Genomic DNA, 72,089 nt, shown 5'->3' with positions numbered 1-72,089 from the left:
CCATTTTATACACATCAGTGTATACATGTCAATCCCAATCTCCCAGTTCCTCCCACTCCCCCCACCCCACCCGTTTTCCCTCCTTGGTGTCCATACGTTTGTTCTCTACACCTGTGTCTCAATTTCTGCCCTACAGACCGGTTCATCTGTACCATTTTTCTAGGTTCCACATCTATGTGTTAATATACGATATTTATTTTTCTCTTTCTGACTTACTTCGCTCTGTATGACAGTCTCTAGATCCATCCACGTCTCAACAAATGACCCAATTTCGTTCCTTTTTATGGCTGAGTAATATTCCATTGTATATATGTACCACTTCTTCTTTATCCATTCATCTGTCGATGGGCGTTTAGATTGCTTCCATGACCTGGCTATTGTAAATAGTGCTGCAATGGACGTTGGGGTGCATGTGTCTTTTTCAATTGTGGTTTTCTCTGGGTATATGCCCAGTAGTGGGATTGCTGGATCATATGGTAATTCTATTTTTAGTTTTTTAAGGGACCTCCATACTGTTCTCCACAGTGGCTGTATCAGTTTACATTCCCACCAACAGTGCAAGAGGGTTCCCTTTTCTCCACACCCTCTCCAGCATTTGATGTTTGTAGATTTTCTGATGAAGCCCATTCTAACTGGTGTGAGGTGATACCTCATTGTAGCTTTGATTTGCATTTCTCTAATAACTAGTGATGTTGAGCAGCTTTTCATGGGCTTCTTGGCCATCTGTATGTCTTCTTTGGAGAAGTGTCTATTTAGGTCTTCTGCCTATTTTTGGATTGGGTTATTTGTTTTTTTAATATTGAGCTGCATGAGCTGTTTATATATTTTGGAGATTAATCTTTTGTCGGTTGATTCGTTGGCAAATATTTTCTCCCATTCTGAGGGTTGTCTTTTCGTCTTGTTTATGGTTTCCTTTGCTGTGCAAAAGCTTTGAAGTTTCATTAGGTCCCGTTTGTTTATTTTTGTTTTTATTTCCATTACTCTAGGAGGTGGATCAAAAAATATCTTGCCGTGATTTATGTCAAAGACTTTTACAGTGTCCAGTCTTATATTTAGGTTTCTAATCCATTTTGAGTTTATTTTTGTGTATGGTGTTAGGGAGTGTTCTAATTTCATTCCAGTTTTCCCAGCACCGCTTATTGAAGAGGCTGTCTTTTCTCCATTGTATATCCTTGCCTCCTTTGTCATAGATTAGTTGACTATAGGTGCGTGGGTTTACTTCTGGGCTTTCTATCTTGTTCCATTGATCTATGTTTCTGTTTTTGTGCCAGTACCATATTGTCTTGATTACTGTAGCTTTGTAGTATAGTCTGAAGTCAGGGAGCCTGATTCCTCCAGCTCCTTTTTTTTTCCCCTCAAGACTGCTTTGGCTATTTGGGGTCTTTTTTGTCTCCATACAAATTTTAAGATTTTTTTTGTTCTAGTTCTGTTAAAAATGCCATTGGTCACAGACCTACTAGAGAATGGACTTGAGGATATGGGGAGGGGGAAGGGTAAGCTGTGACAAAGCGAGAGAGAGGCATGGACATATATACACTACCAAACGTAAGGTAGATAGCTAGTGGGAAGCAGCCGCATAGCACAGGGAGATCAGCTTGGTGCTTTGTGATCGCCTGGAGGGGTGGGAGAGGGAGGGTGGGAAGGAAGGAGACGCAAGAGGGAAGAGATATGGGAACATATGTATATATATATAACTGATTCATTTTGTTGTAAAGCAGAAACTAACACACCATTGTAAAGCAATTATACTCCAATAAAGATGTAAAAAAAATGCCATTGGTAATTTGATAGGGATTGCATTGAATCTGTAGATTGCTTTGGGTAGTATAGTAATTTTCACAATATTGATTCTTCCAATCCAAGAACATGGTATATCTCTCCACCTGTTAGTATCATCTTTAATTTCTTTCATCAGCGTCTTATAGTTTTCTGCATACAGGTCTTTTGTTTCCCTAGGTAGGTTTATTCCTACCTATTTATTTTATTTATTTATTTTATTCTTTTTGTTGCAATGGTAAATGAGAGTGTTTCCTTAATTTCTCTTTCAGATATTTCATCACTAGTGTATAGGAATACAAGAGATTTCTGTGCATTAATTTTGTATCCTGCAACTTTACCAAATTCATTGATTAGCTCTAGTAGTTTTCTGGTGGTATATTTAGGATTCTCTATGTATAATATCATGTCATCTGCAAACAGTGAGAGTTTTACTTCTTCTTTTCCAATTTGGCTTCCTTTTATTTCTTTTTCTTCTCTGATTGTTGTGGCTAGAACTTCTAAAACTATGTTGGATAATAGTGGTGAGAGTGGACATCCTTGTCTTGTTCCTGATCTTAGAGGAAATGCTTTCAGTTTTTCACCGTTGAGAATTATATTTTCTGTGGGTTTGTCATATATGGCCTTTATTATGTTGAGGTAGGTTCCCTCTATGCCCACTTTCTGGAGAGTTTATCATAAATGGGTGTTGAATTTTGTCAAAAGCTTTTTCTGCATCTATTGAGATGATCATGTGGTTTTTATTCTTCAGTTTGTTAATATGGTGTATCACATTGATTGATTTGCATATATTGAAGAATCCTTGCATCCCTGGGATAAATCCCACTCGATCATGGTGTATGATCCTTTTAATGTGTTGTTGGATTCTGTTTGCTAGTGTTTTGTTGAGGATTTTTGCATCTATATTCATCAGTGATATTGGTCTGTAATTTTCTTTTTTTGTAGTATCTTTGTCTGGTTTTGGTATCAGGGTGATGGTGGCCTCATAGAATGAGTTTGGGAGTGTTCCTTCCTCTGCAATTTTTTGGAAGAGTTTGAGAAGGATGCGTGTTAGCTCTTCTCTAAATGATAGAATTCACTTGTGAAGCCATCTGGTCCTGGACTTTTGTTTGTTGGAAGATTTTTAATCACAGTTTCAATTTCATTACTTGTGATTGGTCTGTTCATATTTTCTATTTCTTCCTGGTTCAGTCTTGGAAGGTTATACCTTTCTAAGAATTGGGGACAGCACATTTTTAACTCTTTCAGCTTCTGTGTTTGCTGTTTGGCTTCATATTTCTAAATGATATGTGTATGATGCCATTTCTTGCTTTATGTCCAGTTTTAGACATCGTCTATTGACTTTCTATTATGATAGACAAGGGTTTTGTGTTGTTATTTACCTTAGTTCTGTGCCCTCCACCTTATATAGTTATATTGTACTTTTTAGTCAAATCTAGAACATTATTATGGCGATAGAAATGTGGCTTATTTCAGAGTCAAGATATGGATAATAATTTTATTTTCTTTCTCATACATTTTTTTTTCCTGGTGTGGTCAAGACAGTAAGTGCTCTTCAGCTACCCATCTGTTCCTCTGTATTTCTCAATGTCCCTTCCAGTTAGGGAGGAGTCATGTGACTGGTGTTACCCCTTTGGGCTAAGGCAGTTAAGAGCTTGTGTGCCTCTTCCATCTCTCTCTTCCCTAGCGAGGAAACTGCAGGTCATGTGTTCCATGTCCACAAATACAAAGGGAAGGACTGCCTGGCCAGTGAGGGAATATGATGTGACTGAGAAATAAACTCTTATTGTCTATCATGCCATCTATATGGAAAAATATATTCAGAGGTAATAAAAATCACCTAACATTTTAAATTGCATCATTTTCTGTTCTTTTTTTTAAATTTAAGTATAGTTGATTTACAATGTTGTATTAGTTTCTGAGGTAACAGCAAAGTGATTCTCTCTCTCGCTCTCTCTTTTTTTTTTTCAGCTGTGCCACATGGGTCTTAGTTGTGGGATCTTAGGTCTCCAACCAGGGATTGAAACCGGGCCCACAGCAGTGAAAGCTCTGAGTCCTAACCACTGGACTGCCAGGGAATACGCCAGATTCTTTTCCATTATATTAATAGTTTATTACAAGATATTGAATACAGTTCCCTGTCCTATACAGTAGGATCTTGTTGCTTATCTATTTTATATACAGTAGTTTGTATCTGCTAATCCCAAACTCCTAATTTATCCCTCCCACCCCCTTTTCCCCTTTGGTCACCGTAAGTTCATTTTCTATGTCTGTGTGCCTGTTTCTGTTTTGTAAATACATTCATTTGTATCATTTTTTAGATTCCACATGTAAGTGATATCATATGGCATTTGTTTTTCTCTTTGTGAATTACTTCACTTAGTATGATAATCTCTAGGTCCATCCATGTTGCTGCAAATGACATTATTTCATTCCTTTTTATGGCTGAGTAATATTCCATTGTGTATATATATATGTATATGTGTATATATATATATATATATATATATATATATATATATATATATACCACATCTTCTTTATCCATTCATCTGTTGATTAGCACTTGGGTGGTTTCCATGTCTTGGCTATTGTAACTAGTGCTGCTATGAACACTGGGGAATTGCATTGTTTTCTTAAACTTTTCCAAACGGTGTGTCACATCTGCTGTAACATTATTATTAGTATTTTGTTCACAAGTGTTATCTTACAACAGCTCATCTAGCAATCCCTCGTGTTTCCCTGGATTCTTACTCTCTAGGGCTGCTGCAAAGGTTTATTCTGGGAATAAACCAGTCTCCTGTGTTGAAACTCCTATTTCCTAGATTCTATTTTCTTGGTTTACTTCCTGCTTTTACTGGAGCATATCCTCTGATAGCTTACTAAGTAAAAGGGAATTTGAATCTGAATCCTTACACGTAAAAAAATGTATAGTCCCAACTTATATCTTAATTGGGTATCCAGGTATAGAATTCTATTTTGAAAACAATTTCTCCCGGGAATGTAAAAGGCACCGCTTCACTAGTTACCTGGTATCCACTGCTGCTCCTAAGAAGTCTTATAGCCATCCTTATTCCTGTTCCTTTGTAGGAAACCAGTTTTTTCTTGCTGGAAGCTTTTAGGTTTATCCCTTCATGTGTTCTGAAATTTTACAATAATATATCTTGGCAGTGAATCTATCTATTTTTCTGGGCACTTGGTAGGCCCTTTGATCTGCAGGTTCATGTCTTTTAGTGCTGGGAAATTTACATGGACTATTGCTTTGATAATTCTCTTCCATCTATTTTCTCTTTTAATTGAGTACCAGCTACTGGGTTGATACTTGCATCAACCATGGCTACAATAATGCTATGTAACAAACCAAAACTTGGTGCCTTAAAACATAATTATTCTCATGGATCTGTGCCTGAGAGTCACTGATTTAGGCTGAACTAGGTGGAGTGGCTTATGTTGACTGGGCTTACCCATAGAGCTGAGAGTAGGCTAAGGGATGGTTGATCTGGGACAGAATTGGGTGGAGGAGTTTAGTTTGGCTCCAGATATCTCTCACCCTCATTGTGGGATCAGTGGGCTAGCACAAGTGTGTTCTTCTCATGCAGGTGGCAGAGAAGCAAGAGCCCAATCACATAAGAGGTTTTAAACCTTTGGTCACATTCTCCCAACTAATATCCAGGGGCCCAAAGCAAACACATGGCAGAACCCAAACTCAAGAGACCTCTTTAGAGGGAGAGGTGCAAAATCACATGGCAGAAGGTTTGGTATTGAAATGGGTAAAGAATTAGGGCAACAAATGCAATCTACTTTAAATGTTTTTTTCCTTATTTTTCCACATTTGCTATATCAGTCTATATCTTAGAAGGTTTTGTTAATGCTGTTTTACAATATGTGTTGTGGATTTTCTTTCACATTTAAAATTTTCTAGATCTCTTTCTTGTTCTCTAATTGTTTCTTTTTGTAATATCCAGTTCCTACTTTATGAATGCAATATATTTTCTATCTCTATTAGAATATTTATTAGAGTTTTTCTGTAAGGTTTTTTAAAAAATTCTTTACATTATTTCTTTTCCCCCAGGGTTGTCCATCCACCTTTGCTGTGCTTGGTCTCCACCATCTTGGTGGTCTAGCACATAGCATCAGTCTGGGTATAGACTTGGAGGCAGACTGCCTAGGGCCACAGCTCAGTTCTATGGTTTACTAATCAGATGACTGCACTTGGGCTTGGCCTCTTTCTTCTTTAGAGTCTTTCTCTGTAAAATGGGAACAGAGCTAGTTACCTACCACATAGAATTGCTGGGAGTTCTAAAAAAGTCATCAGGGACAAAACACCTGGTAGCAACCCTAGCACAGTCGCGAAGCCTTAGTTATCAGTTTCTCACATTGACATCTCTTCTCAACTAAATTTGTGGCACAGAAGAGCTGAGTAAAAGCTTTGTGTTTAGTGAGGAAGCTTGTGGACTGTGGACTTCATCATAGAGTGTGGAGTGGGGAGTCTGATCGTACAGTTGGAGAGCATACTGGCATTGTAGGCTGTTTTTTTTTTTTTCCCTACTCTGCACATTTTCCCCCCAATAAAGGTGGCAGGGAGGAGTTTTATGACTTTGTGGGACAAGGAGCCTGGGGCTCCCAGTGATTTCTGTTTAGATTTCCACTTCCTCCCTGAGTGGAAGCCCAGCCCAGACATCACTCACCTTCATGTGGCTGGTGCCTGAGCTCCTTGGGGGTTGCTATCATGTCAAGGGGGTCTAGGAGAGAAAGGTGATAATGCCATCTTTCACTAGTAGTCAAAGCTGCACCCACAAGTTGCTTGAGCTATAAAATCTCTCGTTCAAATGAAACTTTCCATGGCAGCCAATGTGTAAAGCGGAGGAAAGCAGAACTGCCCTGGTTGGAGTGGGGTGGAGCCTAGAGTCCCCCACTTCCCACACCAGCTTCCCTCTGAGGTGCTGGCTCTCCAGCACTTAGTTTGAGAACCTTGAGATGCAACCACCCCTGCCATCATTTCGCAGATGACCAAGCCCAGGCTAAGAGAGGAAAGTGTCTGGAACTTGGCCTCTGATCCCCGGTTCAACCCTCTCCCTTCCATACTTTCTTGCTTCTGAATAGAAGGCATAGTGGTTGACATCCACTTCACTCTTTTTTTAAATAAAAAAATTTATTTATTTACTTATTGGCTGCGTTGGGTCTTCGTTGCTGTGCGCGTGGGCTTTCTCTAGTTGCAGTGAGCCGGGGCTACTCTTCGTTGCGGTGCAAGGCTTCTCATTGTGGTGGCTTCTTTTGTTGCAGAGCATGGGCTCTAGGTGCACGGGCTACAGTAGTTGGGGGCTCTAGAGAGCAGGCTCAGTAGTTGTGGTGCACGGGCTTAGTTGCTCCGCTGCATGTGGGATCTTCCTGAACCAGGGCTCGAACCTGTGTCCCCTGCATTTGCAGGCGTAGTCTTAACCACTGCTCCACCAGGGAAGTCCCATGTCACTCTTTTTAAAAAGTTAAGGATAAAGTCTCAACTTCCACCACCCAGACTCTTCTGGGTCTAGCTTCTCTGACTCTGTCTTGACATTCTATTTTCATCCCTGCCACCTCTGGGGATAATGACAAGGGGCACATAATTTCTACATGCGGGGGAAAGTAGCTCTACCTTGGATGTGTCCTAAAATATCCTCTTCCCACAATTTGGCCCCCACCAGCCTCTGTGATCTGCATTCCCACTCCTCCTTTTCAGAAGCCCCTGTCCCAGTCAGCAGAGGCTCTGCTCCCCTAAGCTGCACCCCTCTACATTTTAACAAGCCGCTCAGGTCAGGAATTCTAACAACCAGCCAGGGTGGAGAACACTGGCAGCCTTCCATTTCCATCTCTCCAGGGCAAAATTCTATTTTCTTTCAAGGTTTGGCACAAATGCCACCTTTTCAGAGAAGTCTTGCTTTGAGTAAGTTACTTCATCTCTTGAGCTTCATTTACCCAGCTATAGAATGGGTGGCATGGAGCCTGCCTTCCTGGGTTTTGGGGAATATTAAATATGCCGACATGAGATTTGGCACAATGCTGGCCTCACACAAAAGATGTGGCTCAGTAAATGTTAGCAATTATTGTGTGTGCATCTGTTGTAAAAATGTCCCATTCTGTCTTTTGGCATATGTCTAATTTCTCCACTAGATGGGTGGGTCTCTGCTCCGAAGGCACATTAGAATCAGCTGGGGGACTTTTTAAAAACAGGGTTGCTGGGCTTCCTGGGTGGCGCAGTGGTTGGGAGTCCGCCTGCCGATGCAGGGGACGCGGGTTCGTGCCCCGGCCCGGGAGGATCCCGCGTGCCGCGGATCGGCTGGGCCCGTGAGCTATGGCCGCTGAGCCTGCGCGTCCGGAGCCTGTGCTCCGCGGTGGGAGAGGCCACAGCGGTGAGAAGCCCACGTACCGCAAAAAAAAAAAAAAAAAACTCAGTTGCCTCGGCCCCATTTCAGATCAATTGACTATGAATCTTTAGGGATGAGGCCCAGAAGGCAGTATTTTAAAAGCCTCCCAGGCCATGGATTCTCTCAGGTAACCACTGTTGAGAATACTGAGTTGGCCATGAGCTGCCTGAGAGCAAAGACTGAGTACTGCCCACTTTTTTTATCTGTGATATTGTAATTTATAATAAGAAATATATCAAGGTATATTTGGTGTTTGTCCCGTTTCTGGCACAGAGCTCCTAAAACCCTTGGAATTTCCTAGGTGTTGAGGGCACAAAGTCGTCTTTTGTTACGCTAGTGAGGTGACTTTTGGAAAGCTCCTAGGTCACCTGAGGATGGGAACTGGTCACTGGAGGAGCCAATCACTTGATTAGAGGGTTGCAACTTTCAGTCCCATCCCAGACCTCCGGGGAGGGAAGAGGGGCTGGAGATTGAGTTCAGTCGCCAGTGGTCGATGATTTAATCAATCATGCTTATGTAGTGAAGCTTCAGCTGAAAAGGATGGGGTTCAGAGAGCTTCTGGGTTGGTGAGAACTTGCAGATTCATGAAGAATGGCTTGCTCAGGGAGCATGGAAACTCTTCGCCCTTTCCCTGTACCCTGCTCTATGCATCTCTTCCATCTGGCTATTCCTGAGTTATATATCCATTTGTAATAAACCAGTAATATAGTAAGTAAAATGTTTCTCTGAGTTCTGTGAGTCACTCTAGCAAATTAATCGAACCCCAGGAGGGGGGTCTTTGGAAGCTCTAATCTATAGCTGGTCCGTCAGAGGCACAGGTGACAACTAGCAGGGAGTTGGGGTGAGGAGAGGGTCTTGTAGGACTGGGCCCTTAACCTGAGGGATCTGATTCTATCTCCAGGTAGATAGTGTTAGAAGTGAGATGGACTGTAGGCCTCACCAGCTGGTGTGGGAGAGTTGCTTGGCATTGGATGCAGAATCATGACATCATATACGGCACCTTGCATCCAGGATTCCACAGCTGGATGAATGAATGATAGAGTGTAAGAAGCAAAGTCAAAGTTGGAATGAGAGGGTCTTTGTGGACATGGATCTTGCACTGAGGTTGATCGGGATCAGACCTGGTTGGCTGAAGGGGGCCCAGCCGAGGGCTCTGGAAGCTTGTGTGTGCCTGAGGGTGTGGCTCTGCACCCAGGTCTGGGCTCAAATTTAGGGTGGTCTATGACTCACAAAGTGCTTTCTTTAGACCTCGTTGCTTATCCCATGAATAGGTGCTTTCTTCCTCTTCCTTTTCCTCGTGATCCCATTGGACAGATGAGGAAACTGTGGCCCAGAGATGGCATGACTTACCCAGGGTCTCCCAGTCAGAGAGCTGCAGAGCCAGGACCTGGACCTGTGTCTCCTGACACCTGGTCCTGTGCATGGTCAGGGTTTTCGGAGTGAGGCTCTGAGGCACCAGCACTGGCTTCTGGGAGTGAGTTGTGTCGGTGGGAGGGAGCAGGTAGACAAGTGGGGACCTCCCTGAGAAGTGGGCCCCAGTCCTCTTGGGGACTTGTGGGAGGGGCCATAGGGAAACATCAGCAGTGGTGGAATTCGGGCACGTGTGTGTACCATTGTATGCCGCTATATGTGTGACTGTGCTGTGTGCTTCCTGCCCCCTGTGTGTCTGCTCTGTGCACTGCACCGTGTGTGCTGTGACATCAGAGGCCTCTCGAGCTCCCCGAAGCCTGCTCCCCCAGCCATCAAGAGACCTGCCACCCCCCAAAGTTCAGGGACTCAAGTGACTGCCCCTTCCCAGGAAAGGGCACAAAGGGGAATGTCTTTTCCCTGGGGAGGGGTGGTGGCCTGGGCTCCAGTGCCCACGTGGTGATCCTTCTCTGTCCAGCACTGGAAACTTCTTGCTCCCTGGCCCCACTCTCCCCAACTCCTCACCAGCGGCATCTTTCCAGAAAAGCATCCATGTGCAGACGAGGCTGCCTGTAGCTGTCCCGGCCCCGCCCCCCTCTCCCCTTCCCTGCCCTGTGCCCGCTGAGCCTTCCCTTCTGCCAGGGCTCAGCTTCGGCAGGAAATTTCCCTGGGCACCCTTACTCCCGACTGCGTGTTCATTGCTTAGTCTCCAACCCCCCCATCCACCTCAGAACAGGGGACAGGGTCACCTTGCCACATAATTTCCCCCTGTCCAGTGGGAGTGGGGAGGAGCAGCCAGGAGCAGGGAGCAGAGGCTGCGGGGGGCCCAGGCCAGGAATGTGGCCGCCACGTTTCTAGGTATGAAGGGTTAAATACCCAAATCTGGCCCTCACTGCCCCCTTCCTTCTTCCTTTCCTGTATAAATGCACAGAGGACTCATCTCAGGGGTTGAAGGTCCTTGAAAAGAGATGACTCCCAGTTTCTCCAAGACCTGCAGGGAACGTGCCAAGGCTGTTTCAGGTCAGGGGAGAGGTCTTTTCCAGAAGACAGCACGCAGTGGAGGGTGGTGGCCCAGAGGCGCGTAGACTCACCTGCCTGGAGGCAGGGCAATGGCTTTGGTGGGCCAAGATCTTCCTTGTATTGCCTCTCAATAATGATGTCAAAGCTGTCCATCACCTCCCTCGAATGAGAGGATCCTCTTTCCTCAAATTCTCCCCCACCCACTCACACTCCCCCGCCCTTGTATCTTCAGGCCTTTTATCCAAGGATAAAAAGGGCTTTTTCCAGCATCCTTGGCCATTCTCTTATTGTGCCGGGGTGTGAAATGAGGCCCAAGGCAAGAATTATTTCTTTCAAGGGCACAGGGTCTTAACTTTCGTGCTGACCCCGGGACCATGATGCTGTGTGACCCTGGGCACATAGTTGCTCTTCTCTGAGTTTTGGTTTCTTTACCAATAAAAGAATCCAATACTTCGTAGGCACCCCATGCTCCATCATCATGCATGACAATGGGGTTCTGGGGTTTTCCTGTGCAGGGACTCAGGCCCCCCAGACTATCCAACCACACAGTGAAGGAAGGTTCCAAGGGAGGCTCAGGGGTAATCAGAGGCCTTGGTGGTGACAGGGGCCATGGTGGGAGGAGGAGACAGCTTCTCGAACTTGAGCTCCATCTCCAACGACAAACCAGATGGCGCTGGTGAGAACATTGGAGTGACTGAGACAGAACTTCTAAGGAGTGGAGAGACTGCCCAGGCCAGGGCAGGGCCAACCAGACTGTGAGCCGCTGAGGGCATGTCTGGTTCATCTTTGTCCATCCATTTCTGTCTCCTCAGAGCGGATGCTTGGTGAATGTTTGTTAAACAAATGAATAACTGAACAAAGAAGAGAAGGTAAAGTTGGTTAGCCAACCAAGGGAAGAGGAGATCTTGGGTTGCTGGGCCAAGTGAAAGGAAGGAGAGGAATTAGGGGAAAATGATAAGTTAGGATAAGACTAAGTTATGTTATGATAACAAACAAGCCCCAGATCTCAGTGGCTTGAAAATCAAAGGTTTATTTCTCATTCACATCACATGTCTATATGGACTGGCAGCTCTCGTATAGACTTTTCTTATTATAGTCACTCAAGCACCTAGGATGATGGAGCAGCCGCTGTCTTGGATATCACCAGTCACTTAGAAAGAAGAGAACAGTGGAGGTCTCACACCAGCAATTAAATAGCCTGAAAGTGACACTTTCACTCATACCTCATTGGCCTGAACTAGTCACATGGTTACTTTTGCTCATACCCCATTGGCCAGAACTGGTCACATGATACTTCCAATAGCAGAGGACCAGGAAATACAATCCTACCATGTGCCTGGAAGACAGAGAGATGGAAATACTTGGTGGATAGTCCTAATGAGAGCCATTAAAGAAATGGCTATGGAGAGCCAGAAGGGGAGGGGTGCAGCTGACATTCCAGATCTTTACTGACCCACATCCCAGAGCTCCAAGCCTGTGGATAGTGCTCCCTTGAGATCATAAAGTCATAAACTGGCCCCAGAAGAGAAAGGGAGAAGGCAGTTTGCATGTAAATTGAATTGTGTACCAGCTCTGTGCCAGGCTGCGCTGAACTCTGGGAATATAAGATGAACACAGCTCCTGCCCTGATGGAGCCAACAATTATATAAGAAACAGTGAAGCATGAAATAGCATGAGGATTTGATATCCTAGATCCAAGGTGGAAACTGACCAGAGCAGGAAAGAGGCAGCAGTATGATCTAGAGCTGCACTTAGTGGTTGCTTCATTTTCTCCTGTTGCTTCAAGGTTGGGGCTGCCCATATAAAGTCATAGTCCTGTGCAGTTACGTGGTGTCTGGTTCCTGCCTCTAACTTCACCCATGCCCTCCAAGATTAGGAGCCTTTGTAATTGGAGCCATTCCCGGGAGAGAACCAAAGACTCACCCTAAAGTCTTAAAAGTGCATTAATATTGTCTCAGTAGATTATGTGTGCTTGTTAATGGAAATGTTTCATTTTGATTATATTTTTACAGACATTTTCCTCGGGACATTGTGCTATCCTTGTTCTGAGCTCCCCAATCCAATCAATAAAGAGACTAAAATGAGAGAGAGAGAGAGAGAGAGAGAGAGAGGGAGAGAGAGAGAAAGAGAGAGAGAGAGAGAGAGAGGGAGGGAGAGAAAGGCTGGGAAGATTGGATACCTTCATTTTGTCAAGATGGGTTTACTTTTCAATTATCTGGAGGAAAATCCCTCTCTCAACAAATTTTGGCTTTGTACAATTTGGCTTGAATTAGGAAAATCAGAGGGCTTAGAGTAAAACTTGAGTGAGTATCAAAGGTAAGTGAGTGTCAGGAAGGAAGAGAAGGGGAGAACTCACGACATATGTTCACTTGTGAGCGGCAACTTCACTAAAGGATCATAGCTGCCAGCAGTCGAATCCTTTTATGCCCCCTTGTTGCCTTCAGAATCAAGTCCGAAGTCCTTAGCTTGGATCAAAAGACACCTCATGGTATGTTTTCACCCTGTCTTTCCCTCTAGCTTCCCTTTCCCTTTGACACCCCTTGCACCCCAAACTCTAGTTCTAGGCTGCATTTCTTACTCTTACCCCAACATGGCTTATGTCTCAGTACCTTTGCTTCTGCTGTTCCCTTGGCCTGGGATGCCCTTCCATCACCTACTTGGAAAATCGCTCCTCCTCCTCGTAACCCTGGCTCTCAAGTGACTCTACTCTGTCAGCATTTCCCTAAGTCCCTTCACCACCCATTCCCTGTGTGGTTACATTTATGGCACTGCTGTCTCTTGTACAAACTTCCATTATAGTCTTTATCACACCGAATGACAGTCGTTTCCAGGCATGTCTCTCCAACCAGGCTGTAGAATCCTTGAGGGAATGATATTGTCTCATTCCTTTTTCTATCCGTTGTATCAAGCATAAGACTTAGCACGTAGCGGGGGCTTGGTAGACACCTATACAATACATTGAATGAACGAATGAGTAAATGGATGAACGAATTGGAGAGCATCTGAAGGGGCATTTGATGTAAGCTCCCACTCAAATCCAGAATTCCTTCTATAGCAGGGATCAACACACTACAGCCCGTGGACTGAATCTGGCCAGATGCCTGTTTGTGTGAATAAGTTTCTAATGGAACACAGCCATGTGCATTTGTTTACTTATTGCTCATGGTTACTTTTGCAACACAGCAACAGAGTTGAGCAGTTGGGACCATATGTTTCTCAAAGCCTGCAGCATTTCCTGTCAGACTCTTTACAGAAAAGTTTGCCCACCTCTATTCTTTAGCATTGACTCTTAATCATTTTTGGACTAGAGACATGTTTGAGAATTTGATAAAAATCTTTGAACTTGAAAACATGCTTATACACAGGACATTTTGCATTCAATTTCGTGAGAATCAATGACCCCTTGAATCCCATTCATCAATCTCCTAGAGATCCAGCAACACCAGATTAAAAATTCAGTTGCCAAAGTCTAGTGAGACTGGAACTGAAAAAGTGATGGAGGATGTGGTCTTAGAAATCAAAACTTAAAAAAAAAAAGACTGCATTGCCCTGAAACGTCTCAGACATATAGTTGGCCATCTTGGGTACTGTCTTCGGCCCCAGGAAACTTACTACCGGGCAGCATATGTTGCTATCGCAGAAAGGTACGGTTTGTAAGGAAGCCCATCTTCACACTCAACTGGGCTCTCGGAATGGGAGCCCACTGGTCCTCTGGGATGTGGAGGCCGTGGTCCAGGGTGCATAAGCTCATTTTCTCAGCTGATGAGGAGAGACAAGGAGAAACCAGAAGGTCGGGGAGAGGCTGCCCATTCTGATCTTCCGAAGGAGAGGCACAGTGGGGGAAGGGCGAGGGAAGGGGGACCTAGAAGAGGAGTCAGGACCATTACAATCCATCAAATCTACCAAACTTTCTTTCTTAAAAACAAAGGGCGGGTGAGGTGGGGGGATGGGAAATGGGTGTGTCTGGCACCTAATGAAGTCCTGAGCAATAGGAAGCGTTAGGCCTCTGCGAAGCAAATTGTGGGCCAAACGAGCTCATTTTCTAGCAGAATTATTAAATTAGCAGATGAAGGAAACACATGAGACACTATGGATCTTGCTCTTAGCGGAGCCCTCAATAGAGGGTTGTGCAGATGCTTGCCACACTCCTTCCATCCGGGGTTGGGGAAGCTGGCGTCCCTTGGATCCCCACTGGGAGGGCCGGGTGGGGGTGATGTGTAATGAACATCTGGGCCGGGTGCTGTCTTGGGGGCTTTAAGTCCACAAACCCATTCAGTCTCCACGACAATCAAGGAAAGGTGACTGTTGTCATTTCAGAAGGGAAGATGGGCTCAGAGGGGTGAAGTTCCTCGCCTCAGCTCACAGAGTCAGTGGCAGAGCTCGTGGCTGAATCTCCGTCTGCCTGAGTCCAAACCCAGTGCCCTTGCCCCAGGGGTAAGGAAAATCTCCCTGCCAGGAGCTCTCGGGTGTGACTTTGAAATGGAGCAAAGGGACATGAAAAACCAGTCGGGTAAGAGACAAGAGCTGGAGTCCGGCAGGGAGGGCTGAGTCCACGATAGGAGGGGAAGCCAGGGGAAGCCGGCTTCCAGCAGCAGGGCTGATTCTAACCGCTGCTTTTAGGAAGATGTGATGAATGGACATGTGTTCAGAGAAACGAAAGAGCATAGAATCCAGGCCATGTGGGGAATAGTTAAGTCAACCACCAGGTCTCTGTCGCTTGCTCAAAATATTCACAGTCCTGGAGGATGCTGGTGACTCCTGTGGTCTCAGCGGGTTGGTTGGGTCAGTGGTATCCCACACAAAGGCAAGGAGAGCTTTCTAAGGATGGAGGTGTCCAGCCCTGTAGGGAGTGAACTTCCCATCACTGGAGACATTCCAGGAGCCGACATAACTTGGGAGGAGAGTCTGACTCTGGGTAAGACAAAAGATTGGCTAAAGCCCCTCCTAGCACAATTCTCTATCTTCAAACTCAAGCTCGAGGAAGAATATCCCAACAGCAAAGCTCTCCAGAGATTCCTGCAGAAATCTGACAGTGGAGAGGGAGAATCTGTATTTGTTTCTGAGATCTGCTAGTGACTCACTGTGGGCGTGAAGACAGAGGAGAGGCACTTAGTGACCCCTGGAGATACCCTCTAGTCTGAGAATTGCTTCTAGGCAGCAAGGAGACTGACAGGCCTTTCCAAATCCTCCCAGCATGGGGGGCGGGCCTTCACTTGCAGAGAACCTTTTCTAGCAGTTAGAACCAACCCATCAAAAATAAGAGAGAAGAGCCAAGGCAAGGGAGGAGGTGACTGAGCAGGGACGATGGCCCAAGCCACCTGCTTACAAACCTTCCTTAAACTCCTAGTGTGTGCCAGAGTCCCAGACAGACAGAAATGAGCCGTGGGAAGCCGGAGTGCTGTGGGCAAGCTGAGGCATGGTCACCAACCTCTCTCATAAAAGCTGGATGGATGGAGCCAGGGGGGAAATGGAGACCAGGCAAGGAGGTGGGTTTGCTCAGAACCACAAGAGACCACATCTATCTGGGGCATCTCTGGTTATGAATCAGTGGTCTTTGTAACTCTGGAAAGGATTTGGCTGGAGGGAGATAGAGGAAAAATGGTGCAAGAACGGGGAGAGATGGGGGATGGGGGGATGGGGAGATGGGGGAAAAGCCAGGAAGCCAGAAGTGGTCAGATTTTGTAGGGTTTTGAATGCCAGTCTGAGTTCTTTTTTTAAAAAATTAATTAATTTTTGGCTGCGTTGGGTCCTCGCTGCTGCAGGCGGGCTTTCTCTAGTTGCGGCGAGCGGGGACTACTCTTCGTTGCGGTGCACGGGCTTCTCATTGCAGTGGCTTCTCTTGCTGTGGAGCACGGGCTGTAGGCTTGCAGGCTTCAGTGTTGTAGCTCGCAGGCTCTAGAGCGCAGGCTCAGTAGTTGTGGCGCACGGGCTTAGTTGCTCCCCGGCATGTGGAATCTTCCCAGACCAGGGTTCGAACCCAGGTTCCCTGCACTAGCAGGTGGATTCTTAACCGCTGTGCCACCAGGGAAGCCCCAGTCTGAGTTCTTGATGCTGGAGGCAGCGAGGTACCGTTGAAACTTTCTACATGGGAGAGGATCAAGACGAGGATTGTGTGGCTGCCATGTGGAGGCTGGATGGAGGGAATGAGACTGGAGGCCCAGAGGCCAGGGAGGGGGTCATTCCAGAATCCAGGGATATTGGCAGCCCAGGTGCGTTGCTAAGAAGAGCTGGTTAGGTGCAAAAAGTTCTGTGCATGTGTGAGCACACCTCCAAGTGAATGTCTATTTCTTTGCGCACATTTGGGTGGGAACATGTTTATGTGTGTCTGTTTGCCAGTGTGCCTCAGGGTGTGTATTTGTCTTGCTGTGGAGGGGTATGCATGCCTGCCCAGGAATCCTGAGGCTTTGATTCTGTGCGCACGTGTGTGTGTGTGTGTGTGTGTGTGTGTGTGTATTCGCTCATGCACACATCATGCCCAGGAAGAGAGGCGGCACCAGTAAATCCTGCTTTCAGGCTTTGGGAACAAGTCAAGCAGACAAATATTGCCATGGCCCTGAGACCAGGCTCCATCCACCTGAATTCCCTCTCTGGAACTCCTGCCACTACCCCTTATATCTACATGGACACTCCACAGAAGACACCATGGGATGGCTGCATCCATCTTATGAGGGCTTCCCCCCGCAGCACTTGGCCGGTTACCACCTCCCACTCCTGCCCGTGGGCACCTAGATGACTTAGTAGCTGCCTTGACCTGGATGGGTGATGCCAGTCCTTCCTGTTTCTTTGGCAGAGGGGTACTACGGGTGAAGTTCCTGGTTGAAGGACAGACGCAGTCCCCTGCCCACCCCACAAGTCTCACCCTACATTGCATCCAGGATTTCCTGAATGTTCTCACCTGAGTCAAAGCCACATTGATCCTGCCATTCCTGGGACCTGAGCCAAGAGGCGCTTACTCTGCAGGCAGCCTTTAAAGGGGGTAAGAGGCCTCACCGGGGCTGCAAGGCCCCAATCCTGGCCCAGCTCTTGACCCACTAGATGACCTGGGGCTGGAATCTCTTTGAGCCTCGCTGTTTCCCTGTGTAGAATGGGGCCAGGCTGTCTGGCCTGAATTCCATTCGTGGTGTTGGGATTGTTATCCATGGTGCTGACATGCAGAGGCCTGTGGCAAACCCTTTATCTAGATGCGTGAGGCTAAATTTCGCTACTGGTTCCCCACAAGGAAAAAAAACCCCGCTTTGCAGTGTGGGCCAATTTCTCTGGCGTAAATACTGCCACCATGACTGATTTCAATCCACTAACATGGAGCCACTGGACATGGAGACAAGAAGCGATGTGCACAATCGGCTCTTGTGAGCTGGTAGGAATTGGCTCCAGCACACCCCTGTCTTTACCCTAAACAACCAATGAAAGCCCAGTCAGAGGGAGAATCGAAATCAAGTTCAGGCAGGTTAATCAAGTTTGGCAAAATGTCCAGCTATCGCCTGCCGATGCAGGGGAAACGGGTTCGTGCCCTGGTCCAGGAAGATCCCACGTGCCACGGAGCGGCTGGGCCCGTGAGCTGTGGTCGCTGAGCCTGCGCGTCCGGAGCCTGTGCTCTGCAACGGGAGAGGCCACAACAGTGAGAGGCCCACGTACCGCAAAAAAAAAAAAAAAAAAAAAAAGTCCAGCTAGAGTGCCAAGCACTGGGTTTGAGTAACAGATGAGGTCGTAAAGTGAAAAAAAAAAAAAGGAGTCAGGAAGTTAGGCACCAGGAGGATGAGAAACAGGCTGGAAAGCGTGATGGGCAAGGAGGTGCCAGGGCAAGTGGTTCGAGATGGAAACGGCATTGTGCTAAGGGATGCATGGCCGGCCCAAAGCGGCCAGAATAGAACATTGCCTCCTGCCGTTCTCAAGCCTGGGAGAGCGAGGAGGGTGCACGTGATGATGCGGGAGCTGAGAAAATAGGCAGGTGTTTCCTGAGCTCCAGGGATGACGTCTGAGCAGGCTGAGCTGGGAAAGGGCAAATCCAATTCTGTAATTGTTGGCACATCAATTCTGGTGACGGTCCCAGAAGGGTGATGCCAAAAGCCCGTGGAGGAGGGATGCCCGGCTGACATCATCTGCTATTTCTGGACCAATTCACAGCTTCCTCCAGTGAGAGCTTCCTTCAGCACGTAAATCACCCTGGCCTTCTCATGACCGCCTCATTTTCCCGAGAAAACAGAGGGAACCCACGCACGTGGGCGTCCTCTGGAGAGGGCGCTGGGTGTGGAGAGAAGAGTGTGATCCTGAAGTCGCGCAGACACGGGTTCAAATCTCGCCTCTGCCCCTTGTTGGCTGACGGGCTTTGGGTGAGTCATTTCTCTTCTCTGACACTCCATTCCCTCGAATGGGCTAATAATATCTGGGAGTGCTAGAAGCGTGATTAAGTGAGACGGGAGTTGTGAGGCGCTGGCACAGGACCTGCTCATTGCAACACCAAATCTCGCTCACTCCCTTTTTGTTTGTTGGTTGGTTTTCCTCTCTTAGAGAATACGTTTCCAGTGATCAATTGGTGGAAGCTTCCAGAAGGAGATGTAGCCTCCCTTTCTAGCCCCTTCCTGGGCTGTGCGGTGCATGGTTCACAGGGCGGAGGTGGAGGGCTGCCTCTTGGCGGGTAGAGAAGGTGGAGCAGCGGGGGCTGAATTTGTTCTCCCGGGCTTGGGGATCTGGGTGTGAGGGAAACAAGCTCTCTCCCCACAGAGCTCAGACTTCTCCTTAGGAACTTTGGGCCAGGCAGGGCTCAGAGACAGGGAGAGCAGCCTGGGACCTCAGTGGTGCAATGCCTGTTTCCCAAGCAGACGTACTTGCCCTTCTGTTACCTGTCCCCATGTCTGCTCTATGCCTGGCTCTCCGTCTTTCTGTCCATCGGGCTCTGGAGACAGACTGTTAGACTAGTCCCTGCCTGTGGCACGCATTTTTGCAGAAGCCCACCTGACTTCCTGTCCATCTGTCAGTCCGCTTGCGATCCGCCTTCCCATCGCTCTGATTGCAGCTGACTCTCTTGCACCTGGGCTCCATTTTATGAAGTCTGAGTGACAGAGAGGTGATAAATGAGAGTGAGAGAGAGTGACAGACGGGGGCGCACATAGGGAGGATGGAACACATGCATACACAGATTCACGGTTGGTGGTCCTCTTTGAGACAGGGTCACTCCAGGTCTCCCCAACCCCAGAGGGGCGTCCGGAGCACCATCCATCTCACCTCCAAGCACCGTCTGTCTGCCTTCCTGACTGCAGACGGAGGAGGAGGGACAGTCCCCATGGCAACCAACGGAGAGGCGCTTTTCAACTTGAGAAGAACCTTTGTAACAATGGAGCAGTCCGGTAAAGAAAATGGGCTGTTAGTAAGGTAGTGACCTCCCTGTCACTGAAGTTGTTCAATTACAGGCTGGCCACTCACCTGTCAGGGCTGCTATGGTGGGTATTCTTGAGTAAGAAGTGGGGTGAGTCAGGCTGGGGTGATCGAGATGGACCGACCTTTAAGATAACAACTTCCATCACTAATCCAAGTCAAGCACGTTACATAGCGCTTGGCAGATAGTGGGTGCTCAAAACCAGAACTGTTATTTGGAGGGAGGTTGGACTAAGTGACCTCAAGGCCCAATCCCACAGCCTTCGAGATGGAGAAAGATGAAAGGCCAATTAGTGGCAACAGGTTATGAATATACAGGAGCTGTGAACTTGGGATAATAAAGGACTTCCCAGAATAGAAATGTCTCCATCTCCCTCACCCTGATCTGCATGGCTCCTGCAGGCCTCCCTCCCCTTTTCTGACTCAATTTCAATTTCAATTTCAATGTCAATAACTTCCCTGGCACGACAAGCAGCGCTTGTTTGCCAGAATGAATTGGAACATTGAGTTTCTCCGACCAGCTTGTCCAGCCAGTGTCGTCTCCTCCCAGGCCTTCCAGGCCCTTCCTTTGCACATGTCTCATCCTCTGTGCCCTTTCAGGAGACTTATTTTTACCTTCCCCAGCTGTTATTTGAAAAAAGATACACTCTCTCGTTTGATCAAGATGTTCCAAGAGCAATGGCACACGGGGCATCGGCTCTCCACGCAAAGTGCCAGGATGAGAGGGGAAAGAAGGCTTAGCCCCTCTCCTTTGAGATGCCAGCTGCGTGGGGAGGCAGAGGAGAGTCGACAACTCCAGTGAGGTGGAGTGGGGAGGGGGCTCTGGGAGCACAGAGGAGGGGCCTCTGAGACAAGGTGAGGGTAGAGAGAGGTGGAGGGGTGGGGGCAGCTTCCTGGAAGAGGCAGAGTGGGAGGGACTTCTGAAGGGTACTTGGAGGGCAGACCACGGAGTTCCTTCCCTCACGGGTCAGCCGTGGCTGGAATGTCACCATGATAACAACCCCTTTTACATGAGCCATAAAAACTATTGGCCCTGCACAGTGCTGGCAGTGGTGACATCCTCTGGAAAGGGAGGGTGTGACATGGAGGAGTGGGAAGTGGGTAAAAGGGACCCAGGTGGATAATGCCTGAGGGATAAAGTCCTGGAGGCTGGGCATGGGGGTGCGTGGGCGGCCCATCAGTGAGCGCTGATTTGGACTTGATGCCCTCTATCATAGGGAGAGGGGGCTGGGAGGGAGTGGAACAAGGGTGATGGGAGGCCACTGGGTGCAGACACACCATCTGAGATGCTCGGGCTCAGAGACAGAAACAGAGGGATCCTGGCTGAGGAGGGAGCAGCCCTGGAGTGTGGAGATGAATAGGTGATGGGGTGGGCGACGCTGGCTTTGCCAACTTGACATCCCTGCCCAGCGCTAACCCAGGGTCACCTGTTGCCACCACCATGGGGAGCCACGGGTCAGGGAGCCAGACAGACAGGGCTGGACCAACTATGCCAGGAAGCCTCCATGAGCAGGACCTTAACCCTCATCCTCCTCTCCTCTCCCCCACCAGAATGCCGTGAATACTAATGGAAACAGATGGCTCCCTTCCATGCCACCGCCAAGAGGAGGGGCGGCTAGGGCAAAATTCCCCTGCAACAGAGAGGAGCCACCGCGCTGACTCTAGTTATCTTTCCATAGCCTTTGGCCAGGCAGAGAAGAGCCCTGGGGATGGACAGCCCTGGGCAAGATTGACAAAGGCTCAGAGACTCCAGGGGGTCTGCTTGGGACTCGGGTGGATTTTCCATGGGGTTATGCTGAACCAGTAGAAGCAAACTCTTCTCCAGCAGTGCCCCAACCCTGTAGGTTCCTGGGGACCACTCAGCTGTTGGGGGAGGAGGGGAGCCGTGGTAGAATGAGGCCCCTGAAAGTGTGGTTCCAATTCTGTTACTGGGGAACTTTGGGCAAATTCCTTCTATTTTCATAGCCTCATTCAACTCTTCAGTAAGATGAGAGGAATGGACCAGATTGAGGGTTTACAAAGAGGGTTTCTTAGAAGTCTATTCCCGTAAGATGTTGAGGGGAAAAGAAGTTTGGAAGAATGTGCTTTCCATCCTCCAATATACATTATAAACTCTGTAAAGCTCTGTAAGCACAGAAACCTGTTCAACTTTGACCAGGCGGTTCCCAAACAGGCCCTGCTTTCTCAAACGGCCCATTTTCATCCCATGGAAGGCATGAGTCCTGTGACATAGTTTGGAAAACAGTGGACTAAACGCACTTCTGCAAAATTCCCTCCAGTCCTGAAGGTCTTTGTTTCTCTAAGGAAAGTGGGAGGGGTGGGGAGGAGAGAGAAAATGACATTGAAAGCTCTTCCCATGTGTCATCTCATGTGACCACCCTCCACCCCACCAGCTACATCATGGTGTGGGTGTGAGTTCCCGCACTGGCAGATGAGGGCAGCGAGGCCTGCACTGATTTCAGGGAGAAGGGGAAGCTTCCTCCCAGCCTGCTGCGTGCAGGAAGGTGAGAAAATCCTGCTTGGAGGTGTGGCTTGGAGGGCAAGGCTCCCCTTCCAGCAGTCTCAGACTCTCTGTAGCCTCCACCCGCCCCATTCAGGGCTGCCCCCTGCCCTACCCTTTTCTTGGGGGAGGTCTTTGGACAGCATTATGGGCTGAGTACAAGGAAAGCCAAGGGCTGGGGTAAGCCACCTACATATAACTGACAAAGCTAACTCCCAAGATTTCAATCCACATAGGGCGGGCCCTGAGCAGAAGCGTGAAGCCGCCAGTGTGGGTCTGTGTGATGTAGTGAAAAGAAACTGAACTTTGGAGCTAAACAGACCAGGGTTCAAATCCTGCCACGAAGACCCTTAACTAACCCTACTTAACTGATGTCTAGATGAACTACCACTATTCCCTCTGGAAAACCTGCTGACGACAGCCGGTGGCACTTGGGATGCCCGGCTGTCAGACAACTCCTTTCTTGTTTGCCTGTGTTGTGTGTGTTTCCAAACCTGTTTATGTCAGTTGCGCTTGTCACTGTAAACAGATAATTGAATCAAGTGTAAACCAAGCCAATGAAATACAAGTGGAGAAAGGAGTTATGCTTTTATGGTAATTAATTTAATGCTTTGGGAAGGATGCTAAAAAGTTGCTGTTGAGTTATGTGTGGCCGAGACTCTACAAGATTTGAAGAATCAACCCCATACAAGGAGGTCTGTGTACTTTGATTAGTCTTGCAGGGAATCAAAACCAGAAATCTCTTAGGTGATATTTATGTGGTCTCCATTATGTGTGATCCCAGGAAGCCAATTCACCTTCCTGAACTTTGTTTTTCTTGGCTTTAAAAGAAATAAAAGGAATCCAAATCGGAAAAGAAGAAGTAAAACCGTCACTGTTTGCACATGACATGATACTATACATAGAGAATCCTAAAGATGCTACCAGAAAACTACTAGAGCTCATCGATGAATTTGGTAAAGTAGCAGGATACAAAATTAATGCACAGAAATCTCTTGCATTCCTATACACTAACGATGAAAAATCTGAAAGAGAAATTAATGAAACACTCCCATTTACCACTGCAACAAAAAGAAACCTATAAGACACTGATGAAAGAAATTAAAGATGGTACAAACAGATGGAGAGATATACTACGTTCTTGGATTGGAAGAATCAACATTGTGAAAATGACTATACTACCCAAAGCAATCTACAGATTCAGTGCAATCCCTATCAAACTACCAATGGCATTTTTCACAGAACTAGAATAAAAAATTTCACAATTTGTATGGAAACACAAAAGACCCTGAATAGCCAAAGTAATCTTGAGGAAGAAAAACGGAGCTGGAGGAATCAGGCTCCCTGACTTCAGACTATACTACAAAGCTACAGTAGAAAAAAAAAACAACCACATGGGGACTTCCGGGAAGATGGCGGAAGAGTAAGACGCGGAGATTACCTTCCTCCCCTCAGATACACCAGAAATACATCTACATGTGGAACAGCTCCTACAGAACACCTACTGAACGCTGGCAGAAGACCTCAGACCTCCCAAAAGGCAAGAAACCCCCCACGTACCTGGGTAGGGCAAAAGAAAAAAATAAACAGAGACAAAAGGATAGGGACGGGTCCTGCACCAGCGGGAGGGAGCTGTGAAGGAGGAAAAGTGTCCACACACTAGGAAGCCCCTTCGCGGGCGGAGACTGCGGGTGGCGGAGGGGGGGAGCTTCGAAGCAACGGAAGAGAGCACAGCAACTGGGGTGCGGAAGGCAAAGCGGAGAGATTCCAGCACAGAGGATCAGGGCCGACCGCCACTCACCAGCCGAGAGGCTTGTCTGCTCACCCGCCGGGGCGGGCGGGGCTGAGAGCTGAGGCTCGGGCTTCAGTCGGAGCGCCGGGAGAGGGCTGGGGTTGGTGGCGTGAACACAGCCTGCCGGGGGTTAGTGCGCCACGGCTAGCCGGGAGGGAGTCCGGGGAAAAGTCTGGACCTGCCGAAGAGGCAAGAGACTTTTTCTTCCCTCTTTATTTCCTGGTGCGCGAGAAGAGGGGATTAAGAACGCTGCTTAAAGGAGCTCTAGAGACGGGCGCAAGCCGCGGCTAAAGGTGCGGACCCCAGAGACAGACATGAGACGGTAAGGCCGCTGCTGCCGCCACCAAGAAGCCTGTGTGCGAACACAGGTCACTATCCATACCCCCCTTCCGGGGAGCCTTGCAGCCCGCCCCTGCCAGGGTCCCGGGATCCAGGGACAACTCCCCTGGGAGAACGACGGCGCGCCTCAGGCTGGCGCAACGTCACTCCGGCCTCTGCCGCCGCAGGCTCGCCCTGCACTCCGTGACCCTCCCTGCCCCCGGTCTGAGTGAGCCAGAGCCTCCGAATCAGCGGCTCCTTTAACCCCGTCCTGTCTGAGCAAAGAACAGACGCCCTACGGTGACCTACACGCACAGGCGGGGCCAAATCCAAAGCTGAGCCCCTGGGAGCTGTGAGAACAAAGAAGAGAAAGGGAAATCTCTCCCAGCAGCCTCAGAAGCAGCGGATTAAAGCTCCACAATCAGCAAGCTACAGTGCTGGACATCCTATGCCAAACAACTAGCAAGACAGGAACACAACCCCACCCATTAGCAGAGAGGCTGCCCGAAATCATAATAAGTCTACAGACACCCCAAAACACACCACCAGATGTGGACCTGCCCACCAGAAAGACAAGATCCAGCCTCATCCACCAGAACACAGGCACTAGTACCCTCCACCAGGAAGCCTACACAACCCACTGAACCAACCTTAGCCACTGAGGGCAGACACTAAAAACAACAGGAACTAAGAACCTTCAGCCTGCAAAAAGGAGACCCCAAACACAGTAATGTAAGCAAAATGAGAAGACAGAAAAACACACAGCAGATGAAGGAGCAAGATAAAAACCCACCAGACCTAACAAATGAAGAGGAAATAGGCAGTCTACCTGAAAAAGAATTCAGAATAATGATAGTAAAGATGATCCAAAATCTTGGAAATAGAATAGACAAAATGCAAGAAACATTTAACAAGGACCTAGAAGAACTAAAGATGAAACAAACAATGATGAACAACACAATAAATGAAATGAAAAATACTCTAGATGGGATCAATAGCAGAATAACTGAGGCAGAAGAACGGATAAGTGACCTGGAAGATAAAATAGTGGAAATAACTAATGCAGAGCAGAATAAAGAAAAAGGAATGAAAAGAACTGAGGACAGTCTCAGAGACCTCTGGGACAATATTAAACACACCAACATTCGAATTATAGGGGTTCCAGAAGAAGAAGAGAAAAAGAAAGGGACTGAGAAAATATTTGAAGAGATTATAGTTGAAAACTTCCCTAATATGGGAAAGGAAATAGTTAATCAAGTCCAGGAAGCACAGAGAGTCCCATACAGGATAAATCCAAGGATAAATATGCCAAGACACATATTGATCAAACTGTCAAAAATTAAATACAAAGAAAGCATATTAAAAGCAGCAAGGGAAAAACAACAAATAACACACAAGGGAATCCCCATAAGGTTAACAGCTGATCTTTCAGCAAAAACTCTGCAAGCCAGAAGGGAGTGGCAGGACATATTTAGAGTGATGAAGGAGAAAAACCTGCAACCAGGATTACTCTACCCAGCAAGGATCTCATTCAGATTTGATGGAGAAATTAAAACCTTTACAGACAAGCAAAAGCTGAGAGAGTTCAGCACCACCAAACCAGCTCTACAACAGCTGCTAAAGGAACTTCTGTAGGCAAGAAACACAAGAGAAGGAAAAGACCTACAATAACGGACCCAAAACAATTAAGAAAATGGGAATGGGAACATACATATTGATAATTACCTTAAATGTAAATGGACTAAATGCTCCCACCAAAAGACACAGATTGGCTGAATGGATACAAAAACAAGACACATATATTTGCTGTCTACAAGAGACCCACTTCAGACCTAGAGACACATACAGACTGAAAGTAAGGGGATGGAAAAAGGTATTTCATGCAAATGGAAACAAAAAGAAAGCTGGAGTAGCAATTCTCATATCAGACAAAATAGACTTTAAAATAAAGACTATTAGAAGAGAGAAAGAAGGACACTACATAACGATCAAAGGATCGTTCCAAGAAGAAGATATAACAATTGTAAATATTTATGCACCCAACATAGGAGCACCTCAATACATAAGGCAAATACTAACAGCCATAAAAGGGGAAATCAACAGTAACACATTCATAGTAGGGGACTTTAACACCCCACTTTCACCAATGGACCAATCATCCAAAATGAAAATAAATAAGGAAACACAAGCTTTAAATGATACATTAAACAAGATGGACTTAATTGATATTTATAGGACATTCCATCCAAAAACAACAGAATACACATTTTTCTCAAGTGCTCATGGAACATTCTCCAGGATAGATCATATCTTGGGTCACAAATCAAGCCTTGGTTAATTTAAGAAAATTGAAATTGTATCAAGTATCTTTTCTGACCACAACGCTATGAGACTAGATATCAATTACAGGGAAAAAAACTGTAAAAAATGCCAACACATGGAGGTTAAACAATACACTACTTAATAATTAAGTGATCACTGAAGAAATCAAAGAGGAAATAAAAAAATGCCTAGAAACAAATGACAATGGAGACACGATGACTCAAAAATCTATGGGATGCAGCAAAAGCAGTTCCAAGAGGGAAGTTTATAGCAATACAATCGTACCTTAAGAAACAGGAAACATCTCGAATAAACAACCTAGCCTTGCACCTCAAGCTATTAGAGAAAGAAGAACCAAAAAACCCCAAAGTTAGCAGAAGGAAAGAAATCATAAAAATCAGATCAGAAATAAATGAAAAAGAAATGAAGGAAACGATAGCAGAGATCAATAAAACTAAAAGCTGGTTCTTTGAAAGGACAAACAAAATTGATAAACCATTAGCCAGACTCATCAAGAAAAAAAAGGAGAAGACTGAAATCAATAGAATTAGAAATGAAAAAGGAGAAGTAACAACTGACACTGCAGAAATACAAAAGATCATGAGAGATTACTACAAGCAACTCTATGCCAATAAAATGGACAACCTGGAAGAAATGGACAAATTCTTAGAAAGGCACAACCTGCCAAGACTGAATCAGGAAGAAATAGAAAATATGAACAGACCAATCACAAGCACTGAAATTGAAACTGTGATTAAAAATCTTCCAACAAGCAAAAGCCCAGGACCAGATGGCTTCACAGGCGAATTCTATCAAACATAGAGCTATCACCTATCCTTCTCAAACTCTTCCAAAATATAGCAGAGGGAGGAACACACCTCAGCTCATTCTACGAGGCCACCATCACCCTGATACCAAAACCAGACAAGGATGTCACAAAGAAAGAAAACTACAGGCCAATATCACTGATGAACATAGATGCAAAAATCCTCAACAAAATACTAGCAAACAGAATCCAACAGCACATTAAACGGATCATACACCATGATCAAGTGGGGTTTATTCCAGGAATGCAAGGATTCTTCAATATATGCAAATCAATCAACGTGATACACCATATTAACAAATTGAAGGAGAAAAACCATATGATCCTCTCAATAGATGCAGAGAAAGCTTTTGACAAAATTCAACACCCATTTATGATAAAAACCCTGCAGAAAATAGGCATAGAGGGAACTTTCCTCAACATAATAAAGGCCATATATGACAAACCCACAGCCAACATCGTCCTCAATGGTGAAAAACTGAAAGCATTTCCACTAAGATCAGGAACAAGACAAGGTTGCCAACTCTCACCACTCTTATTCAACATAGTTTTGGAAGTTTTAGCCACAGCAATCAGAGAAGAAAAGGAAATAAAAGGAATCCAAATCGGAAAAGAAGAAGTAAAGCTGTCATTATTTGCAGATGACACGATACTATACATAGAGAATCCTAAAGATGCTACCAGAAAACTACTAGAGCTAATCAATGAATTTGGTAAAGTAGCAGGATTCAAAATTAATGCACAGAAACCTCTGGCATTCCTATACACTAAGGATGAAAAATCTGAAAGTGAAATCAAGAAAACACTCCCATTTACCATTGCAACAAAAAGAATAAAATATCTAGGAATAAACCTACCTAAGGAGACAAAAGACCTGCATGCAGAAAATTATAAGACACTGATGAAAGAAATTAAAGATGATACAAATAGATGGAGAGATATACCATGTTCTTAGATTGGGAGAATCAACATTGTGAAAATGACTCTACTACCCAAAGCAATCTACAGATTCAATGCAATCCCTATCAAACTACCACTGGCATTTTTCACAGAACTAGAACAAAAAAATTCACAATTTGTATGGAAACACAAAAGACCCCGAATAGACAAAGCAGTCTTGAGAACGAAAAACGGAGCTGGAGGAATCAGGCTTCCTGACTTCAGACTATACTACAAAGCTACAGTAATCAAGAGAGTATGGTACTGGCACAAAAACAGAAATATAGATCAATGGAACAGGATAGAAAGCCCAGAGATAAACCCACGCACATATGGTCACCTTATCTTTGAAAAAGGAGGCAGAAATGTACAGTGGAGAAAATACAGCCTCTTCAGTAAGTGGTGCCTGGAAAACTGGACAGCTACATGTGAAAGTATGAGATTAGAACATTTCCTAACACCATACACAAAAATAAACTCAAAATGGATTAAAGACCTAAATGTAAGGCCAGAAACTATCAAACTCCTAGAGGAAAACATAGGCAGGACACTCTTTGACATAAATCTCAGCAAGATCTTTTTTGACCCACCTCCTAGAGAAATGGAAACAAAAATAAAAATAAACAAATGGGACCTAATGAAACTTAAAAGCTTTTGCACAGCAAAGGAAACCATAAACAAGATGAAAAGACAACTCTCAGAATGGGAGAAAATATTTGCAAATGAAGCAACTGACAAAGGATTAATCTCCAAAATATACAAGCAGCTCATGCCTCTCAATATCAAAAAAAGAAACAACCCAATCCAAAAATGGGCAGAAGCCCTGAATAGACATTTCTCCAAAGAAGATATACAGATTGCCAACAAACTCATGAAAGAATGCTCAACATCACTAACCATTCGAGAAATGCAAATCAAAACTACAATGAGGTATCACCTCACACTGGTCAGAAGGGCCATCATCAAAAAATCTACAAACAATAAATGCTGGAGAGAGCATGGAGAAAAGAAACCCTTTTGCACTGTTGGTGGGAATGTAAATTGATACAGCCATTATGGAGAACAGTATGGAGGTTCCTTAAAAAACTAAAAATAGATATACCATATGACCCAGCAATCCCACTACTGGCCATATACCCTGAGAAAACCATAATTCGAAAAGAGTCATATACCCCAATGTTCATTGCAGCACTATTTATAGTAGCCAGGACATGGAAATAACCTAAGTGTCCATCGACAGATGAATGGATAAAGAAGATGTGGCACATATATACAATGGAATATTACTCAGCCATAAAAAGAAACGAAATTGAGTTATTTGTAGTGAGGTGGATGGACCTAGAGTCTGTCATACAGAGTGAAGTAAGTCAGAAAGAGAAAAACAAATACCGTATGCTAACACATATATATGGAATCTAAAAAAAAAAAAAATGTTTCTGATGAACCTAGGGGCATGACAGGAATAAAGACACAGGTGTAGAGAATGGACCTAAGAACATGGGGAAGGGGAAGGATAAGCTGGGACAAAGTGAGAGAGTGGCATGGACATATATACACTACCAAATGTAAAATAGATAGCTAGTGGGAAGCAGCTGTATAGCACAGGGAGGTCAGCTCGTTGCTCTGTGACCAAATAGAGGGGTGGGATAGGGAGGGTGGGAGGGAGACGCAAAAGGGAGGGGATATGGGGATATTCATATACGTATAGCTGATTCACTTTGTTATACAGCAGAAACTAACACACCATTGTAAAGCAATTATACTCCAGTAAAGATGTTAAAAAAAATAAAATAAGTTAAATAGGGAATTCTCTGGTTGTCCAGTGGTTAGGACTCGGTGCTCCCACTGCAAGGGACTGGGTTCGATCCCTTGTCAGGGAACTAAGATCCCGCAAGCCACACGGTGCAGCCCCCTCCCCAACAAAATATATAAATTCAGTTAAATAATTCCCACCTCGACCAGTTCTCACGTGGAACAAATTAAGCCATGCGCAGTCCCATTCCTGTGTTTTGTTTACTTCTCGATGATTCCCCCCTCCTCTTTCTGCCATGACTGTCTTCCCCCATCAGGTGTTTCCACAGCTTCTTCCACAAGTTTGCAGTTCAGCTAATCTGATAATGATTAGGGTTCAAGGCGTGGACCCTCCCTAAGAGCCACATCGTGAATGGAGAAAAGCCTTCCCAAGGAACGCATGGACTAGCGTGTGATTCTGGGCAGTGTGACAGAGCAGCAGGGTGGCAGTCTGCGTGGGAGCATCTCTGAGGCGTTCCTCCAGTCACAACTCCTGTGGTCCAGGTGAGGATGCTCTTATTCTTTCTGATGTGTGACCTGGCCATCTTTATACGCTCTCCGTGACACACCAGCTTCCCTAACCCATCTACCTGGGGGTCAGCGTGGCCTCAGACTCTAGAGCAGTCTTCTCCCAAGCTGAGGGCACCCAAAGGAGATTGAGGCTGGATAGAGGAGTTGGAGCCCTGCTCAGCTCAGACCTCATGCACGTCCCGCCCAGCACCTCAGAGTTAGGGAGAAGTGTGGCTTTCCCATACCTACACCCCAGATGGGCACCTGTGGGTCTTCCCAGGGATGGAAATTCTGCCCATGGCAGGTCCGGCTGCTTGTTGCCTGCTCAGAACTCTCCTAACACCTGTCACTTGACACCTCCTTCTCCCAAATCCTGGTCCACGGAACCTAATAGAGCCTCCAAAAAGCTCAGAGTGTGCCTTCAGCCTTGTTGTGAGGACCTGACCCTGACCTGCCTCCACTATTGCCTCTGCTGCTTTCCTAGCACTCTGTCTGCTGGCCTCGAGCATCCACCAATTGGTTCATCCCCCAACTCAGCTGGATTGGCCCCAGCTGGAGACCCCAGGCCGAGGGGGCTGCTACAGCAGCCCTTCTGCCGCCAGGGAGTCAGCCCCATATGTGCCCCTAGATGCCTGGAGTCCAGCAAAGGGACCCGCTGAAGCTGTCTGTGGGCAGCGACAGGGTTGGCGTTGGTGCGTGGAGGGAGCAACGGAGGAGACAAGTAGACAGCAAACTGTCTTCTCTTTTGCATTGGCTTCTGCATGATGGGCAGAGTCGGGCAGACCTGGGGTCATCACTGACCAGTTTGAAATCTTGAGGTGCCCTCCTAGCCCTCCTGAGCCTTTGTTTCTCCTCTGTAAAGTGGGGATGCTGATGGTTGCCTCATCTGTTTCTTGAGAATGACAGTAAGATAATGTCTGTAAAGACCTTTTGTCCCCCATATGTGACCTGTTCTCATCATAGAAGCAAGGGAAACACTGGGGAAAGCAAGAGGTCTGCTGTGGGCTGCTGGTCTAAGAATGGGGTCGGTAAAGACCCTGGACCACAGGGGTGAACACCACATTGTCCCTCCTGATTGGGCAGGGGATTCCCTGCCTGTCCTGGATAAGCAAGTGTAGGATCAGCCTCCTTGGCTTCTGGCTTGTTGATCTTGACAGATATTTCAGAGTTGGAGCAGGGAATCCATTTTCCATTTGGCAAAACTGTTGCCTGGAGGGCAAACCACTTGTTGAAGGCCACAGAGCAGGCCAGGGTCGGGGTGGGACAGGCTCCCAGAGTCCTGACTCCCAGACAGAGGGCTAGGGGCCATGCATGCTGCTGCCTGTCCGCCGGCCCTTCTGCGTCCTTACGTTGGGCACAGGACGTGTGGTAGTGAGGCTGCCTGGGCTCCATGGGGGCAGCCTGGCTGTGGTGCTGATAGGCTGTCCTGCCCTTTTCTCCTGCCCGACTCCAGGAGCAGCTCCTTGGGGTTTTTCTCAGGGAAATAACCCCAACACATTACAGAAAGGAAGAGAGGGAGTCAAAGCAAACCGAGGCAAGACACAGAGCCACCTAGAGATAGAGTGATGCATTCACTCATTCATTCATCCAGGTCTGACATTCAGCCTGGATGCACCAGTAACCCTTTAAAATCCTGCAATTCTTCCACCTTGGCTGCTAAGTAGTTACTTCCCAGAGCTTTGTGAGCGTCACAGCCGCCAAGGACCCCCCTTCGGGGTCTCCAGTATCCTCCCAGCATCCAGAAACTAAAAGGTTCATGCCTGGCCCACAGGGACCTTAGGACCCCTGCCCCAGGGCTGATTCTTAAATATTTTGACTATCCCCCCAACCCCCCGGTCATAGATGACAGAAAACACTTTGACTGAAACTGTTGGGTGAAACAGGAAGTATTCATCTGTGAAATACCGTTATTCATTCATTTATTCATTCATTCAGCAAATGTTTATTGAGCACCTAGCACCTGCCCAGGGAAAGGGCTAGGAATTGGGATGCTGAGCTCTGTGATGTAAGTCCCTGATCACAGCCTTGCTTGTGGACCAGGAAGAGAGGGGAGGGGAATATACAGCTCTAAACAGTGACCGAGGGAAAGAGGAGACACGACGGGGAGAGAATGAGATGGGCTGACACCTTGGCTTGGAGCAAGAGTGAAGGAGGCTGCCGAGTCCATGGGGAGGGGCCTTGGAGTCCAGCTTGGAGCTGTCAAAGTTCTTCAGTTCCATCCAATTATCCACTAATGACACACAATGAATAGATTAGGAAGCAGACTGAGGACAAGGACGCTTAATTATAAAGCCGAGGAGCGAGGAAACACTGAGCATCCCGTGAAGGCTCTCGGGTAGGTGGGCGGGCAAGGGTGGGGGAGGGGAGGAGGTCCAGCCCCTGCTGGCAGCTCCACGACCCCGCTGGGGCTTTCCAGGAGCTGGCCCAGTCACTGAGCCTGGGTCAGAAGTGGAGTTCAGCATCTGGGAAGGGCAGAAAGGTGCAGGGCAGAGGGGATTAAGGTGGAAGGTGGAGAGGTATTTGGGGATGGGCAGTGATACGGAGCTGACTCATTCCAGGTTGGAGGGCTCTCTCCGTGCATCACTTCGTCTCGCCTGTGTCATGACTGGTGCCCCCAGAGTGGGGAGTCGTGTCTGTGGATTCTGTCTGCCGGACACGGGGCTCTAGCCCTTCCTGAGGTTGCCCTTGCTCCAGCCTGGGAAGGACACTGGCCCTGTGGCCCCCTCTACCCCCACCTGCCCCCCAATGTCTGGGTCCCTACCTTACTCTGGTCTCCTGGGGGAGGGGGGATTCCATGCAGCCTCTGTCAGAGCAGCCATGGCCAGCATCTCCACTCAGACACTAAGGTTCATGCTCTACAAGTGTGTTCTCAGTGTTCTCTCAGCTGATCCTCCCAGCAGTCCTGGGAGCAGGTGGAGAGGCGTTCCCTTCCCATGAGGCCCAAGGAGGAAAATGGGGTTCAGACAGGTGACTTGATTTGCCCAGAGCCTCAGAGGTGATGTGTCGGGGCTGGGGCTTGGACCCAGGTCGGCCTGCTTCTCCCCAGACTTCTCTTCATGCTTTATACCAGTTTGTCCTTCAGACCCGAGGCTGCAGATGAGAGGAGCTAACCAGTGGCTCCAGGCCAATGGTAGCAGCTGGGCCTGATGTCGTGCCTCCCCACCCCCGGGTCCTCCCCCTCTAGCCTCGTTACCCTCAACCTGGGAGGAACCTTTTGGCCCCCACCAACTGCCTTTCCCACTGGTGTTCTTAGGTGCCTGTGATGCACAGGGGGTGATGTTCTCCAGCCCCCAGGGGACTCTCTCTCCTCTGATACCCAAACATTACCTGCCTCTGTCACACACCGGGCATCCTATGAAGGCACAGGGACCTGGGATACTCCATATGCTTGAGTTGTTGCCCACGTAGGTTTTCAGTTCCTTGAATTCATTGTCTGTCCCGCATCCCCACCTTCTGCACTGCTCACAGTAACCTCGTGCTAATTGATTGGACCACCAGGGGACATGGGCGGACATGGGACAGAACATCCCTTAGTGAGGCATGAGAGGGGTGGGATGGGAGAGTAAGAGTTTCTCACATTCTGGGTTGAGTTAGATTCCTGCCAGGGCTGTGCTTTCTGAAAGAGATGAGCATTTATAAATTTCTAACTCTTGCCTTGAGGAACGGACGGAAGGCTGCAGCATGTCTACTTTGGCCAGGTGCTTTGTAGATGTTACCTCATTTATTCTCACAACCATCCCTTAAGTGGGTGTTTCAAGTTTGCAAACAAGAAAACTGAGGCTCAGGAAGGTAAGGTGACTGCTCTAAGTTCACCTAGTTCGTACGAGAGCTAGGATTTGAACAGAGGCATCTTGGACTCCGAAGTCAATGTTTTCCCCACCATTTAATAGAGTATATGGGAAACAACCTGGAAATTCAGGGGTTGGGGCGAGGTGGCCTTGAAACAAATGCACCATCAAGCCCATCTGTGGGGCTGCCCGGGAGGGGCGGGACCTCCCAGACCCAAGAGCGTCCTGGCAAATGATGTGATCGTTTTATAGGTCTGTCCAAAGTTTCACATGTTCTTAATTAATGCTCACAACCAGCTCTGAAGGGGCCAGAAATCTTAGGTCCCTTTCGCAGACGTTGAAACTGAGGCTCAGAGAATCTGCGAACTTACTCGACACAGTGAGAGAAGTAAATGGCAGCCCCGGGAGTCAAGAAGTCATTTAATTTCAAATTCAATGTTCTTGCAGCTGCCCTCATGGCGTGGACCGCCTCTGGTGGCAGGCAAGAGACCACAGACCCACAGTTGGAGCCCCAGACTCACAGACCCAGGCCAGAGGTCAAGACCAGGACAATTAGTGCAGAAAGACAAGAGATATCTTTTGACCACCGGACGAGGCACACAAGGTCAAGGGGCTGGAGTTCTCACAGAGCCCCAGAGATGGATGCGTCAGCGTCAGCATCATTTAGCTCAGCCTCTTGGCCACGCAGGTGACAGCAAATTATAAGCAGGGGCTTGACCCAAACCCAGCCTCCCCCAGCGACCACCCTTCCACCAAGAGCGACCCTAGGAAGTGGGACACTCCAGAGGTGGACCTGTCCCAAGGGGGCTGCTTCTTCTCCTCTTTCAGTTAATCTGCTCTAGGTACCCAAGGTAGAGAGTGGCCAGAGCAGCAGCTTAGGCCTTCCAGACCTCAAGTCTCCCTTGGTTGTCCAGGTTCTGGATGTCTTGCTAGCCTGGGTAGAGCCATCACCACCATGCCCTAAACTCTGCTCCTTCATCTATGCCAGCTGCAAATTGGAGGTGTCTTCCCTCAGTGGATGGCAGCGCCTTTGAGCTCAGGATGTTGGGTGAGGGCCTTCTCTTTGTTTTTTTGTGCTTCACTGAGCCTGCGATGCCCAGAGCAGGAGCATGTGGTGGAAGAGACAGGTACTTCCTTTTCTTTCTAAGACCTTGACAGGGGTCTGATGCCCTGAGGGCTTGGTTGGGATGGGAATGGTGTCTGAGGCTCTTGCATTCCGTTTGTTCGCCCCCTTCAAGATCCTGGGCCGGTGCGAGCATTATGGGGTGTGGAGATGGTGGTGGTGGGGAAAAGAGGGGGATGTGAGATGCCTTGAAAAATGGGACATTCCCTTCTCTGTCTGCAGTGGTTCAGCCTGGGGTGTGACTGAGGACCATACTCTTTGCAGTAGCTACAGGGAGGTTCTAAATCCTCAATCTGACCATACCACTTCGTTGTTCAAAATCCTTCAAAGCCTCCTTGTCTCCCACTGAATGGAGCCCAGATGTATGGCTTCAAGTCCTCCGTGATCTGGCCCCGGCCCTGTCCTGCCACCTCCTCTCTCCCTGCTCCCTCTATAGCCTTTCAGTCGGGCGTGATAAAGTCTTTCAGCCCATCCAATTCAGGCTCTTCTCTCTGCCACATCTTCTTCCCTCCCACCTCTTCCCTTCTCTCCTTGGCCTGACCACTTCCCAAAAATCTTTCAGTACTCCACGTGTCATCTCTTCTGGGAAGCCCTCCAAGACTTCTGAAGGTCAGGGAGGTGCCCGTCCCCCTCTATGAGTGTGACCCTCCCATCCTCTGAGTGTCTGTTGCCCCATGTCCTCCCACTAGACTCTGAACCCCAAGAGGGCAGGGGTGCACTCTGCCCAGAGTGGTAGCCCTAGCTCCTAGCCTCTTGTTACTCAAAGTGTGGTCCACAGACCGGCAGCATCAGCATCACCCGAGACCTTGTTAGAAATACATAATCTCAGGCCCCATCCCAGACCTACTGGATCAGTATCTGCATTTAAACAAGATCCAGGTAATTTGTGGGCAGATTAAACTTAGAAAAGCTCTGATCTAGCCAGGGTTTGGCTCAGAATAGATGCCCACTCAGTACTTTCTGAGTAAATGAAGAAACGCATGGGGTCTGCAGTGAGTGACATGACAGCCTCAGGCTTCAACCTGCAACTACCCAGTGGACCCTGGAATGGGTGGGACTGAGGAGGGGGTGGGGAGAGGGGGCCAGCTCCAGGACACAGGCACCACATGCCTAGCTCGCATGCTTTTAAAGATACTGTTCTGTTGAAACGTTATGATGGTTGGATAATTATCCCTCATGCATAGATGTGCAAACTCAGGTGTAAAGTGACTTGTTGCTATGGACCAAATGTTTGTGTCCCTACAAATTCATATGCTGAAACCCTAACCCCCAATTTGATGGTAATGGGAGGCGGGGCCTTTAGGAAGAAATTAGGTGGTGAGGGTGGAGCCCACATGAATGGATTCAGTGCCCCTATAAAAAGAGACACCAGAACAAGTTTCCTTGCTCTCTGCCACATGAAGATACCAGGAGAAGACAGCCATCCGCAAAGCAGGAAAAGAGCCCTCACCAGACACTGCATCTGCTGGCACCTTGATCTTGGACTTCCCAGCCTCCAGAACTGTGAGAAAAAAATGTTTGCTATTTAAGCCACCCTCTCTGTGGTCTTTTGTTGTGGCAGCCCAGGCTGACTAGGACACTTGTCCAAGGTCACAGAGCAGTAAGTGGCAAAGCTGGGGTGCGAACTTCAGCCTGACTACTTCTGGCTGGAGGCTCAAGCAGAGAGAGGGAGGGGGTAGGGAAGGGGTGTGCTATGCAAGGCCTTGCTGGGCCAGGCCCGGGAATGAGCTCACTTCACGATGGTATTGAAACCGGTCCCATTAGAAGAGGAGGTGGGGGAGGGACTTTGGCGGGAAGGCCTGAGGCAGGTTTGATTTGTGGCTGAAATCCCAGCTTCCACTCTGGGGATCTCTGACTCCCTCAGCCCAGCTGGGTTTTGCTCTGTGTACCTCCTGTGGTGCCCTCTCTGCTTCCGTGTGGGAAATCTATCTCTCCCCAGGGATTTCCTGCAGCCGCATCCCCCAGGCCACATTTCCCGGGCTCAGCAGCGTCTGGATGCCTTCCCGTCCCTGCAGACATCAGCCTGGGACAGGGCCTGAGTCTGCCAATCCCTCCTTCTTCCCTGCTTCCCTTGCCTTGCCTAAGAAGGCCTGGAATCCGCTCAGCTACAGAAGGTGCAACCCGGAGGACAGGATCTCGTCCAACCCCTGCATGTTTCAGAGGAGGCACTGAGGTCCAGAGATGGATCTCGTTTCCCAGGACCACAGGTTACAAGGTGGGCCATGGACAACGCTGGGCACCGGAGTCCAGCCTGCTATTTCTGCTTTCCATCACGCTGGGCAGCCTGCTCAGAGCCTCTGTAGGGAAGTGCACCCACAGGTCACATTTGCCGGTTTTATTATTAGCTCTTATTTATTCAATATCCACCATCTGCCTGACATCAAGCACTTAACACGCGTAATCACATTTAATCCTCATAATACCCTTATGATTTATTTATTAGTCCTACCATTATCATTATTATTCTCAGTTTTCAGATGGGAAAACTGAGGTTCAGAGAAGTGAAGTAACTTGCCCCAGGTGCACAGCTAGGAAATAGAGCAACAAGGATTTGAACTCAGTATTGCCTGGCTCTGAGCTCTGCTCGGCTACACGTCCTCTTGAGTGGGTTCAGCTCAGACACTCAGACCCACATCTGTGTTGCAGCAAGAGAGGAGCCCTGTGTCTCTCTGAGTGGCTGGAGACCTAAGGACCGTGGCCACACTGTCTTACAGACACACCGTCAGTACGTACACTTTGGTCTACAAAGTGCTCTTACATTCTCCACATTATCTCAGTAGCTGCAATAAACCCATACATCTGGCAGAGTAGATATTTTGCCCATTTAACAGGTTAGGAAACTGGGTTTAACACCCCATGGTACGCAATTTTTGGAACCCGGTGGTAGTGCTGATGTCATGGTAACACACCACTCCCCACCTGGGCTCATGATAAATGCAGGGACCCTCAGGGGCATTCAGCATACACTCACCAGTGTGTTCAGACCCATCAGTGCTTGACCCTGACAGTCCACAGCGCTTTCACATCTGGATGAAGGTAGGCTCAGGGAGACACATTCCAACATGCCTCCAGGATTCCTCTATAGAAAAGGGAGTGGTTGTGGGGTTTCCTTCCCGCATCCTGTCTGGGTTTGCTAATTCACGCTGTTTGCTAGTCCCACGGCCAGCAGATGTTGGTGGAGGGAGACATCAGAGATCATGGGGACTGGTCCAGCCTTTGTTACTGTTCAACTATGTGGCTTTAGGATAGTCCCATAATTCTTCTAAACCTTAGCTTTCTCACCTATAAAGAGGGGAATAATGCCACCCTACAGATCCCTCAGAGATTTTGTAAGGGTAAAATAGTACAATAGAGATGAAAGTGCTTCAGGAAGAACAAAGCATTGTATGTTTATGGAATGGTGATTGCAGGCATAAAGACAGCAGCTTGGGGATTGCGGGTGTGGGAAGGCAACATTTACTGAGCAGCTACTATGAACACTTTATAGATATTATCTCATACAACCCTCAACACAGCTCTTCAGAGAGGTATTATAGGATTTTCAGCCTCTGATCCTGGCTGAATAGCTCTTAACAGATCAACCCTCCCAGAGATAACAGCTATCAACTCTGAGCAACATATTAAAAATACAGTTATCAGAAGGAGAGTGACACACAGCAGGCAGATTCCAGAGCTGGGGGAACGGGAGATGTTATTGACACTTGGAAGAAGGGAAGGGCACTGGGTGAATTTCTTAGCTTTTACAAGTTTAGCCTGAGGGCAAGCCCCAGTCCTCCCATGTTGGATGGCTAAAACCTGGATAGAAACCTGCACTTACACTGTTTTGAAGAATAAGGGAATGGATTTCAAGGTACCTTCAAGGAAAATGAAGGAGGAAAATCAGGAAAGAGTGAACTAGAGAGGGGAACCCCAGATTCTGAGTATAAACTCTGCCCAAGTATCTGGTTGACCCCTGAACCAATGCCTGTGTAGGATAGATGCCAAGTTGGCCAGCAAAGCCTAAAGGAACTGAAAGGAAATGTCAGCTGCAATCCACTAAAAGAGTGACAGCTTTGCAATGAGAGTTCAGTCAAGTGACCTACTAAATTAAATAAACAAACAAACAAAACCCCCCAATACTCTTCATAGCAACAAAGAGAATCCAAAGTCCCTACAACTTTATCATACAGAATAATTGAGATACAATCCCAAAGTTTTGACACAGGAAGAAACAGGAAAATGTGATACATAGGAGACGATCAATGGAGACTGGCCCTAAAGCGACCCAGAGTTTGCAATTAGCAGACAGTGATTTTAAAGTAGCTCTTATAATTGTGCTGAAGGATGTAAATAAAGTATGCTCACAATGAATGTAAGGATAGAACTAATTTCAAGCAAAAAAAAAGCCCAAAACAAAACACTACGAAAGAGAGCCAAACACAAATTTTATTTTTTATTTATTTTATTTTTTTTGCGGTACGCGGACCTCTCACTGCTGTGGTCTCTCCCGTTGCGGAGCACAGGCTCTGGACGCGCAGGCTCAGCAGCCGTGGCTCACGGGCCCAGCCGCTCCGCGGCATGTGGGATCTTCCCGGACCGGGACACGAACCCGTGTCCCCTGCATTGGCAGGCGGACTCTTATTTTTTATTTTTTATTAATTTGTATTGGAGTATAGTTGCTTTACAATGTTGTGTTAGTTTCTACTGTACCACAAAGTGAATCAGCTATACGTATACATATATCCCCTCTTTTTTGGATTTCCTTCCCATTTAGGTCACCACAGAGCGTTGACTGGAGTTCCCTGTGCTATACAGTAGGCTCTCATTAGTTATCTATTTTATATATAGTGTCAATAGTGTATATATGTCAATCCCAATCGCCCAGTTCATCCCAACCCGCTTTCCCCCTTGGTATCCATACACCAAATGAAAATTTTAGACCTGAAATATATATCTGAAACAAAAAAGTATTATAATTGACATTTATAAATTTAAAAAATTCAAGTTCAGAGAGATTAAGTAATCTTCCTGATGTCATACTAACAAGTGATAGAATTAGAACTTGAATCCCAAGTCTATTTGGCTTTAAGGACTTTATATTCTCAACTCACTAGGAAGGACTTAGAGATCAGTAGAAGTCTGTGGGAAAATGGAAGTGGATTGTGAACTTTTCTGAAACTCTGGTGAGACTAGGGAACCTTGCTGTAAGGCTTTGCTGTGGTCCCTGGGAGCAATCAATGGGATTATCTATCCATGGTGCTGCAATGTGCCCACCCAAAATTCCATGTCTACCTACCAAGCCATTTCTGATTATTTGCACCAAGGAGTGGAAAGAGAAGTGAAGATAAACCATAGCAGCTCATGCTTTAGAATCTATCCATTTTGTCTTTCAAGTCTAATGCAATACACTGCCCCATCCATTGCTCTCCTTGGGTTTTGCCCATGTTCTGCATGAGTTTTTTTCCATGTTTTGCAAAAATATTTTCCTCAGAGGTTGTGGGTAGAGAGCAGGGGCGGGGGTCTTCATGTATTTGCACCGCCTTCCTATAGCTAAGTTCTACTTAAATTCAACTATTATTTGGTGAGTTTAGTGATGTATCTAATGCTGTACGTGGTGTTGTGGAAGGCAGAGAAAGATGAGATCCACACCTGCTCTTCAGGAGCACCCACTTGAAAATGAACACAAAGGAGGAGAAGGAGAAGGTCAGCTGCATGGGCTCAGTTTCTACTGTGTGTCCTCAAAAGACCTACCTTGGGGCTTCAGAGGAGGGTGGATGTCACTGTGAGTTGGGAGCAGTTACAAAAGATTTTCTATAAGAGGTAGGATATCACCTAGTCTATAAAGGCTAGGCTCAGGAGAGGAAGGGAAAAGATAATTCTAGGACACAGTAGGTGCTTAATAGATGTTTTTTAAATGAGGGAATGTGTTCACAATCATTTTCTTCCTGGCTGTTTTTAAGCATCTGCTTTCAAAAATGATTGTTTAAAATATTAAAAACAGTCTATTTTAACACTATCTGTAATAGCTCCAAACTGGAAACTACCCAAATGCCCATCAACAGTGGAATGAATAAATAAATTAAGATGCGTTTGTACAATGGAATACCACATAACAATGAGAAGGGGCACTCGAGGATGACATGACACAGGGATGAATCAGATGAATCTCAGAAGCACGATGTTGTCCAAAAGAAGGCATACACCAAAGAGGACCTATTATAGGATTCCGTTCATAGAAAGGACAAAAAGAGGCAAAGCTCATCTATGGTGCTGAAGTCAGCGTGGGGAATTGGTGGCAGTGAGCGCCAATTGGTGGAGGAAGAAGGGGAGATTCTCGGGGACTGGGGAGGTTCTGTTTTTTCATCTGGATATTGATTACATGGACAGTTCAGCTTTTGAACATTTTGTTGGGCTGCCTGCTTATGATAAGTGCATTTTTCTGTAAGTATGTTGTATTTCAACAAAAAGTTAACAAAAACAGGGTATGTTCCCCAACTTGACTTCCCAGATCCTGTGCTCTTTTGCCCTTTCTCATTGATATCAGGTGGCATGACCCCCTGATGGTCATTTTCAAAGAATGGCACGTGTTGCTCTAGGAATCACCTTTCCTAAGACCAGGCGAGAAAAGGCAGAGCTCCCATTTCAGTGATTGGGAAACTGAGGCCTGTAGATAGGAAGTAACTTGTCTTTTTGTCATACAGCGAGTCAAGGAAAGAAAGAACGTCTGTCTTTAGGGAACCTCTTTTCTGTGGCCCGGATAATAGATTCCTGCCTAGCCTGATCCACCTGAAGAGACAAAGGATGTCACAGGAAGTCAGAATGATGGTTGGGAATTGCCTGGAGGAGTTCAGAGGGCTTTGGAGCCCCTGGCCACACTGCCAGGTCCATGTAAAACAGCATCTGGAGGGTCCCGGGCCTGCCACCTGCTTTTGTGAGATTTGAGTGAGTCAGTTCCTCTCCTTGGACCTGTGACCTCAACTGTAAGATCAGAGATCGCACTTGACGACAGTTCTAGTTTTTCAAGGTCTAGATCTGAACTAGGGTCATCCAAGTTTGATTAGGCATAGTCTCTACTGTTCTCCACCCTCAGGGTCTGTGCTGGGTCAGGATTAAAAAAGGAAGTCCTTAGGCCATTTAAAAAGCATTCATTCTTTCATTCATTCAGTGTCCATTCCTTTATTGAGCATCTGCTCTACGCTAAGTACTGTGCTGGGGACACAAAGATGAATGACAATGCCACTGTCCTAGAGGAACAGACTTTCTGGGGGAAGAGGTATAGTAAATGGTTGTAAAAAGTGTGATGAGTATTGCACATACAGGTAAGTATTGAATGCTATGGACACACAGAAGAAGACTCAATTCCTGCTTTGGGGGTGAGGTTAGGCCAGGAAAGGCTTTTAAGAAGAGGTGATATTTGAGCTGGACCTGGAAAATGGAGCAGGTCAGACTGGGGAAACTGGGGTGGAGATCATACCCTTGACAGAGACAACAACATATCCAGAGGCAAAGGAGTGGGGAGGAAAAGGCATTTCTGTGTGGCTAGAACTGGGGACGGGGAGAGAGGGGAGAGGTAAGGCTATAGGTTTAGATGCCAAGACAACCAGCTTGGGGGTGGGGAGTGAGCATACATGTCCAGAATGAGTATGAGACCGTGTGAGGTGGCAGGGACCTGTGAGGGGCCCCCTCCTCACATTTTCTTCCCGTCTTTGTCCCACATTTGGATGAGATTCAGATTTCTGCTGCACAAACCCAGCGCCCCGAGGCTCTCCAGTCAATAAGCTCTTTAAGGAGCCAAAGAGAGGCAAGATCAATGCAGTTGTCATTGATCTCACCTCGGCAGCCGGTTAGTACCAGGGACTTGGTCGGCCTGGGAGCCCCTCACTAATGCACTGCGGAACTCAGATTAAACTGGGAGCCCCCAGCAGCGCTGGGGAGAGCTTCTGCCCTCACTAAATGCCGGGGGTGGGGTGGGGGGAGTAGAGGAGGAGGGACTCTTTGCCACCCAGATGAACACCGTAGATTCCCCAGGGAGACAGCTAGGATCGTGTCATTCCCTTACTTAAAATCTTCCGATATCCCCCATCACCTGTTGGGTCTGTGCAGACTCCCTCATAGGACAAGTGTGCCCTCTGTGATCTGGACCCTGGCTGCCCCGTCCAGCCTTATCTCGTACACTTTCTCCTCACCCTCTGAACTCAGTCCAGAAAGACTGCCTCCCATTCTTCCAACTCTTCATCAAGGTGCACGGGGTCATCTGCCATTTCTTCCAGGAAGTCCTCCCTAACCCTCCCTTGGCCACCACCACCAAAATCTGATAGGTGTCCTTCCAAGATTCTCCTGTACTTTCCTGAGCAGAGCAAGGATGAGAATGAAGTGTAATTGCTGATTCTATTATCTCATCTAGCTGCACATGAGAATCGCCTGGGTGCTTTACAAAAAGTACCCATTCAGATTCACTTGGTCTGAATGAGGCCTGGGCGCTGATGTTTATACCACCCCCTCCAGGGGATCCTAAGTTACGTCCGTGGCTGAGAGTCACTGGACTAGAGTTTAAACTCCAGGAAAGCAGGGGCCATGTTGATCACTTCAACCCCTCCACCCCCGGCCCCCTGCACAGGGCCTGGCACAGAGATGCTCAGTGTGTATTCACAAAATTGCCTGGCCTGGGGCACTCCCACTGCTCGGACCTCCCTCTCTGCCTGACCATCCCTTCCCTCTGTAGGGCAGCACAGAGAAGCAAGGGTTGGCTCTTAAGAGTTGAATAGATACACTACCAAATGTAAAATAGATAGCTAGTGGGAAGCAGCCGCATAGCACAGGGAGATCAGCTCAGTGCTTTGTGACCACCTAGAGGGGTGGGATAGGGAGGGTGGGATAGGGAGGGAGACGCAAGAGGGAGGAGATATGGGAACATATGTATATGTATAACTGATTCACTTTGTTATAAAGCAGAAACTAACACACCATTGTGAAGCAATTATACTTCAATAAAGATGTTAAAAAAAAAGAGTTGAATAGGGTCACTTAGGAGGCTCTTTTGTAACGTTATCACATGACATTTAATTCTCAATATGGTTCTATGAGGCAGGAGGATGAGTAATAAATGTCTCATTTTGCCCAGAGGGACCCTGAAACCCCCAAACCGTAAGTAAGTGGCCAGGCCTGGGTGCCAAAGCTGGAAACAGACAAACCAAGATCCCAGCCTATCGTCAATCTGAAATTGTTTTCCACAGAGCCTCCTCTGCGGCCATTAGCCCTGCAGCCATTGGCCCTGGCTCCTCTCCCTGTCTGCTTCTCTTCCCTTGGACAGCCTTCCCATAGCGGAGGGTGGTGGCCTCCCGAGAGCCTGCGGAGGCGGTCCCAGTTCTCCCAACCTCATGGGGCAAGGCAGGGAGGCTGGCGTGGTGGCCCCAGGGAGCTCCAGACTGGAAATCAGAACTGGGGTCTAGGTCTCTGCCACCCACAAGTTTCATGGACCTGGACCTGTCTTCCTAGAGCCGTATGGGCAAAGTGGGGACTTTTCTGTCCCTGGACAGAAAATGGGGACAACAGCTTTCAAGGCAAGGTCAAGGAGATCACATATAACAAAGGCTGTGTACAAGTATCATCAGACTTGGGGAAGAGGCTTGGCCCAGATGTTCACCCCACCTCTTCCTGAGCTTTGCCCTCTGACCTTGCCTTCCCATCTGCTCTGTCTCTACAGTGTCATTAGCTCTTCTCACATTGCCCACAGGCGGCTGGCCAGAGCATAGGAATCTCACTGGCATGCCCCGTGGTAGTTTATTTAGACACACGAGCTTATTTAGCGAGAGATGGAGATGGATCTGTTTGAATGAGGAGAGGGAGATAACGGTCCCCACCAGTGTCTGTTTCCCTGGGGAATTTGAAGCAAGGGACCAGGGCCTCTGTCTGACTGAGATGGTGGGAACCCTGCCCTCCTGCTGCTGTGGGAAGTAGAGGAACTCCCCAAGAGCACCCATCCCACAGCTGGACATCGTGAGGCAGGAGTGCATAGTGAACCACCACCAATATCTGACAGGTGTCCTTCCAAGGTCACCTTGGAGGCAGGTGAGGCAGCCCAGGATCCTCAGGGACCCTTCCTACAGAAACGTCCTGGATGGGGGCGGAGGGGCCGGGAGGGGAAATGAGTGGGAGGCGGAGACAGAGGTGGGAGAGGGGTCAATTCTCCTTGCCGCGGGGGGATGGCAGTGGTAACGGAGCTCAGGCCACCTGAGGCCAAAGTCAGGACCAAGATTCTCAGGGCAGATTCACTAAAAGGGGAGAGAGCTCAGGTGAGCAGGTCCTTGGGCTCCACAGCCCCTCATCCCTTCAATCATATTTAGTACCCTAGAGTCATGAGCCCTTGGGTCCTGGGAGAGCAGACTCCATTTGGCCTACAGTATTGTAGGATACTTCTTTTTTGATTCAAAATTACATTTTTTTCCCTTATGATGTCCAGGACTCCAAGGAAGTCAGGCTGCAACCTGCTTGAAGAAGAGGAAATTTTCTGGATAATCTGGACCTCAAGAGTCTGCTTGGGCGGCCAGGAGGGCTCAAGGATCCAGGTGCCCAGGAAGCCAGGTGGTGCATCTGATCTTAGAATTTGTTTTCCTTTGATATTTTCCCCAACTTTTTGAAGCTCAGATGCACAGAATTTGAATAACTATTGAATATAATCTTTGTTACACTCTCCTCCGGTCCATGTTTGGCCCTATTTTTCGTTCATTCATTCATTCACATTAAAAATAAAATAAGTACCTTTAAAGCCACCACCCAGCATAAAAACTAAGACCTTAACAATGCTGGCTACCTAACTGTGTGGCTTCCTCCTGTCCACCCCATCTCCCTGCTTTCCTCACCCAAGGTAAGCATCACTGTGAGTCCTATATCTGTCATTGGTCTGCTTTCTCTTTTAATATACTTATTTTATTGTATCTAAATGTTTTCCAGAATCTTTGCTGATCCCTCCTCCTCCCTCTCTTTAGGGAACTTGTAGCTGTAGAATACAGGAAATGAGATGTGAGTTGCTCCATTATTTTTAGCTGCAATAAAACTCTTACTGAAACCATCTTGGCATCCAGTGTTCTCTGAAGCGGAGGGGACAGAGGAGGAGGGAAATTCTCCTTCCGGAGAGGCCACTCTTTAAGGAAGTGGCGTGAAAGATGTGCTTTGCTGGGCAGAGTTCAGAAGGGTGGGCTTTCTGAATAATCCCCCTCCTTCTAAGCCTTCACTTAATCCATCTTTGTCCGCAGCCTGGAGCCTTGTATAACTGACATCCCACCCACCCCCCGCTACTTCTGCCCTGGCAGAGCTGCTCCCTAGAAGCCCTGGGTCTAAGTGGGCCAAGTTTATTCTCAGGGATTCCGGCCAACAAGGGCCCTCTGGAGGACGCAGAGCAGGCGCTGACCCAGGACGCTCCGGAGATGTGATTATTGGGAGGGGAGGGGGGCCCTGGTGTCACACCCTGGACTGGCCGCAGCACCGCCCCCATCCCAGGCTGCCGCAGTGCCAGCGTGAGCCCCAGGCCCTCCACGAGACTCTTCGTGGACTCCTCCCTTGCTGCTCCTCAGGCCAGGAACCAATTTTACCCATGAGTGAGTCTGCATAATCCTCTTCCGGTCCCTGTCCACTGCTTTGGGGGGCTTTGGTGAGGGCGGAGAGGGAAGCTGCCTGGGCTGGGAGGGCCTGAGCCACGTCTGGGCCGCAGAGGGAAGCAGTAGAGGGACAGGCCAGGCCTCGGCTGCCAGGACAGCTACCTCTGCTGCTGGAGATGTCCAAGCCCTCCCCCTGGCTGGCCCACCCACGACCCTCATTTCCTCCAAGAGGAAAGGGAGGCTTGAATGAGCCCAAAGGAGGCCACTTGGAGCCCACTATCAAGACCCCAGTCCCCATTAGATTTTTGGCCTAGGTGGATTTGGGGTGGAGTCCTGGTGGGGAGCATCTGCCCTGAACCCCTTTCTCCTCTTTAAGGCTGAGGGGTGGGGGAGGAGAAGAACACTGCCCAAGCTGAGCTAGAGATGCATCAGGGGGCCTGGGATAGCTGAAGACTCCCCAGACCAGGAGGATCTCTAGAGAGAGCCCCTACCCTAGACTTATGGATGGGGAAACTAAGGCCCACAGAAGGAACTCGCCCAGTTAGGATTTCCCAAAACCAGTCTGGCAGGATAACTCCGGCCCATCACTCCTGTCACCCACTCTGAAGCCCTTGTACGTGTTCCCTCTTCAGGAGACGTGCCCCTCCCAGGAATCTGTTATCCTGAGCACCGCATATCCCACTGGTTAAGCACAAGGCTGGCATCAGTGTTTGGGGTCCAGGGCGTGCCTCTGTGACCTCAAGCACATGACACAGTCTCTCCAAGCCTGTTTCTTTACCTGGAAAAAACCAGGGTGCTAATAATCAAGTTTATCCTCAAGGCTTGTTGTCAAGTTTGAAGGAGATGCTGCAAGCGCCCAGCACAGTGCCTAGAGCATAGTAAACAGTCAAGAAACCCTAGTAGTTGTGACTGTCATTGAGCCAGTGGGCTCCTATTCATCCTTCACAGCCCTGCGCAGGCAGCCCCTTCCCTGTGAAGACCTCCTTGCTAGCCCCACACACAGACCTGATAACTGACCCCTCACAGCTGTAGCTTCATCCTAGGCAAACATCATGTTCTCTTATGGCTGGTTTACACGTGGACCATCTGTGCAGGCATGTGAGCTCCCAAGGGGACGAGGTGTGTCTCACTCTCCCATGGTGTCTTACGGGCTGCGATGGGGCCAGGGCTGAGCAAATAGCGTCTCAGTGATGGGCACGGGTTGGAGCTGTCTTGACTTGTTGGTACCCAACCTTGCAAGCTGGCTCTTCTTCTGTCCTTTATGTCCCATCTTTGAGGCCACTCAGGTCTGCATTTGGTGGCCTTCGCTGCCCTCTCCTGACCGCAGAGGGCAGGACAGTGCCTCGGGTGAGGGTGAGGGTTGGGCTGGGGCAGAGAGGCAGGAGCTGAGTGAGAGTTTTACTTCTCACTACACAGCCTTACATATCCATCTGCATCTTGGGCTTCGACCCCTCTGAGCCCACAGGGAAACCAACAGAAGATTGTGTGCCGGGTGGGCAGACCTCTAGAAGGGCTATCATCCCATGGGAAGCCAGCCCTGCACGGTGCACAGAGGTCCCACCCCAAAGCTGGTACCAGCCCGGTTCACCCTGGAGCTCACTTCTCCAGCAGAAGCCTCTGAGGGCGAGCCCTGGGCCACCCGGCTTTACACACACAGGTACCAGGTTCACTCATTTGCTCACAGCTATCTCCTGCCTTCTGGGAGTGTGACAGATTGAAAGAAGATGGTTCCAGCTAAGAGAGTCCTATAATTATCAACTGCAGATTATTTTAATTAAAATGCTTTGCATCCTCAGCTCTTAATTTCTAAAATGATTATAAATGTTATTAATAAAGAAAAATCCTTGAAGTGTGATCCATAAATCTCAGCCTGGGCTGAGATGACAGGACGAGCCGGTACAGCAGAGGAGGCCCTGCCCAGGGCTGAAACCGCAGAGGGTAGAAAAGAAGGAAGGGAGAAGGGAGGTGAGGCGGGCTGGAAGAAAGGGAATGGAGGAAGGACAAACCCCCTATGCATTCTTCCCGCTTCACCTCTGGATCCTTAAGCATTTGGGACTAAGAAAGCAGACCAGCTCTGGGTTTGGAACTTGAGTCTGCTGTTTGCTGTATGACTTTGGGCAAGTCAGGTGACCTCTCTAAGCTTCAAGTTTCTCCTCTAATGATGTTTTCATCTTTCAAGTTTCTCATATAAAGAATGGAAATGACTGCCGTCTGGTAGGGTTATTCTGAGGCATGTTGACAAAGTGTGTAAAGCGCTTGTCACATTGTAGCAATTTTTGGTTAGCTCCGGCCCCATCCTCAGGAGGGTTCCTAGGAGTCTTCTGTTGCTTCATAGCTCCATTCTCTGGCTGTCCTAGGCTCATGGTAGGTGGACCCCTCACACTCCAGGAGGGGCCCTCAGGGGTGTGATTACTGCCAGCCCGAGTCTGGCACCAAGGGAAGGCCCTTCAGCTTTCACTGGTCTCGCATCACGGAAGGGCAGGGCAGAAGGAGGAGAAGAGACCAGCCCTTTCACCTGACATGCAAGGAAATGGATTGGAGGCCCAGAGAGGGAAATGTCTAGCCCAAGGTCGCTCAGCAAATTTCTGGAAGGTCGTTTTACCCATTTTAGCAGATGGCTAAAGCCTGACTTTTTCATTTATTTTAAGCCTGTCTTTCTAATGGCTGAGAACAGATCCCCTGAACCAGGAGATGATGCTGACGATAACATTGACGAGGTAGACGGGGGAAGGGGTTGGCAGTGGGAGATGGAGAGGGCGAGGACCGGCCCGGGGTCACGACAGCTAGCTGCCACGTGCGCCCTTGGGCCCATCCCTTCTCTCCCTGGACCTTAGTTCTCTCCTTGGTAAAACTGGGATGATAATCACTGCCCCGCTGACCTCCCAGGCTACTGGTGAAGATCAGATGAGATGATGAATCTGAAAGTGCTTTGTAAGCTGGAAAGCGTGAAGCAAATGTAGGAGATTATTAACATTAATATTAATGAACTTACTCACAGTTGGCCACTGGCCACAGACAAGATGGAATGCTGCGAGTCTGGTGGAAGACGAACTTTTCCAAGCCTCTGTTGGGTTTGCAGAGGGGACAGGGATGGAGATTGTTCTCCGTGGTCATTTCCCAGATTCTTATAGATGGAATTACTTAAGGGAAAACCCCTCAAGATTTTCAGCCAAGGGAGCTGGTAGTGCGCCCACGGCACTGGGGGACGGTGCAGGAGGGACTCCCTTTCCCGGGTTGGCACAGCTATAGAGGTTGCTGGCTTTGTCGTTCAAGGCTGATCTCTTCTTGGGGCTTGGGAGGCCCAGGGCTGAGGGCCGGGCCCCTTCTGTGGACCCCACTGAAGGCAAAAGGGCTCCCTTCCCTATTTGGTTCCCCTCTTCCATCCTCAGAAGACTAACCCATCCCTCCTTGGGAAAACCGCCAGGTCAAAGAGATGAGGATGGAGTCAGGCTCCTGCATCCTCTTTCTAGCACATTCATCCTCCTCCCTCTCCCCCCCCACTCACACGGGAGTCTGTGCACAGTGAAGCTGTGTACAGTGTTGATCTGTGTCCTGGGCAAATCCTCCATTCATTCATTCATTCACTCATGTGTTCTGTAAAGGTTTGTTCAAAGTCTGAGATGTGTCAGGCACTGGGATGCAGAGGTGAATGAGGCCCTGTCCCTGTCATTAAGGCTCAAAGGCTGCTGTAGGTGACAGATGACAGAAGTGCAAACAGGCCCTTGTGCCACCCTCTGTGGTTTGGAGCCATGGAAACATGGCAGAGCCCAGGGTAAGGGGAGATTTTCAGAAAACGTTTCCTGGAGGAAGCAGTTCTGAGCAGAGCCTTGAGAGAGGATACATGATGTTCAGAACCCCCATTACTTAACGCAAATGGAACATTCCAGTGTCTCAACTCACAGAATATAAGGAGGCACAGATCCACAGGCTTCAGGAACTCTGCTTCCAGCTAAACACCAAACTGGCCACAGTTCCTGAGGATGTAGAGACTTCCACAGCTTCTGCCCTCAGGGGCTGGGGAGTCAGAGTCCTATGATGGGGTCTGAACCCCAGCTCTGCCTCTAACAGACTGTGCCCTCTGGTCTCCGCACTTGGAAGATGGCACCAGGTTGTGAGGACTCTGAGATCGTGGTGTGAATAATGCTCTGTCAAGGAAGAGCCACGTTGTCGCTCCCTATTATTTTATTATCCAGCTGGAAGTGTTCTGATATGTCCAGTGGGATGGAGGCTTGGTGCACTTCAGTATTTGCTGATTACTTTGTACCAACTGTAGGGTTTAAGAATGTGAAGATTTGCAAGATGTCTATGTGCTGTGTGTGTCGTGTGTGCGTGTGCGTGTGTGTGTGTGACAGAGACAGACACAGAGGGAAGTGGGGAGGGTATTTGCGTGCTGGCTTGGCACAGAGGGCCCTGTGCCTTGAGGGTCACACATACACACTTGTGGGCTGTGGTCCACAAATGCCCACCCACTTCTGCCCCTGAGCACAACCACACTCTTGACAACTCACACCTTGCATCCCACGAGCGCCCTGGAGCAGCCCCGGCGCACATTCGCTCGCTGTGTCCCTGGGCATCTCTCTCATCGACACCTCAGTTAGAACTCACATCCTGGTCCCCATACCAGCTTACCTGCGGATTTAGATTATCCACAGGTGCAAATACCTCTACAATAAAGAGATGCTGCTGAGCCCTGGGACGAGGAGTCCAAATTCCGCAGGGTGAGGGAGAGAATATTCTGGCTGGTAGGATTCTGGAAGAAGAAAGCATTTTAGGACGATGGACCTTCCAGGTGGAAGGGACAGCATGAGCGAAAACAAAGAGGCCGGCTACGGTAGGCTGAGTCTTGGGGATGGCAGCGGTGTGGACAGAGGGGAGGACGGAGCAAGGCATGAGAGCCATGGTTGGGCTCACCAGGTGCCATGCTGGTCATTCCATTAGTCAGGGGCGTCTGGAATGTGGCTGGCTTTGACTGCCAAGTGGAGCAGTTGGTGATGGGCAGTGAGGCTGGGTGTTGTGCAGAGGACGCGAGCAGCCACACCTGGGCTTCTGGGAAATGAATGTGCAGCTGTGTGCTCGGTGGGCCCGGGGGAGGCTGGAGGCAGGGAGGCCTGTGAAGAGGCGGCTGGGGCAGCTCAGGAGAAGGACAGTGGGGAGGTTAGCCATGGGGGTCAGAATGGAGAGAGAGAGAGAATAATGGCGCGAGAGCCCAGATGTGAAGCTTGTCTGTCTCTGAATCACGGGGAAGATGCTTCTAGGGAGCCAGAGAGGAAGGGCAGCTTGGTGGGGGCAGGGGGATAGCAGCCTTGGTGATTGGACACCTGAGCCCACCCCATCCCTCCCCTTTGTCTGCAGAGGTGAGAAGCACCACCCAAGGAGCACCTACTGTGTGCTATGCATGGGGCCTGCCAGGCGGCTGTATCATCCCATTTCACAGATGAAACAATGGAGGCTAAGGATGTGTGTGACTGGCTGGAATCACAGGATGAGGACTCAGGTCTGACAGCACAACCAATGCTGGTCTCACCCCCTCCCTCCCTCCCTCTTGCCTGAGCTGGCACTGACAGCCCTCCCCTCCCCACCAGTTACATGCCCACCAGGCTCCTGTCTGGCACAGCCTGGGCCAGCCTGAGGCATTCCTGTGAGCCCAGGAGGGTGATAAGAGCTCCCTTCTGGCTCCTCACCTTCAAAGAGCCCAGCGCTCTATTTGCAGCTGCTTACTCGGCAGGCCCTTTGATTTGCAAGAGAGGCTGGCGGCAGGGCTGTCCCTGGCCACCAGCAGAATTAGAGATCTGGCTTCAGGTGAAAAAACTTCCTTCCTCCTCTCTCCCTCTCCCTTTTTTCCTTTCCTGACTCCTCTTCTGACTTTTTTTTTTTTTTAAGCTTATTTTTAACAAGGGATTTGAAACTTCAGATGCCTCAAAGCTCTGGGACAATGGGAGATAGAGGGTTGATGCTGATTGGCTGGAGAGGGGAGTGGCTTGGAAGCAGGTCTGGATCACAGTAATGTCCCTTAGCACTGACTGAGCACCTAAGTGCAGACATCAAGCTGGGTGCTTGACGGCCATCCTCTCCTCCCCACGCCTCTGTGAGGCAGACTTAATTCATTTTCCATGTGGAGAAACAAAGTTTTGTTCCAGGTCACATTGCTGGTAAGGGGTGGAGTCTGGCTGTACCCACTCCCTGGGCTGGGATGCTGAAGGGACTGGGACCCCTCCCAGACCCTGTCCCACCATGAGATAGAAAGCGTAGGGGTTCAGATCTTTCTTTGCCTTCCCTGTCCCCAGACAGATTCCTGGACATTCAGAGATGTGCGTCACAAGCCTGAGTTCATCTTTCTGGTCGACCAGGAGGACTTACTGAAGGGTGCTCCTTCCTTCCTTGGCTGTCCCCATCCTGGGTAATTTGGGACTTTAAAATCTTAAGGACACTAGCTCAGCTCTGTGCAGCCCCGGTTTGGGACTAGGAGAAGAAAACCCCAGCCTGGGAACCCCCAGAGTCCTCACCCTGCCCACTCTGTGACAATGGGCAGACTTTCCAAGGAGGTGGCCGCCATCTTCCTGTCCCTCTTGTGGGAGGAGAAGCACGAGGTGGGAGGGGACAGCATGGGATGGCAGTGGGAACCTGGCTTTGGAGTCCAACAGATCCGGGTGACATTGGGCAGCAGCCTCTCGTCACACTTAGGAGAAAATCCGGAACATTCTACAGAGCTGGTGAGGTCCTGCCTGGTCTGGGCCTGCCTCTGTCTCTGCTGCAGCCAGCTATATCCTCTCTTCACACAGGTCCCAGCCACTCCAGCCCCAGACACCCATCCCTTCCCTCCTCAGGGCCTTTGCATATACTGTCCCCTCTTCCTGGGACACTCTTCCCTCACTTCTAGATGGTTCCTCTTCATACCTTGGGCTTCAGGGAAGCCTGCCTATCCCAGACCATCTAATCTGCCACTGTCCCCCTGCCATCTACTCAGCAACACTTGTGGCTGATTCTGACCCTGCCGTGGGGACAAAGGATCGGCTCCAGTTTGTACATCTTTGCATCCCAAGGGCCCACCTGGAGCCTGGTCCAGCCTAGGTCCACCAGAAGTACCTACTTACAAATCATTGAATTTAACCTCTCTCGCAACCTCCGCTTCTTTATTTGCAAAATGGGTGTAGTGACATCTACCTCATATGGTTGCTGCAAGGGCAAAACGAAGTAAAGCGCTCAGCATGAAGTTCCAGGAAATACCAGCCTCTATTCATATTCATATTCATTCCTGAGTCGAACTGGTTAGGCATGGCTGGCACACATGAGCATCTTGGAAACTTGCAGTGAGGAAACCCAGATTCGGAGAGGCCGCTCAAGGCTGTCTCCTAGGCAGGCTGGCCACCTGGCTGCCTGGGGCTCCTTCCTGCTCCGTCCTGGCCTCCTGCTGACCGTGGATAATCGTACGGCCTCCTCTTGCCTCAGCGTTTCTAATGTGGCTGATGGGATGCATGATGCAAGGCCTCGGGGCAGCGGGGGAGGGGGGGAATGAGTGGGCCGGCGGAGTGCTTCCCAGGAGGAACCAAGAGCCGCGCCTCCACCCCCTTCCCTGCCCCCATAACTGGCTATTCAAGGCCCTTGGTCTGCCTTCCAGCTCAGCCATCCCCCGCCCTTCAGCTGACTTCCCTCCCTAGCGAAGGACTTTTGCACGAGCAAAGCATCTCCAGCGACTGCCTTCTTGCCACCTGCTCCTGTGGCTCTCTCCCCACCTGAAGCCATAAATACATATGCAAAGGCCAGGATATTAATTTGTGTTTGAGCACGGAGCCGCGGACGCTGCCGAGAAAGGGGATTCGGCGGTGGCAGTGGGTGGGAGGCAACAGATGGCCTGATGGCTTTTACCTGTTGCTAATTTGTTAGGCACCAATTCCTGGTTTGTGCTTCGTTGTGCCCAGACCCCAAGACGGCAGCGTGCCGGGCACTGGATGGCCCACGAGTGCTCCCGTGGGGTGATGGGTCAGGTGCCTGCCTGGGAATTAAATGTTGAAGTCTGGAAATGAACGGCTCTGTCTTGTTCTCTCTTGACTGGACTCTGGTCCCTCTTGCTGGCTGGGCACGAGGACCCTCAGAGCATATGCAGCAATGAGGAGGATGCTGAGTCGGGGCAGCCAGCCTTACCCTTCTGTTAAGCGGCTGTGTGACCTTGGGTGGGTCACTTAGCATCTCTGGGCCCCATCTGCCTGTCAGGGAAATGAGCATAATCACACCTGCCCTATCTACTTTGCAGGGTTGCTGTGAGTGAGCTGAGATAATGGATCTGGGAGCACTTTGACACGTGGAAGCCTCTCTAGTAGTGAGGCATTATTTGCTAGCAGAGCAGTTAAGAGCTTGGATTCTAGAGTCAGTGAGGCCGGAACTGAATTCTGACTGTCACTTATAACTGTGAGGCCTTGGGTAAGAAACCTAAGGTTCTGGAGCCTCAGTTTCCTCACCTATGCAGCGGGTGATACCAGTCCCTACCTCAGGGGTGCTGGGAGGAGTAAAGGAATTAATGCCCGGGCTGGTCCCAGCTTTCCCAGAATGCAGTCCCGATGAGCCATTATTAGTTTGCTACGGCTTTCCCTTCCAGCCTCGGCTAAGCATCACCTGTGCTGTGAAGCCCACTCTGATCTGTATCCCCGACCACTGTGGACTGTCTTCTCCTGGTGGAATTTGTTTGGGGTTTACTTCTTCCCCATTAACTACAATCTGGTGGGATGGTAATCTGGAGCCTGTGAGCCTGTCACCAAAAGGACAACACGTGAATAAGCACAGCCATCCAAAAGCATCTTCTGGAGTACAAAAGAGGCGACAAACCTCAGAAAACAGGGAGCTCATGCACCCACGGGGCAGGGCCCACAGCAGAGGGACACTGCTCTCCCCCTTCCACACCTGGCCCTCCAAGTGGTCCTGGGACCCATCCACGTCTGAGCCCAACTCCCCAGCCTCCCTTCTGATTCTTTGAGCCTCAGATATATTTCCAAGAAAGTTCCATTCGCTTCATTGAGCTTATCTTTCAAGAACCTGGCTTCTACACCTCTAGGCCTTATACGTATTTCAGTGACAGCATGGAGGAACTTTCTTTTGAATGTTTTCTATATTTGTCTCCATTACTTCTTTGTTTTGTGACGTTGGGCAAATCCTTTCACCTCTGAGCCTCAGTTTCTTCTTCTGTATAATGAGGGGTGGGATGGAGGGTAGGGCTCCCTGGATTATTGTGAGGATTAAGTGTCCTGCTAGTGTCAAGCATATCACTGGCACTCAGAGATGACCCATCGATTAACCTCTATCAGTTGAGGATAAGTGACATTGCTTTCATTTGAAATCATGGAGGAAACCAAGGCCTGCAAGGTTGTCAGGAAAGCATCCTTCTGAGAAACTTGCTTAAGGGCTTATTGACCGAGAAATCATCTTCTCTCTCCTTTCCCTTGAGTCTCTCTCAGGGAAATGCGCAGTTATTAGAAGAGGGAATGGAAGGTGGCAGAATGTTCTCTTGGGCCAAGTGGGGGACAGGGGGTGGGGGGGGGGTTGGGGGAGGGGGGAGGAGCCAGGGCTATGGCCGGGGGAGGCAGGAGCTGTGGCAGGGTGGGCTGGGTTCCCTGCTGCTCCTGTTTGGAGTGGGAAGAGAGGGAGAAGAGCGGAAGGAGAGGAGGAGGTGGGGGGAAGGCGGGAGGCAGGAGGTGGTGATAAAGACTCTGACTTCCCTTTCCATCCCTCCTCATTTCCACCGCACCTCCCCCTCTCCTCTTATATTATTTAATTCTACATGTAAATAACGCCCTCCCTCAGTCATGCCCCCGCTGGCCCTACCTCTGTGGGTAACTCAAGGAGCACACATCAAATGGTCCAAGAGTTTCTCTTCTTGAACTGACGCCTTGGAGAGGGCTCTCCTGCTTATATCTCTCCTGTAGTTTTTCCTCTCTTAGGCGGGAGCAGCACGGGGTGTCCAGAACAAGGGCACATGTAGTTTGAATGAGGATTTTCTCAGGTACCAGCTGGAGACTTGGGGCAGCTTACAAATCCCTCTCGCTAGGCAGTGTGCCTGATGCTCAGAGCTGCTACCATCTGCCTCGCAGAAATTCCTGTATGCAAGGTACCTAGCACAGCACCCAGCCCAGGTGCAAGAGCTGCTGCCTGCCCTCCAGCCTGACACACGTTCAGGCAGTTGGTGCAGGGACCCCACTGCATCACAGGAACATCTCAGTGTCCGAGGCAGGTACGTGAAACCAATTCAGTGCTACAGAGCCTGGTCACGTAAGCCAGCCGGACCCAGGGACAAGTTATTTGTGATATTATTGAATCTGTCCCATGTTCACCTAGATTCTGCCCTTGACCTTTAACACATCTGTCTTCTCCAAGTCAGTTCTGCCTGGCCACCCTCCCCTAGAGCTAAGAAAACAAAGATGGCAAGAGAGGAGCCCCCATTTTGGGCCAGCATAGTACTAGTGCCTCTGTATACCTTACTCCTCTAATCCTCACCAGAGCCCTTGGAGGCTGGTCGTCTTGTGTGTTTTGCGGGTGTAAACACTGAGGTTTAGTAAAGTTAATGACCTGCCCAGTTACGTGGCTGTTGGAACTAGGGCTGGAACCCACAGGCACCTGACCGCCTTGGCGTCACGCTGATTCCTCCCTCTGTCTCTCAGCTCCTGAGCTTTTACTGCCCCAGCAGCAGCTATAGACTCTTCCATCCCTTCTGACTCAGGAACCACATAATTCTGTGACATCTAAACTTTTGTAGACTCTAAAGCAACTTCCTTCCTCATACCTTTACTCCCACTATGTTCCATCCCCCTGGAAGGTATACTGACCACACATAGTAATAGTAACACATATAATGATGGGAAATGTTTAGAATAGACCAATAGGAAATGTGGTGGGGTTGGAGGGTTAAAGGTCTGGCTCTACGTGTGCTTGACCAGGAGATGCTGCAGAGCCCAGCAGGGAGGAGCCTTACCCTTAATCCCAGATTTAACTGATGTTTACTGAGAAGAGGCCACTCTTGGAAATCCAGCAACCAGTTCCTTGGAAAGTGGTGCTGCATTTCATCAGAAACCTGTGGGGAAAATTGGTGATGGGAAAATAAAATTGAGAAGCTTGGGAAGGCTGGGAATGATGATGAACTCAGCTGCTTAAAAAAGACAAAGGGAGCAGTTCTCAAAGGAAGGAGGTCCCCAGGGCAAGGCAGGACCCCTCTCCCTCACCCCTCATACATCATCGCCGGGCCCCTCCAGTTTGTGTGCAGATGTGTAAAAGGCAACATCTGGGTGAGGTTTGAAAGCTTACGAGACTCTGCATATTTTATGAGAATTAATATGTGTTTAATTTAGGTGTTCCAGTGCCCCACGCAAAAGTTTTCATGCACTTGTGGGGAAGTGAGAAAAACATAAGTGAGTTTTCCACAAAGCTAAATTTATTCATTTTCAATAGGATTGTCTTTCTTTTTTTCTGGGATTCTCTCTTTCCTCCTTTCTTGGTGTTAAAACATTTATGAAACTGTGGTGATAGTAGACTAGACTTGATTTCTTGAGCTTCTATGCTTGGCAGGCTGTAAAGCCGGCAACCTTATGTTGAATCCTCCAATTTTCTCTTTAAAAATTTTGCTGAACTACCAAATCTCGAAGTCTGAGGACCACTGGGTTGCACTATGTCAGTCATCATTTGTATCAACTCTCTTCCTAATCTTGGAGCAATTTTTTTCTGCTTAGTACAAACAGTCTTTGAAATTCAGATACCTCGACCCTATACTTAAATTTAATAACTTGTTTTTTGGCCTGCAAGGTAACAGGTATTATACTCCACATATACCATAATTTGGGGATAGGAGACATTTATTTTATAAGATCGTGTCTTTTGCTTTTCTGTATCTGTTACTATGGCTTGCTTTGAAGAGTGTTCAGTCCTATAAAAAGGCTCCATCTATGACCCCATAGGCTGAAATGAGGTGAGTGGAGTGAAGGGGAGGGATTGAAGGTGGAGGAGACAGATGATGAGACCCCAAGTTATCCTGAGACAATTTAGATGGAGCAAAGTTCCAATCATAGGCAAGAGACTGCCAAGTTCCTTGGCCTGGGAAGGTCAATGCCAAGAACCAAGTTCAAAGGGCAAGGTGGGGAGGACATGTTAGAGAGATCAGTAATGTTAGAAACTAAAAGAATCTATTAGGGAATGTAGTAGAGAATGAGAAGTGCCAGGAACTCCCAACCATGATGGGCAACATGGAGGGCTGGAGCTCCGTGCATTCCTGGTGGATGGTGCAAGGTAAGGAGCCTGGGTGCAGAGGCTGCACGTGTCCCTGGAACAGGGGTTAGGACCTGTGCATTAGTGACCCTGCTATGCTAGACAAAACAAGAGGTGGCATCATATTGGTGGTTTTTTCATTGTCACAACCGCTATTGATAATGCAGAGTAAACAGCCTACTTCCTTCTTCCTGTTGTTGCCTGGGAATGGGGATGGGAAGTGGAATTAACTGTAAATGGTTGTGAAGGAGCTTATTGGGGTGATGAGAATGTTTCAAACTGGATTGTTGGTGACGGTTGCCCAACTTGGTAGGGTTACCGAAAAATCATTGAATTTAATGAATAAACACTTAAAATGGTTGAATTGTATGGTATGTAAATTATACCTCAATCCTGGTTTTGAAAAATGAATGAATGGATGCTCCTGTGCATTCCTTAATCAGGAATCCTGGGGAGATGGAGGCTGACGGTGGGGACCAGGGCAGGACCTAGGTTTTTCTGGTCCCTTCCATCAGGTTGCCAGCGTGGATGAAAGGGCCTCTCTGCTCACGGGGTGGGAGCAGAACAAGGATGGGTAGGAGCCTGAAAAACCCTTGCTGCTAATGGGGCCTCAAGATGGAGAAGCCTCAGAGGCCAGGATGTCTGAGGAGGGAGGGCAAGGCAGGGGAGGGCCGCAGGAGACAGGTGTGGAGCCGGATACAGAGAGGGAGATCTGAAGTCAGCAAAGGCTTCGGAGAAACAGAAGGGCAGCCAAGGGAGGAAATAAAAGGCATAGAGAGTCTTGGGGCCACCAAAGGGAATAAGAAGGGCGTTTTACAAATATATCAGGGGAAAAAGAATCCTTGAGAGCTGTCTGGCCCATTAATAAATGAGAAGGGAAATCAAATTAATGATGATGATAAAAATGGCTGAGCAGCCGAAGTGCTTTGTAAAATTGGTCTTTAACAAGGAAGAGGAAAAGAAATCCGAGGGATGGGCAATTAGACAGGGACAGAAGCCCTGTCAATAGAGTTGATGAAAGGTAGGAAAGAGAATACTTAGAAAAATTGGATAGTGCTGACCCAGTTCAAATCACCATGTCCGTATATACACTACCAAATGTAAAATAGATAGCTAGTGGGAAGCAGCCGCATAGCACAGGGAGATCAGCTCGGTGCTTTGTGACCACCTAGAGGGGTGGGATAGGGAGGGTGGGAGGGAGATGCAAGAGGGAGGGGATATGGGGATGTATGTATATGTATAACTGATTCACTTTGCTATACAGCAGAAACTAACACACCATTGTAAAGCAATTATACTACAATAAAGATGTCAAAAAAAAAAAAAAAAGAATCACCACATCCAGATGCAAGGATTAAACCATTGGCAGTTGTTTTAATTATATATCTATATAAAATTATATATAATTATACATAATTAAATATATGTATACATATAAAATTATATATATGTTTAAACATATATATATGTATACATTTTTTTCTTTTAAGGGAAGAGACAGAATCAGTGAAGATTCAGGAGCTTTAGATAGAAGAGGGAAAGGAAGTACTGTATTACCGTGTGTTGACTTCCTTCCTGGGGCCTGGCACCGTGCTAGGTACATTGCAAATGTCCTATCATTTAATCCCCCTAGCAGCCGTGTGTGCTTCCATGACCAGCCCATTTCACAGGCCAGGAAACTGAGGCTCAGAGAGTCTATGCGTCCCTCCAAGATTACTCAACTACACATGGTAGTGGTAGACTTTGGACCCACGTTTTTCTGATTCCCAAGAGGATTCCCTTCTGTTCTACCAGCTGCTTATTCTAACTCTCAAGATTTGATTCTACACATCAGAGAGAAAGGCACCCACCTGCCAATGGCCTACTTTTAGTGACTGTCCTTTGTCCTGAAGCCTTGGGATTCTGATGACATAGACAGAGGACTGTCTGATTGTAACTTTGAGATATTTAGGGAGGATTTCAGACTTTGCATGTTGAAGAGAAAGAAATGGGGCAGAGTTTGAGGAATGATGGGCCCGAGGGCATAGGACATCAGTGTCCTCAGGGGTATGCGGGCTCCCAGAGTCCAAAGGCCTTATCACACTGGGAAACTGAGGCCTGAGAGCAGGGAGTGACTCACCCAAGGCAGCACCGGGAGCTGGAGCTGACTTGAGGGCCAAAGCTCTGCTTTCCACACTTCTCAGCCTAAGCCCATTATTTGCCCTCATCGCTGACTTCTGTCCTTTGCCATATGAGACTGACCTTGACTTTGATTTTCAGCTTTGGCTCCGTCCCCTTCTCTCTCCTTTTTGTGGCTCACATCAGTGGCTTCTTTAACCTCCCATCTCATGTCTGTTGCTGTTTTGTTAACCCTGAGGCCGCAGGGGGTGGGGATGGGAGGGTGAGGAAGAGAGGGAGAGGCATGTAGGACTCATCTGGCTCTTGTCCCACTGGGGTCCTGTCATTGAGGGGTCTTGAGCGTGGTGTGGTGGGAACCCACCTGTGATTGATTCAAACACTGGCCCAAAGTCTTTACCCACCTCATCTAACCCTTGCCACGGCTTCCTCACATATGGAGTTTACTTTCCTGCCTCTTGACCTTGGGCTTGACCATGTGACTTGCTTTGGTCAATGAGATGTTAGCAACATGGAGAAAGCAAGGACTTGAAATGTGCTTGTGTGGTTGGGCAACTCCTTGTGCACCTTTGACACTGCCATGAGATGAACATGCCTCGGCCAGCCTACTCATCCAGGCTGGATGAGACACAGCTGGAGTAGAGCCTCCCCAGCCAACTCCAGCCTTTCAGGGAGAATCTGAGCTGTCCCAGCCACCATGGTTTGAAGCAGAATTTTCTGTCTGGACTTAGACCAGCCAAGTTTCCACTGATCTGAATATCCCTGAGAATAGATGTTCATAATAATATACCACTGAGATATTTTGTGGTTGCTTGTTACGCAGCATAGCTAACTGGTACACAAGCCATTGACACAATGTGCTTGGAGGGCTCTAGTTCCTATTTAAAATCTCTCTTTTCCTCAATTTATTAAAAATAAAAACAAATCATTAAGCACCCACAACATGTCCATTCCCATGATGTATTTAGAAGTTTGGGTTACTGTCTTTGAGGAGCTCAGCCTGGGGGAAGCAAAAAGACGGTTACAAAATATGATGTCAATGAAAACTTCCCGGGTGGTAAAGATCGCTGAGTGAATTCTTGGGGGAAGGAGAAGAGGGGAAGGATGCTCAAGGCAGAAAGTACAGTGTGCCCAAAGACATGAGGGTGTGAAGCAAGCTGGTCCATTCATGGAACCCAAACCCTCTTTGCGCTGGAATGTTACCCCCAGCATAGACAGGCAGCCTGAGCCCAGGTCTGGCTCTGACATTTTACAAGTCCCTGACCAAATGTTTAGACAAAAAAGCGACATCGATGATGACAATTTATTACCAGATGATGAAGTTCAGGGAAACTCTATTAGATAAAAAATGGCACAAGATGTGATAAAACTCGAAGAAACTCAAAGGGGATAAAACACTCATGGTAGTGTTGCGATACAATAAACAAACAGCATAATCCGGGAATGCCAAAGGCGCAGATGTAATCACACATGGACACCTGCTGCCGCAAGTCGGGCTGGGGTCCAGCAGGCCCAGCGGAGGGCTGCTGACAGGGTGAGCATCCCAGCACTACCCTCACCCCACCCTACCCAAATCTTGCCTGAGATGCAGACCCCTCCCTTGGCTTCTCCCAGTTTCCCTTTCCCTATGACTTTTCTCAGTGTTACTTGCTTTCTGCAGGGAGAGGTGGCTAAGGGTGGTAGGGAGGGAAGGTGAGCTGCCTCCCTGGCCCTATGCAATAAGCACGGCCTCCTCCTCGAGCCCACCCCTCTCCTTCTAACGCTCCCCCTTCCCCCAGCCCAAGTGTGTGCGATTTCCGAGTTAATCTGTCTGCACTAATTAAATATTGAAGGCTGTTAAATATTCATGGGGCGTTTTAGCTGGCAGGTTTGATGTCTCCAGGCCCCGCTGGCTTCAGCTCCACTGATGGGCCATTTTGGCGGGGCACTTTGCGCTCCTGACGACCTCTCTCTCATCCAGATGTTCCCAGCTGCTCTGGACCACTTCATCTGCTAGGGATGCTCAGCCCCCAGCCTGGGACTCCCAGTTAGCTTTCTCGTGTGGGAAGCGGTACCTGCAGCTTTGGCCTTGGGGGCTTGTAGTGTGCCACCAAGGGAATCTGGCCTGGGGTGCTGGGAAGAGGGGCTGAACCAGGAGTTCACTGAGAGGCCAGGTGGTGTGTCCTCTGGGTAGGGGCTCCTGGGAGCCTCCCTCCTTCCTTCCACCGGCTTCTGTTTGCAGCTCCAGTGCTGTGCTGGGTGGGAGGTGCTGGGGGGAGAGGTGGCCGGAGACAGACTCTCCGATCCCTGCAGGAGGCCAGTCTGCGTGGAGACGGTCCTACAAAGGGCAGTTACGATCGCCGGGGACAGTGTTATGCTGGGCAAAGCGGGGCTGTCTCATGCACAGGAGCTGAGGAGTCCCAGGAGACACCAACCAGACTGGGGAAGGGGGAAGGTCAGGAAGGCTTTGCAGAGTGAGACTTCAGGCCGAACCCTGGGAAACAAGAAGGACTCAGCCCAGTTGGTATGAGAGGGTCTGTGTGGAAGGCCTCTGGTCAGGGGAAGGGCAGAGTGAAGGCCTGGACCAGAGCGAGAGAGGGGTGCCCTGTGAATAGGCGTGGCAGACGCCTGAAGCCTGGGACGCAGAGGGGAGGGGAGCAGTCAGCAGCCTGCGGGAGTGAGGGTACCTGACCCCACCCAGGGTCAAGGCCAGGTGCTTCCTTCCTGTCTCTCACCTTCTAAGTCCCTTTGTGAGGGCCAGCGTCAGAGAGCAGGAGGTCCCATGATGGTACCTCCCGCTGGCTGGCTGGGAAGCTGGTCCATCGCTATGTTTTCTTTCTCTTTTCTTTATCTTTTAAAATTACAGTTGAAGTACAACATTGCGTTAGTTTTGGGTGTACGGCATAGTGATTTAGTATTTTTGCAGATTATATTCCATTAAACGTTATTACAAGATATTGGGTATAATTCCATTGCTGTGCTTTCTGTCGGAGAGTCACACAGACTTGACGCAGGGCCAGCGTCTTCTTAGCCGGGGAGCACTGGTTTCCTGAAAGGGGGTTTATCTCCAGGCAAAGGAGGTTGCATTCCAAGGCACACATGGAGGTCAGTTAGCACCTAACCATAAGCCATAGACAGATGGCTCCCCGAGGCCCAGAGGAGATGCCCAGGACCCTCCACGTGCCCCTTTCCCTCTGGGCTATGGGGTCCGTTGCCGGCCTCGGGCACCTCTGTGTGACTTTGCAGCTCAGTGCAGGCCCAGGGTGTCCGAGAGGGCCATGTCCCTCCTGTGTGCACAGTTCTGGTTGCAGGGGGAGGGGTCCGTGTGGTTCAGGGAGATGTTACCAGGGTGATAACGTGTGTCAGCTCTCCCTCTAGAGGGGGAGGCCATGCCCTTACTGTTCTGAGTCCCCGAGGCTGGGTCCCCGAATCTGCGTGGCACCAAGGACTTGTGAATCACACTGCATTGAGCTTTGCGCCCAAGGGAATCTGAGAATCTGGAATGTTCTCTTTGGATCATACCTAAGGCAACAATGCCGACAATAGCAATAATAACTTGTGTACTGAGTGCCACTGTCTCCAGCACTTTATACACATTACTTCATGGAACCCTGCCAGCTAGCAGCTTTTATGACCCACAATTCACAGACAAGGAAGTGGAGGGTCAGAGAGGTTGAGAAAACTGTCCAGGGTCACACAGGAAAGGGCCGAGCTGGCATCTGAACCCAGGCGGTCTGACTCCAGAGTCCATGCCTTCAGTTCAATGCCAGTGGTTTTCAAACTTCCCCGAGACAAACAATCACCTGGGAAGCTTGTTAAAATGCAGATTCCAGGTCCATCTTAGCCCCACTGAATAAGACCGTTAAGCACCAGGCTGCCCTGATGGCTGTGGCAGCAGCAGAAACCAGAGAGGGGCGGGGGGAAGGAGGGGCTCGGGGACAGGATTTAGGGCTCAGTGTTCGGCCACCCACCCCTTCGAGAGAAACAGTCAGAAAGAGCTGTGCTGGGATCCTCTCTCACTAGCTGTGAGGCCTTTGGTAAGCAACTGATTGTCTCCGAGTCTCAACATTCTGATCTGCAGAATGGGCTAATGATACCCCTTACCCAACAGTGTAGCTATAAGCCTCAGACGAGATATGCGAAGCACAGAACACCTGCAGCAGCGGCCTCTTACAGAGGACTTCCTAGGTGTCAATCACTGTTCCGTGGGCTTTACATGCATTACCTCCTTTAATCCTCAAGACAGCCCTGCCAGGCTGTTATCTTTACTGTCCTCGGTTCCCGGTTGTGAGACTGGGGCGTGGAGATGTTCACGCACTTGTCTGCATCCTACAGGCGGTAAGTGACAGAGCTGGGGTTTGAGCCCCGCCTTTCGGGCTCCAGAGCTCGTCCTCTTAACCCACAGAGGTGTCCAAAAAGGTTAGTCTGTCAACCTCCACTTTGCCCAGACTTCGGGAAAATTCTGCGTTCTGTTTTGGACCAAGGCCCCTCTTCTGTGGACGATCCTCCTCTCAGGAAGCCCTCCAGGCCGAGAATGGATTTCTCCTTGGTCAGTTGGGGCTCTTTTACGGGGGATTCGCCGTCGCTCACTCATCCCCCCACTCACTCACCATTGCACAGCTATTTGGTGAGCACTGGTCACATGCCCTGTCCTGGGGACACAGCGCAGACACTGATTGTGACCCCTGTGAGACCACAATCGGTGAACAGCAACAACAAAAGGCAATAAACACAAAACTAAGTAAACTGTACAGTGTGTCAGGATGGGATCGCTGCTGGGAGGGAAATAAAGCAGAGAAGGGAGGATGGATGGAAGACGGTGGCTGGGGAAGCCCTCGCTGGTGGGTGTGTTTGACCGGTGGCCTGAGGGGATGGAGGAGACAGCCATGTGGGCGTGAGACATGGAGAGCGGGCCGGGCAGACACACCAGGAACAAAGCCAGGACAGCAGCGTGGCTGGCGGAGAGGGCAGTGGAGATGCAGGCTATCGGTGGAGAAGACCTGCCTCCTCATGGTTTAAACGGGCTGCCCTGGCTGCTGTGGACGATAGACTGTAGGGCCAGGGTGGGTTGGGGACCAGTCAGGAGGTCCAGGTGACTGAAGATGGTGGGTGTACTCAGGTGCTGTGTCTGAGATGGTCAGGAGGGCTTGGATGGTGACGGATGGGATTTTGAAGGTAGAAACAACAGTATTTGCTGACAGACTGGATGTCGGATGGTGAGGGAAGAGTGAGTCCAAGGGTTTTGGCCGGGGCAACGGGAAGGATAAGATAACCATTGACTGAGATGCAGGAAGAGTGGGGTTTGGGGCAGAGGTGGGGGAATGTTTGGCTTCATTAATTAGATCTCCAAATGGAGGTTCAGGTAGGCAATTGGAATACACGTCTGAATTTGAGGAGATGTCGGGAACAGAGACATAAATTGGAGTTATCAGCATGTAGATGGTGTGTGTGTGCTTTTAAATTTTTTATTGGAGCATAGTTGCTTTACAATGTTGTGTTGGTCTCTGCTGTAGGGCAAAGTGAATCAGCTGTACGTATACGTATATCCCCTCCTTTTTGGATTTCCTTCCCGTTTAGGTCACTACAGAGCATTGAGTAGAGTTCCCCGTGCTATACAGTAGGTTCTCATTAGTTATCTATTTCATACTTTGTAGTGTATGTATAGCCCAAGGAGGAGGAGAATAGATCAGAAAAAGCAGAGGTCTGAGGACAGAGCCCTGGAAGCAGGAATATTTATAGGGCAGGGAGAGGACGAGGGGCCAACACGTGAGACAGGGGCCCTGTTACCGCAGCCCACAAAGCCAGGCGGGGACAGGCTCAGGTATTTGGGTTCCCCGCCTTTCCCAGCATCAGCTCTGCGCTTTTGGCAGGCCTTTTCCGCCCTCTAGTGGTCATAATTGGGAGTGCACCCAGTGGAGCTAGAAAACCAGACTACCTTTCTGGGTGTCTTCTGAGTCACTTCACTTGTGCATTCGGTAGGTAGGCAACTCTGCTGTTGACAAGTCTTGTGATCTGGGGTGGGTCTCAGCTCTTTCCGGCTTTGGTTTTTCCATCCGTCCTGGGAGCAGGTGAACCAGATCATCTTTAATGACCTGTCCAGTTTCCACCTCCTTTGTTCTTGCACTTTCTACTTCTGAGCCCCTCGGGGCCACTCAGCCCTGATTCTGGAGTTTTGGCTTCCAAGCAGCTGGTTGGTGGGACCACTCCCCCTTTCCAGGACTTGGGTCTTGAATAAAACGGGGACAATTCTATCCACTTGGAGAAGGCAGCCCTTTGGGACATGTGTTATCAGGTGCTCTGCTGGGCACCCCAAGAGTCACAGGCTTGGAATCTACTTGTGTGAATTCCTAAGACCCTCCTCCTCTGGGGCCTGCGTCTGATGAACCTGTGCCAGGCTCCTGTCTGCCCAGCCATGTTTCTGGAGAGCAGGTAAACAAGCTTTGCAACAGGAAAATCAGAAAGGACACAGCCTGAAAACTCATCAGAGACAGACAGAGTTCTCTCTGCCTTGTTATTTAAAGAGGATTTAATTCGAGGGGGCAGAGGTGACAGCAGACAGGGCCGAGGCAGGACCGAGTGGGAGAGGGCTTTCTAACAAGACAACACCCTGTATGCACAGTGACTCACAGCCCATGGGGAGGGGGGAGTTAGTGGATCATCTCCATCCATACAACTGAGATCCAGAGGGGAACTCGTTCAGCAGATGTATGGCTAAGCATTTGGGTGGAGAACCCAGGCACTCTGACTCTTGTTTGATGTTGTTTCTGGAACATCTATTCTGATGTCTTGTCTTTGATAGAGTAGGATGCTGGGGTCTAGAGAGGGAAAGAGACCCACAGGTCATCTAGCTGCTGAGTGACACATTTGGGACCAGATCTGACCGTCTTGCCAGAGTCTCCTGCCTGTAACCGGCAAAGGGTTAGTGATGTCGCCCATCTGTCTCTTATTTCAGAAATTGCTTGTCTCTGTGCGTCCCTCTCCCTACATACATCATCCACTGACATCACACAAAAGTCTCCTCCATTATAAAAATACAAAGAGAATTTAGACAATAAAGCAAAGTAGGAAGAAAAATGGTCCTACACTCAAGCATTAATTTTTGGGTACATTTACGTCCTTTGTTTTTCCTGTATGTGATATGTGATTCTTTTTCTTTTTTTCATTTTCACATATCGACTAGACCATTTCATGCCCTGATTTCACTTACTATTATAAGTATTTTCCATGTTATTACATACACTTCATAAATGTCATTTTGAAGGCAGGAAGCTTGCTAGACCAACCCCTGATTGTTGGACATTTAGACTGTTTCCAGTTTTTCACTGTTACACACAATGCTTCAAAGAGCAGCTCTGTGTAGGATGGCTTTGAATATTTAGCATGATTTTCTTGGACTGGAATTTTAGGGAGAATACTGCACATATGCACACAGGTGCTCCCATGGCTGGCTCTCCCATGGGCGGCCCAGTCTTGGGGGTCCAAGACAGAAGGCTAACAGGTCCCCTCTCCTCTTTCTACAGCCTTTTCTGAAGGCTATGTTGATTTCTTTTTCTCATTATTCACTCAGGACCTATAAGTTCTTTCCCAAGACTCCTCTGTTAAAACCTGTCACATTCACCAGGATACTCTCTCTCTCTCTTTCTCTTTCTCTCTCTTTCTCTCTCTCTGTTGAAAGTGAAGAAAATTATTGATTGAAAATAGAATATATTGTTTCAATAAACTGAAAAGTTTCTGACTTCAGGTACAGCTGGATCCAGGCGCCGAAGCAATATGATCAGAACCTGGTTTTTCACTGACTCCAAGCCCAGTTCTGTTGGTGGCTCCATCTTGAGGCCCACAGTCAAGAAGACTATAGAAGATTAGTTTCAGCCTGCCTGTTTCCAGGCCTTTAGGAGAGAGACAGAGAAAGAATTTCTCCCTGGTAGCTCCTATATAAACCCCAGAATTCACTCTGATCAGACTAACTTAGCTGCTCACTAACTCCTGAACTAGTCACTGTCATGTGGCCTGACCTAAAGCTTAGGCAACTTGCATAACATGTGTGCCTGGGGCTGGGGTTGGCTCTGCTTGTTCCAGAGCCTTTAGATTAGGAGAGGTGTTCCCTGTGAAGTGTGCTTGGGGCATTTATTATCCCAAGAAAGGGGAGTGGAACCAGGAGGGAGAACACAAAACAATAGTTGCTGCTCTATTTGGGGAAAGACTCAGAAGCATAGCATTTTGGACCTGAAAGCGCCTGTGAACACATGCCTCTGCTCTCCCAGAGAAAGAGGATCCCCTGTAACAAACTTTCTGAGAGACAGCCCTTCTGATTCTGCTTGTATGCGTCTAATGACAGGGAGCTCAGCACTGTCCAGACCAACTCACTCCACCCCTGGTACAGCTGTAACCGTAAGAAGATGAATTCTCCTCTACACTGAGTGTTCAATCAAGCCTCTCTATCTATCTAACTGCACCCCCATGTCCCTGGCCGCGTTGGACCCATCTGGGGGACCATTAGATATATGACCTTTAGAATCAGAGCCATACTGGGGTTTTTTCTTCTTGACTAAACAGCCCCTGGACTTTGTTGTGTGCTACTTGGTTTCCTGTCCCTGCTATTGGTTGGCTTTCTCCATATGCTCTTGTTAGTCGGTATAAAGTCAAGAACTGAACACGAGGCTGGGGTCCGATGCAAGTACACGGATTCTGGCTTTTTGAGAAATCTTTAACAAGTGACTCAGCCTTCCTCTTTAAAAAGCTGCCCAGGGCTTCCCTGGTGGCACAGTGGTTGACAGTTCGCCTGCCAATGCAGGGGACACGGGTTCATGCCCCAGTCCGGGAAGATCCCACATGCCGTAGAGCAGCTAGGCCCGTGAGCCATGGTCGCTGAGTCTGTGTGTCCAGAGCCTGTGCTCCGCAATGGGAGAGGCCACAACAGTGAGAGGCTCATGTAGCGCAAAAAAAAAAAAAAAAAAAAAAAAAAAGCTGCCCAGCTGTGAAGAGAGTTTGTTCCAGTCCAGGTATCCGAGTCACCAGTCCAGGTATCTGAGTCATTCCTTCCCTTGTGGCTCATGTGAATTGCTCTTTTAACCAGTTTCAGGGTGCTGAAAGCAAAAGTAACAAGCCCAACAATGTGTTACTTAAAAGGAGACTTATTACATTTAATGGAAGGGATATTTTTCTAGGAAGAGACTGCTAGGTGTGAGACACAGGCAGATGCTCCCGCCATGTGGCTGGCTGCCTGGGCCTCCCCACAGGTCCCCTTTCCTGCTACTGCTGCCCTGATGTCAGAGCTGTCTCCTGCCCTTAGGTGGCATCCATCGCCTCACGGGTCCAGCAGATCATAGCCCATGTAGCACAGGGGTAGATCATGGTGACTTGGTGGCCCTGCAGCATTTTGTAGACTCTGTTTTCCTTCCTGAGGCCCTAGGGGGCTGCCACTCAAGGCAGCCACAAAGGCCCCCTTGTTGACCAGCCTTAAGTGTATGCTGTCACCATCACTCCAATGGCCAAAAGTAAGCAAGTGGTCCAGGAGATCATCCATCGGCTGGATTCAGTCAGAGTCAGAGCTGGGTGGCTAGGTTGCCATCTAAGTGGGTTAGGGTAATGCCGCTGTAACAAATAAACCCCCAGCTGTACAGTGGCTCAGATGTGACAGAGACTATTCCTTCCCTCTGCCATAGGCCTGGTGTGCACTCAGGTCAGCAGGAGGCCATCCTTCGTGCTGTCTCTGGACCCCAGGCGGCTAGAAGCTCGGCCACCTTCACCTAAGGGCTTTGGTAAACAATCCAAGGGTCGCCTCCATTTCAGCCGGCTAGAGAAGGAGAGGAACACCAGCAAAACGGAACCTCAGTGACTGTTGTATGGAGGGTGGCCCTGGAAGGGACATAGATTTTTGCTCATCTCCCATCAGCCGGGTCAGACCTTTGTCACGTAACTGCAAGAGATACTGAGAAAAACTGTCTAGCTGTGGGCCAAGAAGTGGATGCAGATTTTGGTGATCAGAGAGCAGTCTTTGCCACACAATCCCACCCCAAATGACAAGCTTGGACCATTCCATAGGGAAGTGGGGGGACTTGGTACGTGTCAGGGGAGGAAGGTCGTGGGCTACAGGGCAGCCAGGCTGACAGCCAGTCCCTGTCATTGGTCATCTCTCTCACAAGACTCCTCCAGCCATCCCTCAAGCCCAGGTCCCAGTGCCCTTGGCTGGTTCCCATGACCCATTCTAAGGGCAGAGGCAGGGAGGCCTTGTGTGTGCATAAATCCTAGAGGGGATTCTCTGATCTCTCCACTCCACTCCCCTCTTTTGCTTCTCAAACAC

Source organism: Phocoena phocoena, chromosome 19 (genome assembly GCF_963924675.1).
Source record: "Phocoena phocoena chromosome 19, mPhoPho1.1, whole genome shotgun sequence".
Lineage (NCBI taxonomy): Eukaryota > Metazoa > Chordata > Mammalia > Artiodactyla > Phocoenidae > Phocoena > Phocoena phocoena.
This window is presented reverse-complemented; position numbering follows the sequence as displayed.